Source organism: Lolium perenne, chromosome 5 (assembly GCF_019359855.2).
Source record: "Lolium perenne isolate Kyuss_39 chromosome 5, Kyuss_2.0, whole genome shotgun sequence".
In the NCBI taxonomy this organism is placed as follows: Eukaryota; Viridiplantae; Streptophyta; class Magnoliopsida; order Poales; family Poaceae; genus Lolium; species Lolium perenne.
The window spans coordinates 49,653,317-49,724,436 of NC_067248.2; the positions used below are offsets into that span (position 1 = coordinate 49,653,317).

General features: G+C 47.2%; 3 protein-coding genes across 4 annotated transcripts; 2 read left to right on the forward strand and 1 right to left on the reverse strand.

Moving 5' to 3' along the window:
* The first annotated feature begins 18,434 nt into the window (after positions 1–18,434).
* LOC127299128 (probable inactive purple acid phosphatase 1) lies at positions 18,435–21,944 on the forward strand. The gene is made up of 11 exons (XM_051329039.2): positions 18,435–18,865; positions 19,128–19,194; positions 19,293–19,415; positions 19,511–19,603; positions 19,777–19,906; positions 20,062–20,143; positions 20,232–20,364; positions 20,461–20,666; positions 20,750–20,875; positions 20,984–21,293; positions 21,487–21,944. The coding sequence occupies exons 1-11, from the start codon at positions 18,591–18,593 to the stop codon at positions 21,790–21,792; spliced, it is 1,851 nt and encodes a 616-aa protein (XP_051184999.1). The 5' UTR covers positions 18,435–18,590; the 3' UTR covers positions 21,793–21,944.
* Positions 21,945–24,654: 2,710 nt separating this feature from the next.
* Positions 24,655–28,585, forward strand: LOC127299129 (uncharacterized). Of its 2 annotated transcripts, none has more exons than XM_051329042.1 (5): positions 24,655–24,908; positions 25,298–26,185; positions 27,212–27,418; positions 27,505–27,641; positions 27,729–28,585. In XM_051329042.1, the coding sequence occupies exons 2-5, from the start codon at positions 25,390–25,392 to the stop codon at positions 28,485–28,487; spliced, it is 1,899 nt and encodes a 632-aa protein (XP_051185002.1). In that variant the 5' UTR covers positions 24,655–24,908; positions 25,298–25,389; the 3' UTR covers positions 28,488–28,585. The 2 variants fall into 2 exon arrangements, with proteins under 2 accessions (XP_051185002.1, XP_051185001.1); XM_051329041.2 differs by having other exon boundaries at positions 24,656–25,024.
* A 15,706-nt stretch (positions 28,586–44,291) lies between these two features.
* LOC127299130 (uncharacterized) lies at positions 44,292–47,987 on the reverse strand. The gene is made up of 3 exons (XM_071820580.1): positions 47,042–47,987; positions 44,909–46,825; positions 44,292–44,759 (listed from the first exon to the last, which is right to left on the reverse strand). The coding sequence occupies exons 1-3, from the start codon at positions 47,976–47,978 to the stop codon at positions 44,401–44,403; spliced, it is 3,213 nt and encodes a 1,070-aa protein (XP_071676681.1). The 5' UTR covers positions 47,979–47,987; the 3' UTR covers positions 44,292–44,400.
* Positions 47,988–71,120: the final 23,133 nt, after the last annotated feature.

A 71,120-nucleotide genomic window follows, 5' to 3' on the forward strand; every position in this document is an offset into this window, starting at 1 on the left:
TTGGGGCTATTGGAATTGCCAATAAAAGGACGTGCTTTTACATGGAGTAACATGCAGGCTGTGCCACTTTTAGAGCAACTAGATTGGTTCTTCACCACCCCTAACTGGACATTATCTTTCCCTAACACTCAAGTTCATCCGCTGTCAAGGCCTATATCAGATCATATTCCATGTGTTGTCAAGATTGGTTCTAAAGTTCCAAAAGCAGCAATTTTCAGATTCGAAAATTATTGGGTACGCAGACCAGGTTTTTTTGAAGTGGTAGCTAATATTTGGTCGTTGGACTGTCATGGTAGCAGTGCTAAGGTGATATCTCATAAATTTAAATTGTTAAGGAAGGCTTTGAAGGTTTGGAAGGGCAACATTTCCAATATGGACGTCATTATAGCAAATTGTAACTCTGTTATCTTTATGATGGATGAATTGGAGGAGCAGAGGCCTCTTCATATTTCAGAATGGAACTTTAGAAATATAATAAAAAACAAGCTCAATCATGTCGTTATGTGCAAGCAAGATCTATGGAAGAATAGATGCACTATCAGATGGGCCAAACTAGGCGATGAGAACACATCTTTTTTTCATTCTATGGCCACTGTCAGATATCGTCAGAACAATATTGCTCGTTTTACTTTGCAAGATGGGTCTGAAGTAACAGACCATGCGGAGAAAGCTGCTATGTTATGGACCTCTTTCAAGGACAGATTGGGACAAACTTTGCAAACTAATATACCGCAAGAGCTTCTAAATTTGGTACAGCCTGTACCAAATCTTGAGAAACTTTCAGAACCTTTTACTGAACATGAGATCGACAGTGTTATCGCCAGTTTGCCCTCTGACAAAGCTCCTGGACCGGATGGGTTCAATGGGATGTTCATGAAAAGTTGTTGGCAAATAATTAAGTATGATTTTTATCGTCTTTGCAAAGAGTTTCAGGAGCAGAATATTTCCTTACAGTGTTTGAATGACTCTATCATTACACTGATTCCAAAGAAAACTTGTCCGGAAACTCCCAATGACTTTCGTCCAATCTCTTTGCTCAATTCTGCCCTCAAATTTCTCACGAAGCTAGAGGCAAATCGTTTGCAGGCCAAAATCCTTGATCTGGTTCACAAAAATCAGTACGGTTTTATTAAAACAAGGACCATTCAAGATTGCCTCGCTTGGTGTTTTGAATATCTTTACCATTGTAAACATTCAGCAAAGGGTACTGTAATAATGAAATTAGATTTTGAGAAGGCTTTCGACATGATAGAACATTCGTCTATCCTCCAAATTTTAAGAAGAAAGGGGTTTGATGATAAATGGTTGGCTTCGATTGAGAATATTCTCACAACAGCCACTTCGGCAGTTCTTCTTAATGGCGTGCCAGGCAAGAAATTCTTTTGTAAAAGAGGGGTACGTCAGGGGGATCCACTGTCACCTCTCTTGTTTGTTGCAGGGGCTGAATTACTCCAGGACATGGTAAATGATTTGAATGCTCAAGGCAAAATAGAAGCACCAGTTGTTTTTCAAGGTCAAGATTACCCCATTGTACAGTACGCCGATGACACACTCTTATTCATGGAATCTAGTTTTGAACACTTGGATGCTCTTAAGAAGATCTTGTTAGACTTTCAGAAAGCTACAGGTCTGAAAGTTAATTTTCAGAAGTCATGTCTTGTTCCTATTAATGTTGATCCCCATTTCGCTACCTGCCTGGCTGAATTCTTTGGGTGTTCTGTGGGCAAGATGCCCTTCACTTATTTAGGGTTGCCAATGGGGACAACCAGACCCACGGTTATGGATCTTGCTCCACTAGCTGATAGTGTTGAAAGGAGATTAAATGCATGCTCACGTTTTCTCAATTATGGTGGAAGGTTAACTTTTGTTAATTCTGTGCTCTCCTCGTTGCCAACCTTCTTCATGTGCATGCTCAAGTTAAATAAAACGGTAATCAAGGTGGTTGATAGAGCACGTCGACATTGTCTTTGGGAAAAGAAAGACAGAGACTCTCACAATTCTTTAGCGGCATGGGAGCTGGTGTGCAGGCCGAAAGAGAAAGGTGGCTTGGGTGTAGTAAATCTTGAGGTGCAGAATGATGCTTTACTGATGAAGCACCTCTTCAAATTCTTTAGTCATAGCAACACACCCTGGGTCAATATGGTATGGCAGGCGTATTATCAAAATTCAGCTCCACATGCCTTAAGCCCGGTCGGTTCATTCTGGTGGCGAGACGTCTGTAAGCTCTTCACTACTTTTCGTAGCATTACGTATCTCACTCCAGGCGTTGGGAACTCAATTTTGTTTTGGAAGGATTGTTGGCATGATGATCTTATGGCAGTATCATTTCCACGGATATTCTCTTTTGCATTGGACACGGATATTTCTCTGAAGTCGATGCTGTCATGTGGCACCTTGGGGGATCTAGCGCGTCACTTTGCTATCCCGGTGTCTGTCCAAGCTCTCGTGGAATTACAACAAATTGCCGCTTTGTTAGTTATACTAAAGCAAAATGAGCTTGATAGGGTGAAGCCTGATAATTGGACGTTCATGGCACAAAATGGTCAGTATTCATCTGCAGCTTATTATAAATTTATGTTTGCTGACTTGGAGGTTTCGCCGATTTTCAGAAAGTTATGGAAGAGTAAAAGTCTGCATAAGCAAAAGGTTTTCGTTTGGTTATTATTGGTGGATAGGCTTAACACAAGAGATCTGATTGACAGGAGGCATTGGCACCTTAACTCAGGAGTGAATTGTGCGTTGTGTGGACAGCGGGAACGCGAGACACGAGAGCATCTTTTCTTTAACTGCAGTTTCGCAATCAGAGTTTGGCACAAGCTGGGTATTATCTGGGCAACTGATCCGAGTATGGCGACAATGTTTGAGAGAGCTAAGCTGACTTTCCAAGGTCCAAAATTCATCGAAGTGGCTACTTGTGCACTGTGGGGGATTTGGAAAATCAGAAACAGTAAAGTTTTTGAAGGAAAGCAACCACTCGTTCAGACCTGGCGTATGGTCTTTAAACATGATATTGGCCTCATTGTTCACAGGGTTAAGCCGATTCACAAGGCTTCCCTCTCAGCTTGGATAGATAACTTTTAGTTCACGTGCACTTTCACTTCTTTTCCTTAGTTTGCTTGTGGTAGATTTCCCCTTCCTCTCCTTCCTTTGTAATTATACATGTAAACTTTTTTCCTTTAAGGAGACCCTGTCTTAGGGTCAGCCTTCAAAATTATAAAAAATCACACCGTAGGGGGCTCCCCAACGGTTTCACGGTCAAAAAAAAAAAGATATGCACCTTTCGGTTTTTAGCTCTTGTCTTAGGAGATTGAATCTCCTTTCCTTATCATTTAAATGATATTCTAATTCCTCAATGGACTCATCCTTTTCTTTGAGAGAGTCCATCAAGAAATCAAATTTGACAAGAGCTTCACCACGAAGGGTGCATCTAACATTGTAAAGCTCCTTAAGCACAGTTAATTCATCTTGATTTTCAGCTTCATTGTCAAGGACACTAGACAAAGAGGGTGGGGGTTCCATTACCTTGGTTTCTCTTGCCATAAGACAAGAGCCAATGGTTGTAGATGAGGAAGAGTCATCGGAGTCATCATCTTGAGTTATTCTTGCCATAAAGGAAGAACCAACATCATTCTCCGTGGAGTAATCCTTGGAGTAGTCATATGTGAAGAGTGACCCGGGCTTAGAGAAAGCCAAACCGGCCACTCCGGCCTCCTTCTCCTCATCTTCCTCTTCTTCATCGGACAAGTACTCGGCCCCAACAAAGGCTCTTCCCTTGTTCCTCTTGTATCGGTCATTGATTGGGTTTGGCTTCAATCTTGGCTTGACCCCTTTGATGAACTTTGGCTTGTCTACCCTTTTCTCATAAGGGCACTCATTTGCAAAGTGGCTATCTTCATCACAATTTTAGCAAGTTCTCTTCTTCTTCTTGTCGTTGAGGAGCATTGGCAACTTTCCCTTGTACTTCTTGGCAAAGAAGGCAAAGTCGGTAGCGATGTCACTAGTTAAGGTCATCTCCTCATCTTCCTCAATTTCATATTCTTCTACTCCTCCATGGTCAGCTCTAGCCTTGAGGGCAAGGTTGTGTGATGCTTCATGGTTGTGTGAGGCTTCATCAACACGGTTCATTGCCATGAGCATTTTTCCTGCCTTGGCCATGTTTTCATTGGCGGCCACATAGGAGACTAGATCATCGGAGTTCAGATCGGCACTCTTGGTTATGATTTGCAAGTTGAGTGCAAGGTTGGTATCTTCTTGTTTGACAGCAATCATTGCAATGACCTTGGACTTTATGAATCCTTCATTCATCTCAAAGCCGTCGTCATACTTCTCAGCACCAAGTCCCTTGATCCTTACTCTAAGAGCACCAAGCCTTGCATAGGCATCGGCTATGGATTCTCCTTCTCGAATCATGAACCGGTGAGCTTCTTGCTTTGCGGTCTCATAAAGAGATGATTGGATCAAATCGGTTCCCTCTTGGAGTACTACGATTCGATCCCACAACTCTTTAGCGGAGCCGATGTCATTGACTTGATCAAGGAGCTTGCGATTGATGCCACTTCTAATCTTGTCACGTGCGGAGGCATTGAGTTGACGGTTGTAGAACTCGGTGGAGGTCAATCGAACGGGATCTTGTGGCTCCCGGTATCCATGAAGAATGATCTCCCATAGCTCCACACTGCAGCTGCGAATATGAGATTCCATAGAAGATTTCCAATGTGGAAAGTGAGTTCCATCAAAATGGGGAACGGTCCCACTATGGTTTATATGAGGCATGGGTGAAGTGTTTCTAGGATAGTCATGGTTAACTTCATGGAAGGATTCCTTAGAGGCCGAAACCCCACTAGGAGCTCCTCCAGTAGTTAGGTTCTTAAGCATGACAGACATTTCTGCCATTTGGCTTTGTAGTTCATCCTCCTTTTTCTTCTTCTCGGCCTCATATGCCAAGAATCTAGATTTCATTTCTTTAACCGAAAGGTTAGAGTCATCATCTAGACCCTCGAATAGTTTATCCATCTCACTCTTAAGGCGGTGAAGCCCTTAAAAAGAGTCCAGGCTCTGATACCAATTGAAAGTATAGAGATGGTAAACCTAGAGGGGGGGGGGGGTGAATAGGTTTCTACAGATTTTAATTCTTTCTTTGCAATATTAGGCTTTGCGGAATATAAAGGTGAGCCTAATGCAAACTAGGTGAAGCAACCTATATGAGGATACGACTAACTCGAGCACGAAGGCTCTCACAGGCAGTTAAATCACAAGTAAGGAGTTCGGTTAGAGATAACCGATAGCACGCGGAGACGAGGATGTATTCCCGTGTTCCCTTGCTTTGCAACAAGGTACGTCACGTTTGGAGGAGTGGAGGTCCCACGAAGGATTCCCCGCGCCACGAAGGCTCACCCTATTCTCCGGAGCCTATCCCACGAAGGAATAGCTCTCTCACTTGTGGTAGACTTTGAGGTAGCTTCCAAACCTTCACAATCTTGCCCGGAGCAGATCCACATCCCGTATGCTTCCAGACTCCTCTTGCCCACCTAGGGTTTCCAAAGAACCCTAGGAAGCAAGCTTCTTGATGAATACAAGGGGGAATAAGATTTGGCTTGGTAGAACGGTAGATCGGGTCCTCCTCTATCGTTTCCCCGAAGGGATTTGAGTTTGGGTGGAGGAGGAGGGAGATCTGAGGCTTTTGGTGTTTCTAACAATGGAGTATGAGAGAAGGAGCTCAAGAACAGCTTGTAGTGTAGTGCCTAACTGTCTAGAGGTAGGAGAAGGGCTATTTATAGTGTTCTTCGAAATATGGCCGTTGCCACTTGCCACCTCAGCATTTTTCCTCGACAAACCCGGTTGACCGGGCCACAGACCGGACAGCTCGGTCCAGAGGCCGGTCAGACCGGATCAGTGACCGGGGCTCCTTTGCGTCGTCCTGGTGCTTCTCCGGTTGGTGGCCGGTTGCTGCCCGGTTGCCGCCCGGTCGACCGGACGGAGCGCCGGACCCGCCGGTCAGGGGCCCGGTTGACCGGTCGCAAACCGGATCTGCTGGCTCCTCCATTGGAACCCGGTTGCCGCCCGGTTGACCGGCCAGCACGCCGGACTGGCCGGTTCTTTGGCGGTTGGACCGGGCTGGTGACCGGATTTCACCTGTAACCCCCTTTTGATTGTTGTTGAAATGGGGGGGTCTCCTTTAGCCTTCTTGTTCCTTTGATTCACCATTTACGCCTCATTGCCTAATACCTGAGATTATCCTTTAAAAACACATTAGGCCAAATACTTTAGCACGGTGTCATCGTTACCAAAATAATGGATAAGGGTGAAATGCCCTTACACTGGCACTTACCCATCTCCATCTCATAAGAAAAAAAAAACAAAGATTTCATACTCAGAGTTAGAGATGACAACACACAACCGAGACTGGCCTCAAAGGGTTGATGAGGAAGATCAATCGTTGAATTCCATTTCAGCAACCGAAGCTTCGAATTTTTTATTGAGCGGATGCTCATCAATGGTCTCCTCCAAATCGATGCATAAGAGCATCTCCAGTCGCGTCCCCCAAAGCGTCCCCCAAACCGCGCCAGATTGAGCGTTTAGGGGACGTGTTTTGTTCGTGCCGCGTTTGGGGGACGTTGCTCCCCAGCCGCGTCCCCCAAACGCCGCCCCCAAACATTTAAAATACTTTTTTTTCCATTTTTATTTCAATTTCCACAAACTAATACATAATTGGGAACGTGGTTTACACAAAGACATAGTTATGAACATGATTTCCACAAACTAATACATAGTTGGAATCGTGGTGGACACAAATATATAATATTGCAAAAAAAACTAGGCCGTACATCGGAGGTTTCCTGTGTTCGCTGCTAAGAAAAAACACTCGAGGGCACACCCAGTCACCGAAACTGGAAAATCCAGCGGGAGGATGGTGCCCTTGTTGGTTCTACCGATGAGGCGAACAGGCAGAAACCTCCGTGCACGTATTCGCTGCGAACAAACAACACTCAGTCGTCCTCCTCGTCGGTGCTGTCGCCGTGGTAGTCCCTGTCGACGTGGTAGTCCCGGCGGCAGCGCCTCTCGTCGAAGACCTTGATGCTCATGTCCCTGTTGCCCAAGTAGGAGAATAGGAGGATGAAGCCGGCTTCGAGGCTGTGGTGGCGCGCGAACTTCTCCCAGCCGATGTTGAGGTACATCTTGCCGCGCGCGTCGTAGATCACGTCGATGATCCACCGGTAGTAGCCGCACGAAGCCTCCCGCAGATGCATCTTGCGCGGGCGTACGCCGCCGACGTACTCGGCGAAGGAGTCCGGCAGCCTCTGGATGCCGCGCGGGTCGCCCTTGAGGACGAGGACGAACTCGAACAGCGCATCCGGCTCCACGTCCATCTCCGACGATGAAGACGACAGCGCGGGAGGCGACGGCGATCGTTCAGCTATGCCGTCTGCGGGAACTGCACCGTCGCTGCGCGCCAATAACTTTCGTCGCGAGGTAGGCGACGGTTAGGTTTAAATTAATTGTGCCGCTGACGGGTCGGCCCCACCACTCCCCGCCTCGCTTTTCGTTGTGTCCGGCGTCCCCGGAGCGTCCCCTGTGGGACGGGGACGGGCTCGGGACGCCGGACACTGTATAGGGGCGCGCCGGACAAAAATGGGCTTTGGGGGACGTGGCTGGAGCACATTTTTTGTCCGGCGCGCCCCAAATCCCTTTGAGAGACGCTTTGGGGGACGCGACTGAAGATGCTCTAACAGGCTCATCCTAGGGTGCCACATCCTTTTCCCTTCCATTGCCACGAGTAAACAGCCACCGCGAGCGGTGTAGTTGGCCGCCCAGCTGCCCAGACCAGTGCCGCCACATCTCGGCGCCGCTGCCCGCTCCCCGTCCGGGCCACTCGATGGAAGGCCGACCTTAGCAGCGCCACCCCACTAGCAAGGTCTAGCTACAGTGGGAAAGAGCGCAAGAGGCTATCGAAGGAGAGCAGAGCTCAGGACCAGAGCCGCACCACAGACGAGGACACACCATCGCCGGCTTGGACTCCATGCGTAACATTAAGAAGTAGAAAGGAAAACCTAGATCTACCTTATTTGGATTCCTAAAACTATAGAGAAGGAAAACAATAAAGACCGAGGCCTCCTCCCCTCGCCGCCGACCACCGTGGCCGCCAACGACGAGGAGGAGAGTGTCCGGAGCGGAGGGGATGGGGGTTATCGCCACAGAGGCGGGCAATCTCCACAGGGGTAAGCAGTCTTTTCAATACAAGTTAGGCCAATGTTTACTTCATTACTTGTTTCAAAAAAAAAAATGCTTACTTCATTACTAAATGGACCTACGTTGTTGCGCGTGTTATTTCTACCATCGCCACAAATATGTATTTTTCCTTTACATTTCCACATTGTTGTTTGTGTATTTTCATTCTTGGCTGCACCAACGAGTACCTTCCTTATTTTTTTCAATTGTAATGAAGAAGAAATGCGGATTATGATGTATAAACAAAAGTCCACTATATAACCAACACAAAATATCCAGCCCCAGTTAAAAAGGCAAAATGTCCTAACACAGAATCTGCCTAGCCCTAGCGTTATAATTGCACCTCTATCTCCGGGATCCTACAAAAAATATAAATTCAAGTCTCATAAAGGTCAAATTATGTGCAGATTTCCACAACAAGTGTAAGCAAAAACTGAACTATAAGGAGCACATTAGTATATCTTAATGAATATTACACACCCAAAAGCGTAGGTTCTCATTACTTTTTTTTAGAAACACAGTACAAACTCTGACGCTCACATACACGCGCATTCAATGTTGCCAGAATCGTGATTTTGAATCGGATCGGAACCTCTACGGTAGGATCGTAAATCGTAGGATCTTAACTTTTAGAATCGTAAAATCTTAGATTCTACCTAGCAGAATCGTTGAATCGTTCCACTCAATTTAGATCGTAAAGTCGTAGAATCATGATTGTGACAACTATGCGCGCATACACTCACCCCTATGAACGCACAGATGCACACCCTACCCTTATGAGCACCTCCGGAAGAATGAGCCGACAGATTGGATCTTGAAATTTGCAAAGTCACCACAGGCGTCTTGCTATCGACGGGAACATCACCTCCCACTGAATGAATATTCCACATGAGACACACATATGTCAAACCTGGTGTTTAAACTCTGGTGGGATGGGGATACAACGTCCCTCCTAACCACCCAACCTCAAGTTGGTTCTCGCTTTGCAGCTTGTTCCTCTCTTCGCAGGCCAACAAGAACCTAGCCATCACTTATTTTTGTAGAGCAGAGACTAAAGCTTCGACTTACTCATTCGACAACTGCTAAAGAGATTGGTGAATTTATAGTAGAACTAAAGACACAACATACTATATAATGCACCATTAAGTTCAGACAACCAATTACAAAAAGACTCATCTAATTAAACCAAAAATAAATAAAGAATGCCTCTAAGTTCGGCCAGCCTACGTCTACCCCTCGCCCTCGCCGTCACCGAGGCTGCCGTTGCCGGCGGGTTCTTCCACGTCGATTTGAACGCCCTTATATAAGGGGACCTTCTTCCCTAGCCCGGCCTAAGATCTGTTCACTTCTCTGTCTTCTATTGTTGCTGAGCTCAAACCTTGTAGATCTCCCTCCCTAGCCAATTAATCAAGCCCAAACTTTGAGGGCGAAGGAGGAGGGCCTGATCTACTCATCTACCAATAAAAATCGTGATACCCTTAGTCCTCTTGTGGATGCAGAAACCCTAGGATTCCTTTTGTGGGATCCCTTGAAGAAGAGCTCGTGTGGAGGCTAGTTTAGTGTTGTGCTAGCTCTACATGATGTTGAGAGCTTCCGATGTTGCGGAGACTTGCCGCAACACGTTGTGAAGGTTCACCGCCTTGAACAGCTTGGAAAGTGGAGAAGTGGGTGCTCCTTTGTGAGGTGCTCACCGAGGAATAAGGTGATGCCTTTGTGGCGGTTGACAACTTATTGTAGTGCTACACCTTCTCAACGTAGACGTATTTTCATTGGGAAGGAACTACGGAAAACAAACCTCGCGTCTCATCTTTGCCATCGGCCATCTTGTTTCGCTTCCTTTACTTTGTTTCTTGTTCATACCTTTGAAATTGGGTTTGCCTATTACTTGTTGCATGTGTATAGGATCACATGCATCTCAAAAGGTATCACCTTTACATTCCCGCATCGCCTGATACTCAAAAGACTAAAAATTTGCTAGCTCCTATTAACACCCCGCCTTATAGTCGCTCATAGTGCCCTTTCACCTGCGCTGCGTCATCTGCACTTGCCATAGGTCCTCTCCGCAGCTTCACATCGGAGGCGTGCCGGGTCCAGCGTCATGCGTTGGGCTGTCCACCTCCTCCTCTCCGCCCAGGAGTCCCCAAGACATAGACACGACCACTGCCTCTGCCAAGCGGTCCTCCTCTGAAGTATCGTCGGCGGCGCGTTTGGCCTTCTCACACTCCACCGTCTTCGTCGCCTCCTTGCGCACCGCGGTGGCGTGGAGAAGTGTGAGGGTATATTGCTCCTATGTGTGGTTTTGGTAATTAATGACAACCCCTATGGACTAATATTTTCATTGAGTTTATATAAAGGAATATTCCATAGGTAATACTTGTAGTCCATGTGTTGGATTCAAGTATGGATGCCATAAAGATAAAAGATATACCTTGAGTATTGGCATATAGATCATCGATTTGAAGACATATATGTGATATGATCAAGAAGAAGAAATGAAGATGGAGTTCTTATTTGGAACTCAATATTATACATGCTATAGCTTATGTGATAAGCAATGAATGATCAAGATCTTGACTGCTTGATTCCAAGTGAAGAATTCAAGTTATGGCTCTAAGTCGGTGTCATGATAGTCTCATGAGTTGAGCTATGGTTGAGTAAGATTTAGAGCATGCAAAAAATGAAGAATTCTTTATACACCTCAAGATAGTATGATAGAGCATGAGAAGATACAAGGTTGACCAATACAAAGAGTAAATAATAGATTCAAGTTTGGTCAACACATGAAGCATGAAGAATGTGCCACGTGAGGTCATGTGGTATGGTAAGCCTTGTCAATTATGCTTTAAGAACTAACCCATCATATATGTGCCCTTATGGTTATCTATGTGGGTTAGGTATCTTTCCATGGGCATGCATCAAAAGTGAGACCTCATATAGCCCATGAGAGGATGACATCAAGTGGTGATCGTCATCAAGGTTGAGTTGGGCAAGTTCAAGTTGAGCATCTCAAGAGGATCATATGCTTGAACCTTGCCGTACATTTGGTGATAATGGACATGTGAAGATGTGCATCAATGGGGCTTTCCCATCATGGTGTATGGGGGAGCATTTGTGAGTCTTCACGAAGCAACAATGATCAAGTGAGACATTCCGGCTTGAGTGGAGCTTGAAGAGTTATCATCAAGATCAAGCGGGATGCGCAAGGCAAAGGTATGGCCTTGCTAGGTTTCTTTTTTATCGCTCTCAAGGTGGTTGTTGGGAGACCGGATTATAGGATATAGCCGCACTATCAAGAGGGGATTTCAGTTGGATAACTTGATCACATCGTCTTAGAGAGCTCAATCTTTTGCATAGTTTGCATATCTCTATTGCTTCTTGGTATTTCTCTGTTTGAGGTTCTTGAGCTTGTTGCTAGCTTTTCAACAAACCCAAGTTCATCGAAAACGGAATCCGCATGCATCTTCTATTGTGTTTTCGAGTTTGGACGTCTTTATCGTTTCTTAACGTTTGGGAGATTACCTCTCTAGAATCATCTAAATATATCCTCTGATGAGTCTCAATATTTCCATTGAATCATCTAACGTTGGGGTTCTATTTGTCATTATCTTTCCAAAAAAATTGGTTTCATGTCAATCGGAGTTTGGGAGCATTTTATATTTTAAAAGATAAGGAAAAAGGTTTTGGGCGGAAGCAATTTCCGGCCCACCGTCCGGCGAGGCCGAGCCTGCCACCGGCCCATCCGGTGCGCACCGGCTCTGGCGCTCGTGCACACTAGGCCCGCTCCAGGGGTTCCCGGGCCCATGACCGGCTCCTGGCCTGGTGGCTGCTGGACCAGCCGGCCCAGCGCCCGGTCGGGCCCTTTTGGCTGCTGCGCAGCCCACCCGCACCCCGTACGGCCTGTCAGCCAGCGCTGCCGGCCTGACCGCGTCTCGGCCCGGTGGACCGGCTGGCTGGCTGGGCCTTTTTTCTGCCCGTTGTTCTCCCCAACGGTTATATTTTTCCTTAGGCTATAAAAAGGCCTTCTTCCACCTTGAGCTGGGTAAGTTCTTTCACTCTCTCTCCTCCATTGTTGACTTTGAAGAACTTGCCCTATCTTTTGATTCCCCCCATGATTCTTGCCTAAGAGAGGAGATCTTGATCTAAAATCCCCACCAATCTATTTCTCCTCTAAGTGAGGGGAACCCTTTGGATCTAGATCTCGACATCATTTGTTGATTTCTTTATTTGTTCTTCCTCTCTAATCTCATCCTAGCATATGTTGCTTTGGTGGGATTTGAGTGTGAAGGATTTGAACACCTTTTATGTTCTTGCTTTGCATCATTGCATAGTGTTGAGCTCTCCACCACGATTAGTTCGAGTGAGAGACAATGAGCTTGTTACTCTTGGAGGGTCACTACTAGGAAATAGCTTATTAGTGGCGCACCACTTTTGGCTATCAGTGGCGCACCACTAGTGCGCCACTATTATCACGCCACTGCTAACTGCTAGCAGTGGAGCACCACTAGTGCGCCATTGGTAAGGCAGATAACAATGGCGCACCACGCAGTGCGCCACAACTAGCAGATTTTGATGCGCCACTAAGTGTCCTATACGGTATGCCATTGGTACAGGTTGTAGGTGGGCCACTAAGAAACCTATACGGTGTTCCACATTTAGCAAGTTACGAAAGAAACAAAAAAGTTGCAGCGTATACCTATTCTGCATTTAATGTTATTGTTTCCTGAATGGGATTGACCCAGAACGGTGCTCGTATTACTCAACCGGTGGTGCAATATTACATCAATATCTGTAAGGTTATATTGCCCCTATGTGTGGTTTTGGTAATTAATGACAACCCCTATGGACTAATGTTTTCATTGAGTTTATATGAAGGAATATTTCATAGGTACTACTTGTATTCCATGTGTTGGATTCAAGTATGGATGCCATGAAGATAAAGATATACCTTGTGTTTTGGCATCAAGATCATCGATTTGAAGATATATATGTGATATGATCAAGAAGAAGAAATGAAGATGGAGTTCTTATGTGGAACTCACTATTAGCCATGCTCTATCTTATATGATAAGCAATGAATGATCAAGATCTTGAGAGCTTGATTCCAAGTGAAGAATTCTTTATACACCTCAAGATAATATGATAGAGTATGAGAAGATACAAGGTTGAGTTGGGCAAGTTCAATATGAGCATCTCAAGTGGATCATATGTTTGAAGCTTGCCGTCCATTTGGTGATAATGGGCATGTGAAGATATGCATCAATGGAACTTTCCCATCATGGTGTATGGGGAAGCATTTGTGAGTCTTCACGAAGCAACGATGATCAAGTGAGGCCTTCCGGCTTGAGTGGAGCTTGAAGAGCTATCATCAAGATCAAGCGGGATGCGCAAGGCAAAGGTATGGCCTTGCTAGGTTTTCCTTTTACCGGTCTCAAGGTGTTTGTTGGGAGACCGGATTATAGGATAGATAGCCGCACTATCAAGAGGGGCTTTCGGTTGGGTAACTTGATCGCATCGTCTTAGGGAGCTCAATCCTTTGCATACTTTGCATATCCCTATTGCTTCTTGGTGTTCCTCTATGTGAGGTTCTTGAGCTTGTTGCTAGCTTTACAACAAGCCCAAGTTCATCGAAAACGGAGTTCGTATGGCTCTTCTATGGTATTTTAAAGGTTGGGTGATTTTACCGATTATTCATGATATAAGGTTCTACCTTTTATATTCATGATAAAATCCCCTCCTACAGATTCTTGTGTTTTCACTTTCTATAGGATATCATTTGTTGTTATCTTTCAAACAAAATTGGTTTCATTCGATTCGGGGTTCGGGAGCATTTGTTATTAAAGAAAAAGAGAAAAGACTTTAAAGAAAAAAAGGGGGGCCTGAGAATTCCGGCCTGCTGCCCGGCCGACCGGGCCTGCCACCGGTCTGCTCGGTTAGCGCTGGCTGGTGGACTTGGTGCAACCGGGCCAGGTACTGTGAGGCTCCCGGCCTGGTCCGGCCCAACTCCCGGCGCCCGCCGGCCTGCTTGGCGTGAGGCCCGGACCGACCAGCCTCTCTGCCGGGCTGGGCCGTCCGCCCCAGCGCGGCCGCGCGGCCCACCAACCCCATCCGGCCTAGGCCGCTCGCTCCACCGCGCTACCAGCTCGCCATCCGGCCTGGGCCTCGGCACGCCGGGCTGCACGCCGGCCTGTCCGGCTGCTGCTCCGGTCGGCCGGCCTGTGCGCCGGCTGGGCCGTTTTTCCTGCGCGTTTTTGATGTCTTTTTCCCCAATGGTTATTTTTCCCCTTTAGCTACAAATAGCCTTCTTCCACCTTGACCTGAGTCAGTTCTTCCCCTTTCTTCACCTCCATTGTTGCTATTCGAAGAACTAGCTTCCTCTCTTGATTCCTCCCATGATTCTTGCCCATTCTTGAGGATTTGAGAGAGGAGATCTAGATCTACAATTCCCACCAATCAATTTCTTCTCTAAGTGAGGGGAACCCTTTGGATCTAGATCTTGGAGTCTTTTGTTGACTTTCCCTATTGTTCTTCCTCTCCAATCTCATCCTAGCATTTGTTGCTTGGGTGGGATTTGAGTGTGAAGGACTTGAACACCTCTAGTGTTATTGCTTTGCATCATTGCATAGTATTGAGCTCTCCACCATGATTAGTTCGAGTGAGAGACCGTGAGCTTGTTACTCTTGGAGGGAGACCTCCTAGTTGACTTGGTGGTTGGTGCTCCGGTGATCTCTTTAAGGAAGATTGTGAAGAGGCCTGGGCTTCTCCTTCGTGGAGCTTGTGAAGTGGTTGTGGATCTTGCCATCTCCGGAGCGGAGGAAAAGCTAACCATAAGGAAAGGGCCATTATCCTTCGTGGGTGTGGCTCGGAGAATAGGGCGAGCCTTCGTGGCGCGGGGAATCCTTCGTGAGACCTCCACTCCTCCAAACGTGACGTACCTTCTTGCAAAGGAAGGGAACACGGGAATACATCCCTGTCTCCGCGTGCCTCGGTTATTTCTATACCCGAGCTCTCTTTCCTTGTGATAGCCATCGTGCTTGAAGTACATATATCTTGCTATCACTTGTGCTACATATATCTTGTGTCTATCTTGCTTAGCTCTAGTTGTTATTGTCACACTTAGTTGAGCTTAGCATATTTAGGGTTTGTGCTTGTAAACTAAACGTTAGTTTAATTCCGCATTCTTACAAGACAAATCCGCAAGAGTTTTTTAAACGCCTATTCACCCCCTCTAGGCGATATCTCGTCCTTTCAATATCTCTATAGAAAAAGAAAAAGGTAACACAAGGCTGTAAATTACAAGTAGGACCCCAAACCTCTGGAAGAAAAAGCAATCCAGTCCCCTGGTCCTCTCCGCCGCATCTGGGAGACCTCCAAGTCCGGGTGCCTCCCGCCGCCTCTCGCACGATATCGCCGGAGCACGCCGGCTTCCTGCAGGCCACCGAGCTGCTCATTTCCGACGTCGCCTTCCGTCGGCCGTGCGTGGGCGCTGCTCCGAGGGGCACACCTCGCCGCCTCCTTCCGCGTTGAATCCGGCTCGGTGGAGCTCGTCGGCGGGGATCCGGGGCTCATGCCGGCGGGGAACTTGCGGGCGGCCTTGGCGTACTTGGAGAGCGTGAGGAAGAGGGACGCGGCGAGGAGCACACGACGGTCGCCGGGGGAGGACTCAGATCGTAGGTTTGGGGACGAGGGAGCGGCATGCTGCTGCTCCTGGGGTGTTGGTGCATGGGCGATGAGCTGTGGGGGAGCGGCGAGGAGGCGACGAAGGGGCGTTGGTGCCTGCTGCAACTTGGCCCCCGCGAGTGTGGCCGCCAGGTCTACGAGCGTGGAGGCGGGGGACACGAGCACCAACGCCTGGTCCTCGAGCGCTTCGTTGGCCTGGGCGTGTGCCTTGAGGGCCACGTCGTCGGCCACGCTCCCTGACCGACCACCCCCGCCGTCGCGGTCAAAGCAACAGAAGGACGACAGCCACACCACAACGCCATCAGTTGGCTACTTTGGATAAGAAAGAGGTGGGTGCGGCCGAATCGTAGAGTGAGAGAGGTGGGTGCGGTGGGTGGGGGAAGATAGGGATGGTGGGTGGGCGCGTGGTGGGGCATGTGCCTGGTGGTGGTGGGGCACGTGGGACGGTTTGTGGGACGCACGTGGGAGGCGTTGGATTGATGGGCAGTGACGCACCAAATATTAGTGCGCTATTGATATCTCATGTACAGCCGATTTTAGACTTACCAGTGGAGCACCGTATCTTAGGTGCGCCATTGCTAACTCAGATAGCATTGGCGCACTAGTAAGAGCTGCGCCACTGCTAAGTTTGGGGGATGGATTGGATTTGACAGACCTTTAGTGGTGGCGCACTAGAAAATCAGTGCGCCACTACTACATTTGTATCAGTGGAGCACCACTTTTTGGTGCGCCACTGGTAACTAGCAGTGGCGCACCAAAATAGGTGTGCGCCAGTGGCACCATTCTTACGGCTAGGCCTTTTTCTAGTAGTGGGTGACTTCCTAGTTGGCTTGGTTGGTGTCCCGGTGACCTCTTCGTGGAAGATTGTAAAGGGACTCGGGCTTCTCCTTCGTGGAGCTTGTGAAGTGTTTGTGGAGCTTGCCATCTCCGGAGTGGAGGAAAAGCTAACCATAAGGAAAGGGGCTATTCCTTCGTGGGATAGACTCGGAGAAGAAGGTGAGCCTTCGTGGCATTGGGAAATCCTTTGTGGGATCCCACCTCTCCAAACATGACGTACCTTCTTGCAAAGGAAGGGAACATGAGAATACATTTTCGTCTCCGCATGCCTCGGTTATTTCTTTACCCGAGTTTACTTTCCTTGTGATAGCCATCGAGCTTGAAGTATCTATTATATCTTGCTATCACTTGTTGTACATATATATATCTTGTGCTATCTTGCCTAGCTCTAGTTGTTGTTGTTGCACTTAGTTGAGCCTAGCATATTTGAGTTTTGTGCTTGTAAAATAAACGTTAGTTTAATTCCGCATTCTTACAACCCAAATCCGTAAGAATTTTTAAAACGTCTATTCACTCCCCCTCTAGGTGACATCTCGTCCTTTCACGAAGCTCGCGTAGGAAAATGGTGGTGTCCTCGCATGCCACCGACTCCATTGTCACCATGGCTTCCTCATGTCGGATCTCGCGCAGAGCCGCTGCGGTGACCTCCTTCGCCATCGGCTCCACCATCTCCTTGGTCGCGATAGTGTGAATCTCGCGCACTACGACTTCGGCGGCCTCTTGCGGCGCTGCCTCGACCACCTCCCCAAGCGCCTACTAAGCAACCTTTCCTTCACGCTCGAAGCCGGCCTCATACTTGACGTAGCGCCGGGCCAGCTCCATGGCATGCACGTTGACATCCTCATAGGAGGCTTGCGGGAAGCGGGAGAGGCAGATCTGCGTGATGGCGGTCTAGGTGGTGATCTACCGGCGAGGCATAGATGGTTGGCGGTTGGTGACGCATGTGTGGTGATCCTCGCCATGCCGGAGGGCATTTTTTATAGAGCGTGGACTAAGCGGAAAACGGCTGGCCGGGTGCATGATGTTTTCCCGCCGTGGGCAGTAATCCACCATAGCACGCACACCGGAAAGAGGAGCCAGCAAGGGCAGGAACCAACCGGACGCACGGGAAGCCCACAAGGGATTTGGCAACATCTCATCCTTATTAGAGGCAGAGCGTCAAACCTTGACAACGGGTAGGGAACGTCAACATGCGTGTGGCCGCTAGGTGCACTCATTATTTATCCGTGGGCCGACCCATTTGAATTAAAATAGACGGTTTAGGTCGCCATTTTAGATCCGACTAAAAAAACATCTTTCACGCAAATTTTGGTCACGCCTAGTTAAAATGGCGATTTCGGACGGTCAAACGCCTACTGCTGCCTGTGTGCTATCTTCCAGCCTGCGCTCCCAATGCCACATTTTTTTTTTAACAGAAGGCTCGACGAGCCCAGCTTTGAATTAACAAAGCCATCAACCGGCCAAGGGTACAAGGTACTGTAGCACGTAACAAAGAAAAAAGAAGAAAAAGAAAAAACTGGGGACACCAGCTAGAGATACAAGCCCAGGTGGTAAAAAGCTAAAGCCTACAACAAAGGAACAGGCAGACTAGGGCCGGGCCCTAAACTACAGGTGCCACATTTCACTCACGAATTTGGTTTCTCACGAATATTCTCCTATTTGTACTATGTACCCCCGGTCTCGACTCGATGATTGGAAATATAACTCCGCGTCCCTCTCTCGGATCACTCGATCGACAACACACTTCCACTCCGAGGAGACCTCAAGCTGCCGCCTTTTCCCGGATCTTTTCTTCAGTTCTTGTTCTCTCGGGTTGGATTTTCAGTTTAGGCAAGGAGTGAAGAGAGAGCATGAGGCTGTGGGTGTGGGTGGTGGCGGCGGCGGCCACATGGATCATGGCTTCTTGCACCGCCGCGGCGGCGCACCCTGGCGGCGGCGAGCAGCCGCTGTCGAGGATAGCCGTCGAGAGGGCGACCCTCGCCGTCGACGGCGCGGCGCATGTCGAGGCGTCCCCTACCGTTCTCGGACTGAACGGCCAGGACAGTGAATGGGTCGAGGTGGAGTTCTTCCATCCCAACCCCTCCGCCGACGACTGGATTGGAGTCTTCTCTCCAGCCAATTTCAGGTAACAGCAGCAGTATACCACGTTTAGGCAAGGAAGTATCACCCACGTTTATGCGTAGATCGGTTGTAGGCTACAACTTGTAGTATTGAACTTAACAAATTCAGACATTCTCTTGAGTTCCTCTACCAATGCATCCAGACAATTATGTTCTTGTCTTTTCTCGAGAGAGGGAACTCACATATTTTCAGTTCAGTTCTACTACCTGGAATGGCAAAACATAGGGTTTGATGCCGTCTTGCGTTTCCTGTCTGTGGTTTTTCAGTGCAGCAATCTGCGAGCCCGAGAATAAGAGGGAATACCCTCCGGCGCTATGCACAGCACCCATCAAGGTTTGGCAGATTCTATTCCTGTTCCATTGATTCAATTGGGATTCAGTCTGTCAGACGTTCGTTCTGAACCTTGAATTTTCCATGTTCTTTCATCGCAGTACCAATTTGCAAAATTCAAGAATGATGGATACAGTAAGTCCGGAAAGGGCTACCTGAAGCTCCAGCTCATCAACCAGAGGGAAGACTTCTCATTTGCACTTTTTTCTGGGGGTCTCTTGAAGGTAAAAAAATACTGTAGTTTCTGAACCTCTCTGCATTGCGACAACTCCATTGTTATTCTGAAGAAACATTTCTTCTTTTACCAATTTGGTCACAGCCGAAGCTGATTGCCGTCTCGAACAAGGTGGCATTCGTGAATCCAAAGGCACCCGTCTACCCACGTTTGGCGCAGGGGAAGTCTTGGAACGAAGTAAGCTTGTCTACCAACCTGCAACTGGGACTGAGTTAGCATGTGCTATTTCCAAACTAAATGTGGAACATCTTTTTGATAAAGAACCCACATTGCAAAAAGAAAAGTTACACTCATGCCAGATTAATATTTTGTAGAAATTCAATAATGTGACTGAATTAGTACCATTATAGATGACAGTCACTTGGACCAGCGGATACGACATCAAAGAAGCAGTTCCTTTTGTTGAATGGGGTGAAAAGGGAGGACGCAGGTTTCTTGCTCCAGCTGGGACACTGACATTCGACAGAAACAGCATGTGTGGTGCGCCGCTATTTCCCTGTTTTTCTTTAAGATGAACATAAGCTAGTTAAACTTGAGATTCTTACAATGTCAATAGAGATGTGGATCTTCTTATGCAATGCAGCATTTAGTTTCCTCTGGAATTCCTCAACCAAGCATCCAATATGCAAGTGCAGGTGCACCGGCGCGAACAGTTGGTTGGCGCCATCCTGGTTACATTCATACTAGTTACTTGAAGGATCTGTGGCCAGACTCAATGTATGTGATCTTCCTTTCCTGTTTGAATCCTTCTGAAATTAGGATCCCATCCAGTTACTAAGCAAACGTGGTTTCTGCGACATTGCAGGTACACCTACAGGCTTGGCCATAGGTTACCGAATGGTACCCGTATCTGGAGCAAGTCATATAACTTTAAAGCGTCACCTTATCCTGGGCAAGATTCTTTGCAACGGGTTGTTATATTTGGGGACATGGGGAAGGTTATATGTTCTCCCATCTCTATGCTATTTTGATTCATATAGAAATTTGGGCATTATGGAACTGCAATGGTTCTTCTTTCTGACAACTTTCTTCAGGCAGAGGCAGATGGTTCCAATGAGTACAACGACTTCCAGCCAGGATCACTAAACACTACAAACCAGATCATCAGAGACCTGGACAATGTCGACATGGTGGTCCACATCGGGGACATTTGCTATGCGAATGGCTATTTGTCACAGTGGGATCAGTTCACTGCTCAGATTGAACCGATTGCTTCAACTGTTCCATACATGATTGGCAGGTATGTTCAGTATGAAGTTTTGGAACATTGAAATATGTTGCCATGCACTGTTTAAATCTCTAAAAATATGGATGTTTTCGCAGCGGTAATCATGAGAGAGACTGGCCTGGAACTGGTTCTTTCTATGGAAATCTGGACTCTGGTGGAGAATGCGGTGTTCCTGCGCAAACTGTGTTCTACACTCCTGCTGAGAACCGTGCGAAGTTTTGGTAATTGTGATAGCTAAATAAGGGCATACCAATTCCTTCATATGTCATTCTGAGAATTAACTACTCTTCATAAAAACATGTACTGATACAAAACCTATCCTTCTTTAGGTACGCTACCGATTATGGCATGTTCAGGTTTTGCATTGCCCACACTGAAGAAGATTGGAGGCCAGGGACAGAGCAGTATGAGTTCATCCAGCACTGCCTGTCGTCTGTTGACAGGCAGAAGCAGCCATGGCTCATCTTCCTTGCGCACCGTGTTCTCGGGTACTCATCCAACTCTTACTACGCATTTGAAGGCACGTTTGAGGAACCAATGGGGCGAGAAGCGCTGCAAGAACTCTGGCAGAAGTACAAGGTCGATCTTGCCTTCTACGGTCACGTCCACAATTATGAAAGGACTTGTCCAGTATACCAGGTGTGTCTCTAAATTGCATGTGCACCGGATCAATTCAATTTTGTAGAATGGGAAAGTAAAGTTCCTTTATATAACTGTATGGCTAGATCTGGTAAGTCTATTGCCAGTAATGCTACAGTACAGAATTGCAGTTTGCTGGCTTAGGCTTACATTTCCATATACAAGGATGATTACAATCTGTGATTTGTTGCAGAGTCAGTGTGTTGTTAACGCATCGAACCACTATAGCGGCCCATTCCAGGCAACGACACATGTAGTTGTCGGTGGCGCTGGTGCCAGCCTTTCGGACTTCACCAGTTCAAAGATCCAATGGAGTCACTTCAGGGACTTTGACCACGGTTTCGCCAAGCTCACGGCCTTCAATCACTCATCCTTGTTGTTTGAGTACAAGAAGAGCCGTGACGGCAATGTGTATGACCACTTCACGATCTCGCGTGACTACCGAGACGTCCTGGCTTGCTCTGTCGACAACTGCCCAAGGACTTCGCTGGCTTCCTGAATGCCTGATACTTCAGAGTGGGGAATCCATCGATAGGGGGCTCTCAGAGAAAGTATAGTAGTTACTGTAAATACTCTTTTAGCTGCATCAATAAATTGTTTTTGCTACATCGACAGTTGCGCAAGGAATACACTAAATTTTGTTGTTGTCTACTTACAGTTGTGTGGTGCAGACAGTACATTTTGTGTGGACCAAAAGAAAAGGCAAACCATATCTTGTTGTGTGAGGACAAGGAAAATTCCAGCTAGAAAAAGGTCCAAAAGAGTTAAAACCTAGGATAAAAAGGACATACCAGTTGTCATTTTCGGAGGATTCTTTCCTAAGCAAAATGCCATGGGCAATGGGTTCATCACCAATCAACATCCTATGTACCTCTCTTTCCATAAGAGACTTTCTCCACCATTCACTCTTTTTTTTTTTTTTTGATTCTCTGCATATCTGGGTTATCTCTTGCTTTTGGGAAATTCTATTGCCTTGAGTTCTTGAAAACTTATCGTGTTGGACACAAGCAATAGCAGAACTTTTGAAACTTCGATTACCGATCGATATATTCAAAAACTGCGAGGTCGGCAGCATGGTCCTAAACTCCTAATAGCCAAAGATGTTCACTGAGGTATTGAAAATCCAGCATAATGCTGTCCACACATCCTATCAAACTGCTACCACAGGTGTTCACTGGAGCATTGGAAAATTACTAGGTATGTGTGGACAGGTGTCAGGTGGTCCTCATAAGTAGTAAAAATATGGTCCATGCATAATAAATCTGGGTACTTCCATATCATGATATGGTGATAATAATTATTGTAATAGGCATCAAGGTGCAAGTGCAGATGACCAAACCCTAATGTGGGCCTGCTTCTGTGATAGGATCCAGGAGTTAAAATCACAGACTAAGACAGTTATAGGCTGAGGTTCAGGAAGACTTGGAGACTATTTTCTACTCTAGGTATGGTGTAAAGGCCAAGCATCCTTTTGCCTGCATTCCAGATAACAATTCTAATTCTTGGACACTGTACACAAGGGAACAATTTTTTAAGGTGTCCGTGTTTATGATAAGTAAAAACAAACACAAACCCATTATTAAAAGGAAAGTGTACCGAGTAATCAGCAATGGACAAAAAGGACCAGCTAAGTAGTAAACAAAATAAGTTAACCTCTTTTATACTCCTTCGTTTCAGACTTACAAGATAAGCACATATTTTGGGATCTACTTTGATCACCAATTTACGTAAATAAAATATTTATTATATGCCACAAAAAAACATATCATCAATTTCGTATTTGAAAGTTAATTTCCGATGGTATAATTTTTGTGACATGTAGCTCATACACTGTTAGTATCAAAATGCATGGAGGGCTTGTAAACCCCAAAGGAGAGACTACATCTTTATGGTGTAAAACAATTAGAGGGTGAAACGGAACGTGATCTTTTCATGCACTCGTACCAAAAAATTCTGGTGATAATTAATGGAACTATGGAAGTGGATACTACTTACTCCTGTTGAACAAGTTATTTGAAGGCCATTCAACATCTAGAGTAGTTTTTAAAGGGCAGAATAACATTTCATAGGACTACATTTTTACACATGTAATATTTTGCAAGGCCATACCTTGTAGTATGCAATATTTTTGTAAAGTACATTGCAACCCACAAAAGGTATAAATATATGATTGTAGTTTCATCAAATTTTTGTTCAACTAATTTCCTGTCTAGAGCATTCGCCAACTTACAGTTTCGCCTCTCGACGGGTGAATCGGTTATCACTGAATGGACATTTTGTCTTAATGAGACACACAAGACTTTTAACCCTTGTTTTGACCCAGGGTGTACTAGTGTAGTACGGTAGTACCGCTCAAGCTATGCTAGATTTTGAAAACTATAATATTTTGATAGTCTTATAACATGAAAGTTTACTTTTGAAACGTTTACTCCAATTTTCTCGAGGAACATATATTTTGAGACTATAGTTCGCACCAGACCGACATAAAACAAGAAATGGAGGGATCACCGAGAGTAATATAGCAGTGTGAAATGTGACGGTATGATATATTCCCATATGACATGGGCGTGGAGGTGGAGCAAATTCCTACATGCATCACTAATGCCCAGGGAAGAAAATTAGCAAGCATTTAATGACGACCAATTCAGAATATTTTGAGCTTTCAATGTTGAGATAGTAAACAATGAATAAGATTTTTACCGTTTCAAAAATCATTTTAAAGTTGCACAATGAACAATTGACTTACTATTACTTCCATAATCCCTAAGATCACGTCCTACTTACTATACTCCGTTTGGAAAGAAGTGTATTTGCATAGATTCGCTTGTATCTAGATGTGTTTTACTATGCAAATACGATACGGATTACATAAATCCGCTACACTTATTTCCGAACAAATGAAGTATATAAGTTAATATATTTTTGTCAGAATAAAAGAAAACATCTTATCACGCACCAATTTCTACAAAAATATAGCTTAATGTTTTACAAGAGTCATATTTCTTAAAATTTTAGTTGAAATAAAAGAATTTGCCACTCCCATCCGTCTACCAAGGATTCCCCGCTCGATCATCGTCACCGACATGTCGGTCCCAACGTTGGTCGCACACTACTTTGACATGGATTAACTAACAAATTCCAGAATCAATATAAAAAAGTGGCAAATCCTAAACTTAAAACGCCGTATTTATTAGTAATACTATTTTGTCTGTGAAATATTTTATTGATGAAAGCAAATTAATAAATTTTCGTATGCATGATGACAATTCTTGATGTGAGCTGTGGCGAGCTGTGCCGTGAGCTGTAAAAGTAAAACCAGTGCAATTGGAGCAAATAAATAAACAAATTTCCATTTCAGAGTAGTTTTCCTCCCCCTGTCTCGTCTCTCGTGTGGTTTGGCTTCTTGGGATGTTCTTCTTGCCTCTTTCGGACCAACCCAAACCCAAACCCCAAATCCCCCATCCCAAATCCCAAATGCCTCCTGTCCAATGATGCACTCTCTCTCCTCCCCCTAGCTCGCGCTTCGGCAGCCGCCTCGCTTCCCTGCCGCCGCATTGCTGCTCCCCTGGGGCGCCGGCAGCCGCTGCCGCCTGGCCTTATCATCCCCCTTTCTTGGTGAGAAAAGCTTCCGGCCTCGGCCGTCTCTCCTGGAGATCTTTCGTCCCGCTGTTTCTGAGTTTTTCCTGGGGAGGGAAGGTCCGGTCCGGGGGTCTGCCGCCAGGCGAATCCAGGTATTACTGTGGTGTGTTCAGGGGTTAGGGAAATTTGAGCCAAGATTTGATCTTGTTGCGCGCACGACCTTGCTGCTGTGTGACTCTGGGTGGACGATTTGGGATTTGCTTCGGTGGGTGGGTGGGCCTTTTTTCGCTCCTGGGATTCTTTGGGCTATCCATGGAGGGTTCTGCCTTGTTTAAGATTGCACGAAAGAATTGGGGATTGCATCAGTTGTTTGTTTGTAGCTTTGCGCTCATGTTCTTGTGCTAATCTGGGTGTACATCTTGTAGGATTGCTCAGGTTGGGGTTCCTGTTGAGCTCTGAGGATGAGGAGGTGCCTCTGCTTTCGCTGAAGAACTAGTGCCAGGTTGCAGGATCTCCAATGGACAAGCAAAAGAAACACAAGAATGCAGAAACGGGGAACAACGTGTTTCACAGAATAGTTCTCAACCAGATTGCTGGGAACATCGGTTTTGAGGAGGAGGAGAACGTGCCTTGCAACACTCCGAGGCACTCCAATCGTTCGCGGTTTTGCGGTTCATCTGGCAAATTTGCTGCGTCCACCAGTGGAAGTAACGGTGCCGAGTCGGTCAGCCCAGGCGAGTATGTCAGAGATCCTGGATCCATATTGAGTTTGCAGCCTTGGATTTTTAAGAGAAGCAGCGCCCAGAACAATGATGAAATGGTGGTTCCAAGTGGTGGTAGGGCAGTTGGTAGAGGCAAGAATCTGATGGATGGCTTTCGAGATGGCTCAACTGTTGATGTCTCTGCAAGAAGCCATGGTCTTGGTCCTGGGTCTGGAAGAGGTCGAGGTGCTCTTAGGAGCAGACGGCCCCAGAGGCATTTTATGAAGCCACTTGTCGCAGCGGAGAACTCCTACATTCCCCAACTTTACGACGAGAACTTCGAGTTTGAAGAGTACACATTTGCTCCAGTTCCATCCCCAGCTTCTGCTAGGCCATTCATTGTGACAGATGGGAGAAGAATCATTAGTAAATCGCGCTATGAACCAGTGCCTGTGCCCTTTGAAATTGGGGTTGACAAGAAGGACTGTCAAAATGGCTCAAAAGAGCCAGAAAATATCGTCGGGATCGCTCCTCTACCTCAGCTGAACAAATCCAGAAGGGATATAAGGGTATCTCAAGATGCACGTTTGAGTTTGCTTGGCTCCCAAGGAGGTACTGAACCATGATAATCAGCTGCTAATTTCAGCATCATACTACAACTGCAATATAATTTAAGCATGTTCCACATGTTTTCTCTGCTACCTTGATGCAATCGACTGAAATAAAGCAAGTCAACAGTCGTGTATTTTGGACATGCCTACTGAATTCGTCAGTTCCAATGTTGAAGTAAAACTATATATATTTTTTCAAATGAAATGTGTGATCACTTTTGCTTTCACCAATTAGAAATCTCAAACCTTACTATTAAACCATGATTTTCTTTATAATTTTGGCATGGCTAGTTACATAGTCAAATATTCAGTGGTTATCTGAGCATCCAGTTCATGACCTGTTTTTCCTTATTCTGCCACATGCAAGCAAAACTTACATTTATCATCTGTACCAGTAAATACTACAGTACAGAGCTCACTGTATCATGTCTGGAACTCTACAACTTGTCTTGCTGACACTAGTTGAACTGTCACATGCTTTATTATGCCATATTCTTCTCAAGTCAGTTTCAGTCTTCTGAAAAACAATCTGCCATAATTTCTAAGAAATTGCTCACTCTGTGATCATAACTGAATATTTGCTTGGATCATTAGAGCTGTTAAATGATGACGAATTTTGTAAGATCTATCCGTACTAACTGGACAGGGCCTACTGATAATCATTTGTGTGGTTTTGTTGTATGGTGGCTCTCTTCACAGCTGATAAATTGTTGGTTTCTCGATTCATTTGCTCTGTGTTCTAGATGCATATGTTTTCTACACATACATTGTCACTGTAGTTCTTTGGCCTCATTTCAGGACAAAATGTGCTAGAACAAGAAATAGTCCTTTTAGTCTAACATGCAGTATGCGCGTCTATTTCCCTGTTCTCCTGTTAATGGATGTAAATGTTGTAGCACATGTTAAGTAAGCTTTATTGGATGCTGACGTTTTGCTACATATGTTATGCTTTATATTGAGCTGTTGTTTGGGGCTTTTCTCTCCATTTGAAGCATTGAAATCCGGAATACATACATTTTATCTGCAGGTTTAGTTGAACGATTGCTCATGTTCTCGAGTGGGGTTCAGATTGGTATTATATCATCTTCTCTATCTAGCAAAAAGGATGTTGATTCCTTGAAGGGCACACTGAAACGAATGGAGAACTTGGTTCAAGATTTGCAAGATGAGCTGGACATGAAAGAGGGGTTAACCGTGAAGGAATTGCCTAACGAAATGTCTGGTGAACAAAATGGTAAATCAACAACTGTCAAAACAAAACATCTTTTACATATACTCATAATAAAAGTGTGTGCTCTTTTTTTCCTGTGCTGATAATAGATGACATTATCAAAGCTCACACTGTTGATTCGGAGCCGATGAGCAAAATTGAAGCTGAACTTGAAGCTGAGCTTGTGAGGCTTGAATTTAATATCACTTCAAACCATTTGGAAGAACAACCGTTTGACTTGAGTGAGGTAACAATCTCGTATCAACATCTTATGTGTGACATCTTAATTAGGCTACAACCTGCAAGCCCACTAAATAGAATTCCACATTTCTAGATCGATCAGGAGTTCATTGGAGATATTGTTCAGGGGGAACTGAAGATCGACATGATTCGCCGTGACATCGCTGATTACAGTAGTGAGAGTGACCATGGCAGGGACAGTAGACATAGTTCCCCAGATTACACACGTGATGCAAAATATCCTGTCTCACCTAGGGATCTCAGTATCCGCCTCCACAAGGTGATCCAGTGTAGGCTCGAAGACCGAATCAAGGAGCTTGAGATTGCACTTGCTCAAAGCCAGAAGCAGACGAAACTTCAGATAATGGCAAGAGAGCGGGTCTTCTCTGAACGAAGCTGCTCAAACAGTGATTCCGGTTCTTCTTTGAACCAGGATAGTCCATTGTTTATGCAAGAAACTAGCTCGTCGGCAGAACCGTTCTGTCTGAATCTAGCTGGAGACGCACTAGAAGCATATGATGAAGCCTACGAAGAATTCATGAGAATTGCTGACTCCCCTTGTACCTCAAGTACTAATGGGAAGCCTCAGGTAAATGAAGATTACTCAGTGGAGATATGGGGCTTGGAAGAGGACAGCTCTACGGACCTGAAAAATGTTCCTACTTGGGAGCGGGATGCAAAGAGCGGGGAGCCTAACAATGCTCAAGAGAGTGATGGGGATGGAGAAGACGAGTCCGGCGACGACGATGACCACGATAGTAAGATGCTCATCCAGCAGATTGTAGAGAGAACTAAGCAAGGGTCACCTGTACTCATAAATGCACAAAGAATGTTGTTTTCTGTGGATGATTAGGTTGCTGGACTATGCTGTATACCATTGAAATTTTGTTGTAGCATGTAGTGTCGATTGATTGCTCAGAAAAAGGAAATCAAAGTATTAACTTTTTAACATCTTCAGGTGATGCCTCTTTTGACATGTGATCAGTTACATAGTGTGTCTTGTTTATACCTGGTGTGGTTGTCAGCATAAGGGGACTTCTGGCAACATTGCTATTACAACTAAAAAAGAGTAAACTGAAAGGTATAGGGTTCATTAGAAACTATTGTGGACACTCTTCATTAGAAACTATTGTAAACTAAATGCATTACTATGAAGTTGAACTTGAATGCATGGTCATGTCTTACAAATACAAAGTGGTATGTCGACTGTGATTGAGCATCCCCGTTGATGGGCATTTTGGATCAGCTCGATCGAACAGGGCCCCCAATTTCCCGACGCTCCCAAATACTTGCAGCCCAGTAAACCAAGTAAGCCTTTTGCTCGTACAGTCGTACACGATCGGGAGATGGATCGATCAATCGACAGTTTCCGCCCAGAATTCACCCGCGGCCTCCGGTTGTGTACTGCCCTACCCGCGTCGCACCGGCCGGCGTGGCCTCTGATTTCCTTTCCTAGTCTATTTCCTTCCTGGATCTTTGCCGACCGATCAATCTACAAGCCTGAGACTTGGAGCAGCTGCAGCAGATTATTGGTCAAGACATCATGTTCAGTCGTTCACGCGTCAAGGTCCCTGGCTCCTTGCCGTTCGCTTGATCGGTGATCAACGTGATCATTGATCAAGTTCAGGCTTCAAGGTTAGAAGCAGCAACTCCTCAATTAGCCATCTTGAATAAATGTGAATTATTTTGTTAATTTACTGATTTGTCGAACAGGAGAAAACATGAGAAGAACGAGGTGTCAATCGGGTGCTGAAAAGAAGAAGAAAAAAGAGAGATTAGAAGCAGCAGCTCGGTCTTAAAAGGGTGCTCTAGACAGATTTATTGTGAAAGAGTCTCAAATAAAATCCGAAAACTAAACTCCAGTTGCTAATGTTGATGATGGTTATGGTGATGATACGGTAAAGGTTGAGGCTCACCCTGCAGAATTTGATGAAGGTGATGATACTAATACTGGCGACAAATGTGACCATGCTAATACTGACGATGAGCGCAATGATGCTAATACTGATGATGAAGGTAATGATGCTAATACTGATGATGAAGCTAATATTGGGTCCATGTTAGAGAACATTAATGATAAATATATGATTGAATATTTTATATCAAGAAATACTACGGATGATGTTGGGGGGATGACCCCCGGTATGCCAAAGATATGCCATACCGGATGGTCTCACCCTTCAAGATACCGGTTTAATGTTCATGCCGGAATAAGAAAATAGAGTTTGGCTGAGTAAAGCTAAGCCGGTATCCCCAAGAGGGGTATACCGGAACCAGGAAGGAAAGATGCCGGAGCACCGGAAGGAAGAACATGCCGACTGACTGGTCAAAGATTCCGTCAGGAGCTAAAGGACAAGGATGAGCTAAGCAAAGTAGCTTTAAACGAAGACTAGAAGACAAAGAGGAGGATGACGGTCAAAGAAGCCGGAGGACGTCAGCCTCCATGTTTAAAGAAGACCCCGGCGTCATCTATGATTAAAGTAACTTTATAAAGTATCTTTGTAAAGTAGTTTGTCTAGTCAAAGATCCCATTAGGGTTTCTTGTTCTGTAAGCCACCCTCTCCCCTATATAAGGAGAGGGGGCAGCCTCTTTCATACGCGCGATCAACAGAAGGGAGAACAACCTGTAACCTGTTTTGAGATCAATGAACATGGTGATCTAGAGCGAGTTCATCCTTGTGTCTTTCTTCTTCTACCTCTGGCCCTGGCCAAGTTCTTGAGGAAAGCATCCGGAAGTTCGTCCATCTAGTCACAAACCCTCCCCCGAATCCTCTAGCGTCCATTCGGCCCCAAGATAAGCCATCCCATGGCATCTGCTCGTTCACCACGACGACAGTTGGCGCCCACCGTGGGGCATGAAGTGGCGCTTGCTGGAGTTCATATTCGGGCGGGCATCCTCGACATCAACGGCGAGCGCACGGTGTCCGCGCTCGTGGAACGCATCTACAACATGGACTTCATCAACGATAACGCTGGCTGCTTCGCCAACGGCGGCAAGTTCCCGCAGAACGGCCGCACCATCGAGTTCGGCAGCATCCGCGTCTACCTCGGCACCGTCCCTGTGCGCCAGCATCTCTCGCCGGTGCTGGTGGCGCCGGATCCGCCAAGATGGCTGTGTGCTGGCCGCGCCGCCGGCAGCGTGGATGTCATGATGGCTGGTGCGGTCAACACCGGCAAGGGAGCTGTGGAGGAAGGAGCTGAACGTGCGGCATCGACCCGCGTGGCAAAACCGCCGCTGGAGCGTGACGCTGGCGTCGCGGGAGCATCATCAGCACCACCGGCAACACCTCTTCAAGCGGCGATGAACACGCTGGCCACGCCCATCGCGCAGAACATCGACCCGGCAAAGACTCAGGAGGAGCTGGAGGCCACGCGCAAGGCCCTGCTTACCGGCGGCGCCGACATCATCCGGGTGCAGCGCGAGCTGAACCTGACCCTACGTGAGTACAACGCTGCCCATGGCTTTGCTTCAGTTAGTGCTCATGCTGCTAGGATGCCGGAAAACCGGCTTAAGGCTCGCAATCTAGATCAGGATTTGCGCAGAGAAGTTCTTACCGGCAAGAGTGCATCTGTATCTGTGAGCATCATAGAAAAGCCTAAGTACAGTAGTCCGGATAAAACTATAAAAGCCGCTAAAGCTGCAGTAGCATTATGTGAATCTCTTTCCGGTGACGAGTTGCCAAAGCAGCAAGAACGTGTACAAGAGCTGTTGAAAGTTATTGAGCAGCAAAATGCTGAGCAGCTGGCTAAGCTGAACGAGGCAGTGGCCTCAAAATCCGCGCGTTCAACAAAGAATGCCGGAAGCAAGTCCCAAGGGCAGGCATCGTCTCCTCATCCGGACAAAAGAAAGGAAAAGAACGCACGGCAGATGACTGTGTATGATCCAGTTCTTGCCGGAAAACAAAAAGCCGGGCAACATGATGCCGGTAGAAAAAGCCAAGGGGCAGATCGAGGCTACGCCAAGGGAGGCTATGCCGGAAACAATCATGCCGGTAGATATGAGACCGGGCAAAATTATCGAGCCGCAAGGGTGGCATACGTGGATGAAGACATGCCGCCACCAGGATACCGGCAGGCAAGAGCCGCGGAACTGGAAGAGTATGATGAATCGGATTCCGAGGTGGAACGAACAAGAGTCCAGCGAAACCCTTTGGGGGAACGCCTGGGGGAAAGATGTCTGACAGACCGGGATGCGAGGCACAGGCTGGACAGGGTACATCTTTCCGCGATAGTTGAATGTGAGGGACCTCCTGGCCCAAGGTGTTTTGGTCCACGGATCATGAGAGAAGAACCACCGGTGCGCAACTTCCAGTTGCCCCGGGACACAAGAACGTATGACGGGACGACCAAGCCGGAAGACTGGCTGGCTGATTACGTCACAGCTGTTTATGTGGCTGGTGGTGGAGTGAACCGGCGTTGGGCGGTAAGAATCATACCGTCCTACCTCGTGGGTCCTGCGAGGATCTGGCTTAACAACTTGCCGGCAGGAAGCATTAACGGGTGGTTGGACTTTGAAGAAGCATTTGTGAACAACTTCAGCAGCACCTACAAGAGGCCAAACCGGCCCCAACAACTTGCGTTGTGCCAACAGCGTGCAGGAGAAACAGACCGGGATTATCTCACCCGGTGGAACTCAATGAGAAATACATGTGAAGGAGTGATTGAGGCACAAGCCATTGCTTGGTTCAGTCAAGGATGCCGGAGAGGATCGCCTTTGTGGCAAAGGCTGCAGAGAAGCATGCCCACAACCTTGGCAGAGATGATACGTGTGGCAGATAGCTATGCATTGGGAGACCCAATGCAGCCGGCAGTGCAAGCTGAGCCGGAGCAGTCGAATCCGCATCAGCAGCAATACCGGGATAACCGGAACAACAAAAGAAGGGAAGATTTCCCGGATCGAAGATATGCATCGCAGCAAGTTGCTGCCGTGCAAGAAAATTTTGACGCCAGCGGCAGTCAGAGACAGAAAACCGGATCGCAGCCATGGGCGGGTCCTAAGAAGCAGTGGGTAGAAAAGAAACCCTGGGGCCAGAAAAAGAACTGGCAGGAACCCGTGAAGTACACCATGGAAGCCGCCATGGACCAACCTTGCCGGTGGCACACGCCGAATCCGGATCACCCGTTGAACCACTTGACAAAGGATTGTTCTTGGACCAAATTCTTGATGCAAAGGGGAGCGGTAAAAGATGCGCAGGCGCCAGGGGGCCCCATGCAGCAACAACAGCAGTTACCACCTCCACCACCGCTTACTGGAGCAAATGCTCTACCGGTTCAGCCTCAGCCAAACAGGCAGCAGTACCAGCAGGTTAACCGGGTGGAGCAAAACAATGACCAACCACCTCCACCGGCACCTTTAGGCCGGAATGTTTATGAAGACCCACACTTGTGCATGGTTGTCTTTGTCACTGAGCCGATGGACAGGCAAAGTGTGCATCGCCGTTCCATGGAAGTAAACGCCGTGATGCCGGCAGTTCCAAAATACATGCTGTGGTCAGATCAGGAAATCATCTGGTCGTTCAAGGATCACCCCAAGGTCATGCCGAATCCGGGTGGTTACGCTCTCGTTGTGGACCCAATCATGAAGGGGCCGGAAACTCGAGTAAAATTCAGCAAGGTGCTGATAGACAATGGTAGCAGCATAAACATCATGTACAAGCACACCATGCGTACGCTGGGCATAACAGAAAACATGCTGCAGCCTACTCACACAACTTTCCATGGGATTGTTCCCGGTCTGTCTTGCGCCCCGATAGGAAAAATTCGGGTGGATGTGTCGTTTGGAGGACGCGACAATTGTCGTGTTGAGAACCTTGAGTTCGAGGTGGTGGACTTAGATAGTCCCTACCATGCCTTGTTGGGGAGACCGGCATTGGCAGCTTTCATGGCATCAACCCATACAGCTTACCTCAAGATGAAGATGCCGGCACCTCGTGGACCATTAACTGTGGTGGGGAACTACAAAGTCTCAATGGAAACAGCGTCTGCCGGATCAAACCTAGCGGAATCGCTGGTGATCGCGGAGGAGAAAAAGAGAATGCAAACTGCTGTTGCGCTGGCACAGTCTTCAAAGTTGAGCCTAGCGGCAATGAGTGGAAGCTTGGACTCACCGGCATTCAAGCCGACAAGTGAGACAAAGAACATTGTGCTGGATCCGGCCTACCCAGAGCGCACCGTCCGTATCGGTGCCGGCCTCAGCCAAGCATAGGAAAGCGCGCTCGTCAGCTTCCTCCGTGAGAATCGGAACATCTTTGCCTGGTCTGCTGATGATTTGGTAGGGGTTCCGAGGGAGCTGGCTGAGCACTCTCTAAACGTCCGGAAGGATGCTAAACCGGTGCGGCAGCCTTTGCGCCGGTTCGCTGAAGACAGGAGAAAAATCATTGGAGAAGAAGTAACAAAGCTGTTGGTTGCCGGTTTCATCGTGGAGGTCACGCACACAGAGTGGCTGGCCAATCCAGTGTTGGTCGAGAAGAAAAAAGATGAGAACTTGGAGGCAAAACTTGCCAAGGTGTGGCGCATGTGCATCGACTACACCAACCTCAACAAAGCTTGCCCAAGAGATCCTTTCCCTTTGCCCCGAATCGATCAAGTGATTGATTCTACTGCTGGGTGTGAGTTGTTGTCGTTCCTAGACGCCTATTCCGGCTTCCATCAAATCCCTCTGAAAAAAGAAGATCAAATAAAAACTGCGTTCATTACCCCGCACGGGGCTTACTGCTATGTTACTATGCCTTTTGGTTTGCGCAACGCTGGTGCAACGTACCAGCGCTGTATGCAAAAATGCTTGTTTGATCAAATCGGAAAGAATGTGCAAGTTTATGTGGATGATATCGTGATAAAAACTAAAGTAAAAGATACCTTAATCGATGACATCCGGCAAACATTTGATAACCTAAGGCGGTTCCGGATGAAACTCAATCCGGCAAAGTGCACCTTTGGTGTTCCTGCCGGCAAGCTGCTTGGTTTCCTTGTGTCAAGCCGGGGCATTGAGGTTAATCCGGTAAAGATCCGGGCGATAGAAAGAATGACTATCCCGCGAGAACTGAAAGACGTGCAAAAGTTTACCGGAAGCTTGGCATCGCTAAGCCGGTTCATAAGCAGGCTGGGAGAAAAAGCCTTGCCACTCTATGCTTTGATGAAAAAATCGGATACTTTCGTCTGGACCACACAGGCAGACGCAGCGTTTAAAGAATTGAAAAACATGCTCGTAACGGCCCCAATTTTGGCCTCGCCCTTGGAAAGAGAACCTATGTTGCTTTATATAGCGGCAACGAACCGGGTGGTTAGTGTTGTGGTTGTGGTGGAAAGAGAAGAGGAAGGAAAAACCGTCCAGAGGCCGGTATACTACCTGAGCGAGGTGCTCTCCTCGTCAAAACAAAACTACCCACACTTCCAAAAAATGACTTATGGCGTGTTCATGGCCGCCACAAAGCTCAAGCATTACTTTGAGGAACACCCCATGAAGGTGGTGAGTGAGGCACCCATCTCCGATATCATGGGCAACAAGGATGCCAGCAGCCGGATTGCAAAATGGGCAATTCAGCTATCACCGTATGTACCGGTATATGAAAGAAGAGATGCCATAAAATCGCAAGCTTTAGCTGATTTCTTGGTCGATTGGGCGGAGATACAATACAAGCCGCCAGAACAAAAAATAGAGTACTGGAAGATGCATTTTGATGGATCCAAGCTCAAGGAGGGCCTAGGTGCTGGTGTAGTACTCACCTCACCAAAGGGAGATCACCTCCGGTATGTTTTACAAGTGCACTTCAGGGCGTCAAACAACGTCGCTGAGTACGAGGCTCTGATACATGGGCTCAAGGTCGCAAAAGAAATCGGGGCACTCAGGATCATTTGCTATGGTGATTCAGATCTTGTGGTGCAACAATGTTCCGGAGATTGGGACGCAAAAGATGCCAACATGGCCTCATACCGGTTCCATGTGCAAAAGATTGCCGGATTCTTCGAAGGGTGTGAGTTTCACCATGTGCCGCGCGCAGAAAATGAGGCCGCGGATACTTTATCCAAGCTAGGCTCATCCAGGCAAGAAATTCCTCCCGGGATAGCTCTGGCACACTTGAGAGTTCCATCAATCAAGCCAAGTCCGGAGTCGGAATCAATTTTTGTACCGGAATCACATGTGGTGCCAATGGAGATTGACGAAGGAAACCCGGGGACTGCTCCGGCAAACTCGGGGACTGTACCGGTAAACTCGGGGACTGCGACGCCCATGCCGGAAGAGGCAATGCTTGTGGATAGCATGGACATAGACATGCCGGTGTTTGTGGTTAAAGAGGCACCATCTTGGGTCGAACCTATTAAGGAATTCCTGATCAACGGCACCTTGCCGGTTGACGAAAATGAATCAAGAAGGATACAAAGAAGGTCCAAAGCTTACACCATCATCAATGGCGAAGTGTACAAGAGAAGTGTTACCGGTGTCCTCCAAAGATGTGTGGAGCCGGAAGAAGGAAGAGAAATGCTCGAGGAAATTCATCGAGGAGAATGCGGGCACCACGCTTCTTCAAGGGCGTTGGTAGCAAAAGTGTTCCGGCATGGGTTCTACTGGCCCACAGCCTTGGACAATGCTGAGGATTTGGTAAGGAAATGCAATGGCTGCCAGAGGTATGCTAAGCAAAACCATACCCCAGCATCCGGCTTAAAAACCATACCGCTAACTTGGCCTTTCGCTGTTTGGTGCCTGGACATGGTTGGACCGTTCAAAACCGCAAGGGGAAACATGACCCACATCTTGGTAATGGTGGATAAGTTCACCAAGTGGCTGGAAGTGAAGCCTATCGCAAAATGTGATGGCCACACAGCAGTAAAATTCCTGAAAGATGTAATCCTGCGATATGGATACCCACACAGTATCATAACTGACAATGGCACAAACTTTGCCCAAGGAGAATTCAAGCGATTTTGTGAAAGCAAAAACATCCGGCTGGATTTGTGCTCAGTGGCGCACCCGCAAGGCAACGGTCAAGTTGAGAGAACGAATGCTTTGGTACTTTCCGGTATCAAACCAAGACTCATTGATGCAATGGAAAAATCGCCGGGATGTTGGATCGATGAGCTACCATCAGTGCTGTGGAGTCTAAGAACAACTCCGAACCGGTCTACCGGATACACGCCATTCTTCATGGTTTATGGAGCAGAAGCGGTCATACCAACCGACATTCTCCATGATTCCCCAAGGGTGCAGCTCTATACCGAAGAAGAGGTAAAGGAGGCCCGAGAAAATGATGTGGACTTGCTAGAAGAAGCAAGAGAGCTAGCTTTGGCAAGAACAACCATTTATCAGCAAAACCTCAGACGCTATCATAGCCGGAAGGTCAATCCAAGAGTGTTCCGAGAAGGGGACCTGGTGCTACGCCTGGTGCAGCGCACTGAAGGCCGGCACAAACTTTCCCCTCCGTGGGAAGGACCTTTCATTGTGAGCAAGGCTCTCCACAATGATGCATATTACCTAATCGATGCGCAGGAATGGAAGAAGGGAAGAGCGGACAAGTCCGGAGACGAGACCAAACGTCCATGGAACGTAGCCTTGTTGCGTCCTTTCTACTCTTGAAGTTGTGGTGTAAGAAGTTCCTTTTTGTACCTTATATATGCTATGAATAAAAAGATGTCGGAACCTCGAATGAATCTCGGGGACTTGTCTTGTTAGAATTGCATGAAACATGTCTATTTTTTCCGTTGCCGGTTGCTTATTGAACGTTTTTTCTTTCCGGTTTAGTAGTGTGCTAAACCCTACCGGAGTCTTCGACTCTGCTGTCGTCCATAACTTGGCTTCATGGCAAGCAAGATAAACCGGTAGGGGATAAGCACATGAACTGTGGAGAGGGAAACCGGGAAAGAACAATCCGGAAAAATTTAACTAACCCCGGTTATACCGGTTTTTTGCAAAATTTCGAATTGTTTCTAAGTTCAAGAAAATGCTTATTTGGTGAAAGAACCTTGTGCTCATACGCCAAAGAACGCCCAAAGAAGGCAGGCAGAGCCAAGGCAAAAGAACCAAGTGTGCATCGAATTGGATGCAGAGGCAATCTGGAAATCTTTGCAGTACAGGATAAAAGCAGAACCAAAACGCAAAAATGCTAAGGCAAACTTAAGATAATTGGCTACCGGTATAACTTACCGGCACAAAATGTTGTACGTCAACCATGAGCAGATTTAAAGTTTTACATCATAAGCCCCGGCATACCGGGGCAGAATTTAACAGAATATTGTCTTAAGCCACGCAGGGCCAAACATCATAGCAGGTTATGTCTCAAAGTAGATAATCAGGCAGCAGGAGCTTCCGGAGGAGCGTCGCCAGCACCGGCATCATTGAGAGGCTCCTCATCGGCTTCATCTTCCTCCTCATCAAGATAATCTTGAACGCCGTGAGGGGGAGGAATGAAGGTGCGCATTTCGGCGTACTCCGCGATACGGTACGCGCGATCCTGCCGCTTGGCGGCAAGGATCGGGTCCAGATCGGTTTCCGCGCCTTCGCGCACTCCGGTGAGGGCATCCAGGTCGAGCTCCGGGTACCAGGAACAGGCGACGCGGAGGACAGAGTCCGCTCCAGCGCGTGCAGCGGAGCACTGCCACTCCCGGATCCTTCTGCAAGCACCCTTTAACCGGTCGCTGATCAGGGAGAAGGTATCCGGCACCACTTCACCAGGCCAAAGAGTCTTGAAAAGTTGGGAGGCTACTTCAGGGATGTCGGAAAGATTCCGATCCACTGAGCGCATGTGGGAGATCCGCGCGCTTAGGGCAACCAAGTGATCGTAGGGATCCCAAGGTGCACCCAAGTTGGCGCCGGCCTGCTTTGCCCGGTGCTCCGCAACCTTCTTCATCGCATGGGCCTGGGAGTCCGGAAAGAGCCCTGCGAGACACACAAAAGCTAAGTATATGATACCGGAACAGGCAAGCTTCTAAGCAGAAACCGGAAAAGAGAGAAAAAGAAACTTACGGAGGGCAAGCGCGTCAGTCCGCGTGACCAGAAGGTCGTACTCCTTCTGTTCCGCTTTCAGCCGCGCAACCTCGTTCTCGGCTGCTTTCTGGGCCTTCCTGGCCTCCTCCGCGGCAGCTTTGTGCGCTTTGGCGGCTTTGCCCTCGGCTGCTTTTATCGCCTTGGCGCCCTCCTCCAGCTCTGCCTGCAACACCGCATTGGCATTGCCGGCATCCTCCAGCGCCTCGTTTAGCCTGGCCTCCGCGGCAGCTTCGGCGGCCTTCAGCTCCTTAGCGTACCGGGCTCCGGCCTGCATAGCCTGGTCCTTGAGCTTTCTGGAGATATCCTGTTGGGCGCTCAAGGCCTCCTGGTGATCCCGGATGAGCTGCTCCTTTTCAGCTAAGAGCCGGAACAGAAGATATTAGCAAAACACAAAGGCAAGTGAGAAGCGAGTCAACCGGATAGAAGTTGTACCTTGGAGCTTGGCAACCTGCTCCTTGAGGGCCTCAATGGAGGCTTCCGGAACAGCTGTTGTGCACAAAACTTGTAAGTCACAAAGAAAAGAAAAACATTCCGGTGAAAAGATGTCGGAGGTGCGAGAAATTACCTAGGCACTTGCTGTGCGCCTCAGCAAGGCTCCGGTGCTCCCATAGAAGCTCCTCAAAGAGGGCTTTCCGGGCGTCGGCCGTGCTCTGTTTAAGGAAGTGATGTTAGTGAAGAACAAAGGATCTTAACCCGAAACCCGGGGACTGGTGATGCCGGTTTCGTGCATTTCTAGTAAGTTTTGCGCTAAGAGCGGGCTCTCAACCCAAAACTCGGGGACTGGGAGTTTGCGGCATCTTTAAAGAAAGAGTTTTGCACTAAGAGATAGATGCCGGTTGGGAAGTTCTTTAAAAAGGAAGTTTCGCGCTCAGAGTTGCACTCTAAACCCAAAACTCGGGGACTGGGAGGATAGACAAGATCCGGGAAAGAGGAAAACCGGCATCAAGAAAATTTACATGAGAGATTGATAAAACTTACCACTACGTTGGCGGTGGCGTCGTACCACGCGCTGTCAAACTCCTTCACGGCGCGCTTGAGGCGCGTGAAGTGTTCTTCAGTTGAGCGAGGGCCGGCAGGATCTGGCGCCGGGAGGCGGTCCTTCCCTATGCCGCGGGTAGCTGCGGAGATGTCAGCAGCGTTCCAGCGCTGGGCGTAAGGAAGGAGAGGCCCCAAGTCCTGGCCTCCGCGTTTAAGCTCAACGATCCGGCCCAAAAGGCCGGAAGGTTTGTCTTGGACCGTCATGGCGGCAGGACCGGTGTGCAGCACCAATGGCTGCGCGCCGCCTGAGGAGCTGCCGTCCGCACCCTTTCCGCGTGACGCCCCCGGCTTAAGGGACGCCGGCGGCGGCTTAGGCGCTGCCGCGGGAGCTTCCTGGGTCGGTGGAGGCGTTGGCGTGGGCCCGGTTGCTTGGGGACCAGAGGTTTCCGGTGGCGGTGGCGGTGCAGAGGTTTCCGGCGCGGAAGCTTCCGGCGCTGGCTTGGAGGAAGTTTTCTTCCTTTTCTTCTTCTCGAGGGCGGGAGGAACAGAGGGTTCCGCCTGCCCAACAGGGTCTTTTCCGGCGCCCATGTTGCTGGCGCCGGTATCTTGAGTTTCTGGAGGGGAGGCAAGGCCCTCCTCCGCGCGGGGATTTGGCGGTGTAGGGGCCGCGCGCCCCGAACTTGTTGTGCCCCCCAGAGGGGAGGCAGAGATGTTGCCGGCACTAGATGGTACCGGACTGGAGTGAGGAGGAGGAGTCGAGGCCCTGGCCGAGCCGGCAGAGCCCTCAGGCCTGGGGCCAAGCTTGAGCGCGGGGCTGAAAGAAAGAAAAGAAAGAAAGATTGAGAAAAAGCAACCGAAAAAGAACTTGGTGGAAATAGAACAAGCAAAAGAAGAAGCCTTACCCGGTGGCCGTCGGCATCTGCTTGCGGCGCCTCATGGCAACGACCTTGCCCGCGACGGGCTCGGTCCTGAAGCGTTTGGCGGGAGGAGCTTGGCTTGAGCCGGCATCAGAGGCCGGCGTCTTGTTCTTCTGGCCTTGGGCCATGAGTTTGTCAACAAACTCTTTGCCGGCCTCGGCCTGCAGCGGCGTCGCATGCTCATGGATCTGTGGGTTAAGGTTGGCTGAGGGTGCATCTACAGAAGGACAATAGCAAAAAATATGAGAGGAATGAAAGAAAAGCTACCTCAAGAATGGTCAACTCATCAGACGAACCGGAAGGTTCCGGCGGGGCTTTGCCGAGGCGCGCGGCAGGAGTCCGGCCCATCTTTAAATCCTTCCAAAAAATGACGGGGTCGGGGTCAAACTTGTCGAGACCGCGCTTCCGGCAGCGGCCTCGCTTGTCGGATTCGATCCGGGGGAAGCGGTCCTTGGCCTGAGAAAACAAAAGAGAAAAAAGAGGTCAGTCGCAATGCAAAAGTTACCGGCAAAACCGACCCGAGTTGTGTAATTTCTTACTTCTTGGGTCGGGGGGTTAGTAGAGCTAAGAGGCCGGAGGCCCCATTCCCAGTCTTCCGGCATGGAGGTCTGGCAGATTTGCCTGGCCTTGAGGACGACGTCCCTCTTGCTGAGAGGCAGGCCGGTGATCTTGGTAGGATCGCCGGGACCATACATCTCGCTCATCTTGTGGGCGCGGCGCTTAAGAGGAAGCACCCGGCGCGAAATGAAAGTGCGGATGATATCGTCGGAGCAGAGGTCGGTGTCCTTCATGCGCTGTTTCATGAAGCGTATGATCCGGTTTGTCTCGTTGTGAGACTCCTTCGGATTATAGCTCCAGTTAGTTTTGGCGGGCGGCGCCGGATCAAAAGGAGGCAGATCTATGAGATCCGCGGCGCCGGTGTTCTTAACATAGAAAAAGGTCCCTTGCCATAACTGGCATGACTCGAGACCGGAAAATTTGAAGAAAGGGCTCGCTTGACGAGAGCCAATGATGCAAGACCCGCATTGCACGGGAGGTTTGGGAGGAGGAATATCTACGCCCTGAACGGAATTAATCCGAAGGGCGAAGAATCGAGCAAACGTCTCACGAGTGGGACGAATGCCGATATATGCCTCCATGAAGGTGACATAGCAAGAAAGATAGAAGATGGCATTGCCAGGAAGATGGTGAGGTTGGAGTTTATAGAAGTCAAGGAAATCCCGGAAAAAGGAGGAAACGGGAAGGCCGAAGCCGCGCTCAAAATGAGCAAGAAAGACAACACGTTCGCCGGGTTCGAGCACCGGCTCAATCTCGTCGCCGGGAATCCGGGAGGAAACTCCTTCCGGAATCCTCCGGGACCGGTATAACCAGTCGATTTCGTACTGGCTGACGCTGGAGCCCATCCAGGCTCCGCGGGTGACCTCGGAAAGATTGGTGCCGGAAGCTTGGCTGGAGCTTCCGGCATCTTGTTCTTGGGAGCTCTCGGTTTCCGTCCGCGCAAGTTCAGCGCTGACCCCGTCAGATGCGGGATCTTCCGGGTTACCGGAGGAAGAGGAGGAAGCGTATTGTTCGGAAGACATTCGGGTTCAAGAGGTTTTTGGTATCTACTCGGAAAAAACAGATTCCCTAAAAACTACCCCCGCGAGAAGATCTACGAAGGACAGAAAAACCAAAGAAAAGGAAAAAATAAATATGTTTTCAACTCAAGATCTGAACTGCGAGTAAAGGAAGAGCAAATGGGAAAAAGGACTAACCTGGGGCGGCAGAGTCGCACAGGGAAGTAACCGCCGGCGTCGGGGCAGGCTCAAAGTGAACAGAGAAGTCCGGCGACGGCGAGGTGGGGAGGAACTTGAAGAAGCTCCAATGTCGCGGCGGAGAAGGAAGCGCCGCGGAAGTTTGTCCCGCGGAGAAGTCCGGCGGCGTCTGGCGGTGCGCTCGTGAAGGGTTTGCTGGGCGGCGAAACTAGAACGAGCAGAGGAGCGGTGGAGGTGTGCGAGCGAAGAACGGCAGTGCGCGAGGAAGTGGAGAATGCGAAGAAGAAGAAGGAGAAGGGGCGGTTTTGCCCTTATAAAGAAAAAGAGGTAGGGCCAAGAACCGCCGAACCGTAGCGGTTCAGTCATGGGCCGCGACGGTTCGCCTCGCGTATGGCCACGTGGCGCGAACATACACGCGCGGAAGAAAAGGGCCACAGGGGGGCGCACAGGATCCGGAGAAGTGGTTGGGATCCGGTGCGGCTCAATTAATGCGCGCGCGGAAGCCGAACGGAAGTGACTACTGACACTGGCGCGACAGTCACAGTGCGCATGTCTCTGTCAGGCGCGAGACCCGATATATTCTCGACTTCGCCGAGGAAGTATTTAATGACCAAGATACCGGAAAGTAAGATGCCGGAGAATGCCTTGCGAGCAGGGAAAATGTGAGTCCGAGCAAAGATGCCGGATTTGAACCAAAGACTGAGAAAGTTAAACCGGTATCACAAGATACGGAAACCTGGCATGGTCTGTTGGATAGAATCCGCCAGACTATACCAGCTTCGGGGACTAATGTTGGGGGGATGACCCCCGGTATGCCAAAGATATGCCATACCGGATGGTCTCACCCTTCAAGATACCGGTTTAATGTTCATGCCGGAATAAGAAAATAGAGTTTGGCTGAGTAAAGCTAAGCCGGTATCCCCAAGAGGGGTATACCGAAACCAGGAAGGAAAGATGCCGGAGCACCGGAAGGAAGAACATGCCGACTGACTGGTCAAAGATTCCGTCAGGAGCTAAAGGACAAGGATGAGCTAAGCAAAGTAGCTTTAAACGAAGACTAGAAGACAAAGAGGAGGATGACGGTCAAAGAAGCCGGAGGACGTCAGCCTCCATGTTTAAAGAAGACCCCGGCGTCATCTATGATTAAAGTAACTTTATAAAGTATCTTTGTAAAGTAGTTTGTCTAGTCAAAGATCCCATTAGGGTTTCTTGTTCTGTAAGCCACCCTCTCCCCTATATAAGGAGAGGGGGCAGCCTCTTTCATACGCGCGATCAACAGAAGGGAGAACAACCTGTAACCTGTTTTGAGATCAATGAACATGGTGATCTAGAGCGAGTTCATCCTTGTGTCTTTCTTCTTCTACCTCTGGCCCTGGCCAAGTTCTTGAGGAAAGCATCCGGAAGTTCGTCCATCTAGTCACAAACCCTCCCCCGAATCCTCTAGCGTCCATTCGGCCCCAAGATAAGCCATCCCATGGCATCTGCTCGTTCACCACGACGACAGATGATGCTTTTCGGTACAACATGAGGTTCGTTTATTACTTTAGTGCTATATTTACTTTTTTTGGATTGAATACTCGATATATTTCTGAGCATTGTACGGATTAGCACATTCTAAAGTTATATGATTAAGTAAGCAAATGATTTTCTTTTACTAGTTATTGAGTTTGAAAAAAATGGCCCCATTTTGTCGCACCGGGGCCCCAAAATCCTGGAGACGGGGCTGCTGATGAGGCTGTGGATTATTTTTTCTTTTATGCCCCAGTTTATACTCACTAGAATGTGGAGACGAGAGGCATGTTTTCCCCGTAACTTTCATTTTCCCAAATCCTGTCGCACATAAGGAAACTACATTCAAAATTTGAATAGCAAAAACAGTTGTGTGGAAATGATAGAAGCAAGAGAAACATTTTGCCGCTGAAAATACAATCAACTTTCGTTATATGTACATAGCAACTTTACTAGCGTCTAGCGGTATACATTCATTGATGATACTACGAGTTCATTGGTTCCATAACACATCACTTCACCTTTCTTACTAAGTAAAATGAAAGTAGAAATTATCAAGCAAAAGTACCATAATCGCTTTAGAAGAAACAACATAAGACGACTACAAATTTATCATCTATATGTCCGTAGGCATTACTGGGCAGGAATAGTGAAGACAACATGCAGATAATCAACATGTTGATCTTCACATGTCTTAGTCCCAGCAGATAACTGATCACTTGCACGTCTTGCCGTTGGTCTGCGTAATGGGTTAGGCTCCAGGCACTGAAATGCAACGCTGAGCACGCCGTGCATTTCCCTAGCAGTTTCAGCGTCCGGGAGCACGAGCCTGGAGTCCAGCAGATCTTTCAGACACACGCCATTTTTGTTGGTCATCAAGTAGATTGACGAGAGCAAATCGCCTGGATATAAACCCATAAATAGCTCGAGAACCAACACTCCGAAGCTGTATACATCGCACATCTCCGTCACATTCTCTGTGTATGCTAGCTCTGCAATTAATGTTAAATAAGTGTAACTATGCAGTTCAAAAGTCATCATAATGATCAGAATACACGACAATTTAGAATGCATGAAGGTACTTATGTAGTGCCAAACCCGAAAAACTACTAGTACTTGATAAGGTTTGATATCTGTTTACCTGGGGCAAGATAGCCTTTTGTCCCAGCAAGCTTTGTGAGATTGAGGCCATTAACATTGAGAATTTTAGCCGTACCAAAATCAGAGACACAAGCTCTAAACTCCTGATCAAGCAAAATATTTCTGCTTGTTATATCTCGGTGGACTATAGGTGACGAACAATCATGATGCATGTATGCCAAAGCATGAACCACGTCCAACACAATATATATCCGCCTTTTCCAGTTCAACTCGATTGCCGTTTCATTGGCCTTCAGTATTTCTGCCAAGTTTCCTCTCTCCATGTATTCGTAGATAAGAAATCTGCCTTGGTTGGAGGAACAATACCCAAACAGTTTTACGATGTTTCGATGCCGAATCTGCACCAGTGCCTCGACTTCCCGGTTGAACACTAACTCGTTCACGCAACACTCATCTTCTACCATGTGTATCTTCTTCACAGCATATATTTCACATGTTCCAAGTCTAGCTTTGTAGACAGATCCATATCCTCCTGTTCCTATGCAGTGTAGCTCACTAAAATTGTCGGTTGCTTCAGTGATTTGCTTGAACATGTTTTCCCCATCAAAACTCCAAATAGAGAAGACCTTTTCTTGTGTTACTTTATCGGTGTTAATTGGCTTGGATTTTTTCCTTTCATGTTGGAACATAAATATGGCTGCTACAAGAACAAGCAATACCAGAGCAAGAACCATGACTAGTACAAGTGTTCTGTATCCATTATTTTTCCCTTCACTCTTTGTTGCACTACTACAAGGGGGCAATCCTTTCACTACACCACATAGCATCTTATTATGCATGAACCACTTGATTGGAGCTCCATGGAAAATCTTACTCTCTGGGACTGGTCCTTCCAACTCATTGTAAGATACATCAATGGATATCAAGCTTTCCATACTCTGGAATGATTGCGGGATGGAGCCATTAAGCTCATTGTGCGAAAGGTTCAAAGTATCTAGCATGATCAGACCACTAAGTTGGCTTGGTATTGCCCCAGAAAATGAATTATCACTTAAATCCAACATGTATTGTAAGTTGTGCAACACCCCTAGCATGGCAGGGATGTTTCCTTTGAAGTTATTTCTGCTCAGATTTAGCGAGCGAAGCTTTAAACAATTCCCAATTGATTCATGTACCAAATCACTTAGGTTGTTTGATGACAAATCCAACAACTCCAGACTGGACAGTGCTCCAATTTCTTGTGGTATGCTTCCATGGAGAAAATTCTCTGCGAGGCTCAAATTGAACAATTTTTTTAGATTGCCCAGTTCACTTGGAATCTTTCCTTCGAGCTTGTTTGATGAAAGATCAAGTAGCCCTAGCTGAGGTAGTTTCCCCATACTTATGGGTATTGTCCCCCTGATGTTGTTGTTTGAGAGGCGTAGCATGGTAAGATTACGGCTTTCCATCCACCGAGATGATAATTGCCCAAATAGTTTATTCAAGCTCATATCCATATAAAGAAGATTTGGATGAACTCCCAACTCAGAAATATCTCCTTCAATTTGATTCTTTTCTAGACGTACTCTAACTAGGCTTGTGCAGTGTACTAAACTTGATGGCAGAGGTCCATTGAGGTAGTTATCAAATGCAATTAAATACTTGAGATGGCCTCCAACACACAACTCTGGTGGCAAGGGACCCGAGAGATTGTTACTGTCCAACTCCAAATCCTCAAGATCCATTAAGGTGCCAATTTCTTGTGGAACATGTCCGGAAAAATGATTGTCATCAAGGTGTAAGATAGCGAGCTTAGACAAGTTTCCAAATATATTGGGGATGGAACCCATGAACTGATTATAACTAAGGTACAGGCCAGTGAGTTTAGTCAAATTTCCAAAGGTATTGGGGATGGAACCCATGAGTTTGTTGCTGGTAAGATCTAACTCTTTTAGATTCACCAGGTAACCTAGTTCTCGTGGAATACGTCCAGAAAGTTGGTTATTCCACATGTACAAGCCAGTGAGGTTAATCAATCTCCCAAAGATATCAAGGATGGAGCCCATGAAAAAGTTGGAGCTGAGATTTAACTTTATTAGATTCACCAGGTAACCTACTTCTCGGGGAAGATACCCTGAGAATTTATTACCATGAAGGTAGAGCGAAGTGAGCTTTGTCAAATTTTCAAAGGTATTGGGGATGGAACCAGTGAGTTTGTTGCTGTTAAGATACAGCAATTTTAGATTAACCAGGTAACCTAGTTCTTGAGGAATACATCCAGACAGTTGGTTATCCCATAGGGCCAAGCCAGTGAGTTTAATCAAACTCCCAAAGGAATTGGGGATGGAACCCATCAGCTCGTTATCGCTAAGATCCAACTCTTCTAAATTCACAAGGTAACCTAGTTCCCGAGGAAGATATCCAGATAATTGATTACTATAAAGGTACAAGATAGTGAGTTTTGTAATATTCCCTAAATTTCTTGGAATGGGGCCTGTGAGGTTGTTGATGGAAAAATCTAACCTAAGAAGCTTCTTTAGGTAGCCTAGTTCACTAGGGATGGGACCGGAAAAGTGATTGGCAGACAAGTTGAGCGTCACAAGACCCTCAAGTTGTACTATTTGCCTTGGTATTTCACCGGAGAGTTGATTCTGCTGGAGCATCAAGCAGCGCAGTTGTGTCAAGGATGCTAAAGCAGGTGATAAAGAGCCCCTTATCTGATTGCGTTGAAGAAGCAGGAAGCGGAGCTCTCTGAGCGACACAATGCTTGGAGGGATCCTCCCGGTGAGCCTGTTGTGAGAGAGCTGGATGCTCGTCAGGGTTGCCAACGCCGTGAAGTTGAGGGCGTCGAGCTCCCCTTTGAGCCGAAGCCCTCGTAGAGAGATCTTGGTGATCACCACCTCTTGGTGCCATGCTTGATGCTTGCTGCACTTGATGCCGTACCAGCTGCAGGGCCATGTAGTGGTAGTGTTTCCCGTTTTCCAGGATTGCAGCTGGGCTGGTTGGCTTTGGAGTGTGGCCTTCCAGGCAAGGAGCGCTCCAGCTTGTTCTTGTAGGGATGGCACTGCCTTGGCCGGGGGAAACCAGCAGGCCAGTAGGAGAGTGAGCATCACGAGTGGGGAAGTCTCCATGATAGCATGAGTCAATCGCTAGCTGTGGTAGGAGACTTCACCTTGTTAATATATGCTAACTTCATGGTACCAACGACTAGCATCCATTCAGTCATACATCCGACGCGCTTTGTTCGGTCGCCTCGTCTTGGTCGGGCACTCGCCGAAAGATGTAAAATAAATGTAAGATTCTTATTCTTGATCGCAGGCTGTCATCAGGGCGGACGGTTCTTGCAATTTAAAACTGGTCTAAGCTTTGAAGTCCTGTTAAAGTGGCACATCTGGATTGATCGGAGGCTGGACATGGACAACAGTTTTTTTCGATAATGGGCACTTTATTACTTTGAGCAATAGATTCGGTCTCTGCATAGCTAAGATACACACAGCTGCACAAATATCTGTTACAAAAACACCACTGAAATCCGAAGGCAAGTATTCAAGTTCTCGAAAAATAAAAACAACGAGCTATGCAGGCGTAGATCACGCTGCCGCCCATGTTGGGAAAAAAATATCCCTTATCGTATCCTCCAACCATGAAGACACTTCCGTAAAGAGGTCTCGATGCTCCACACGCTGAAGTGGCACCATGAACGGAGCGTACCTGTGCACCGGTATATGACCTGCATAAAAGAGGAAGAAACATTATTAAAAATCTTATCATTTCTACATAGCCACAATGACCAAAGAACGGCAATCGCTCCCATCATAATAAGACGCTTAAACCTAGCATCCACACCATTGAGCCAATTGCCAAATATATTGGCAACACTACGTGGTGGGTATAAGGTAGACCCTATTTGAACAGCTGACAATATAGACCTAGCAAACTTAAACTGAAAGAATAAGTGCTTAATAGTCTCATCGTGATGAAAAAGACGCACTTTTTACTTCCATGCCAGTTGTGTTTGGCAAGATTATCTTTAGTAAGAATGATATCACGACGAAGATACCATTCAAACACTTACGTTTTAAGCGGTATCTTCATCTTCTAAATTTTTAAATTATTATCGACTGGAATGTCAGGCTGAATTAAAGCATTGTACATGGAAGCCACTGAGAATAAACCATTCCCGGTGAGGTTCCATCGAAACACATCATACCCCTACATCAACTGAACTAACTCAAGACGATGTAACAATTCATGCCAAGAGGTTTGCCTAGGTCCGATGAGACTTCTTCTGAATGCCACATTCGGTGGGAAAGTTTCCAACACCTTAGAGATAGTATCGCTTTTGTGGCGCACTATATTGTACAGTGCCGGATATTGTTCTCGAAGCGTGGCATTACCTAGCCATTTGTCCTCCCATAAACGAATTTCTGACACATCCTTAATAGAGAAAGATCCATATGAAAAGAAATACTTCTTTGTATCCATAAGACCTGCCCAAAAATATGAATCTCCTGGTTTCCAAAGAACCTGAGATAGAGCCTTTGATCCAATATACTTAATCTTGAGGAGTGTTTGCCATACTCCCTCCTCGGTAAGTAACTTAGATCTTGGATGCCAAGTCCTCCATGGTCCTTGGGGCAGCAAAGCACACTCCACTTAGCCAATCGATATTTACGCTTCTCGCTATCCCCTTGCCAGAAGAATCTTGATCGGAAATAATCCAATCTTTTTAAGACTCCTCCAGGAAGTTGGAAGAAAGATATCATATATAGTGCCATGTTGCTTAGTACCGCATTTATGAGAACTAATCTTCCTCCCAAGAACAGTAATTTGTATTTGCAACTGCTTAATCTAATATGTAGTCTTTCCTCAACTATTTTCCATTCGGCATTGGTTAGTCTCCGATAATGAATCGGAATACCCAAGTACCTAATCGTAAATTGGCCTTTCCCGCAGCCGAAAAGCTCAGCATACTCCGCAACATGGTCTTGGGCCTCACCAAAACAAAATAGTTCACTTTTATGGAAATTTATTTTCAGACCCGATAGTTGCTCAAATACTGAAAGAATTAGCTGTAGATTTCGAGCCTTTTTGATGTCATGATCCATAAAAAGAATTGTATCGTCGGCATATTGAAGAATGGACAATCCTCCATCAACAAGATGATGAATGACCCCTTTAATCTGGCCCTCTGACTTTGTGCGTTCAATCATGACAACAAGCATATCTGTCACTATATTAAATAGCACTTGCGATAATGGATCTCCCTGTCTTAGTCCCTTCTTGGTTTGAAAGTATTTGCCCATGTCATCATTGATTTTAATGACAGCACTCCCCCGAGACGAAACTATTGATCAACGCACCCCACTCATAATAAAACCTTTCATTTTGAGAGTTTGTTGCAAGAAACACCACTTAACCTTATCATAGGTTTTTTCAAAGTTAATCTTTAAAATCATTCCATTCAATTTCTTCCTATGCAATTCATGAATAGTTTCATTGAGGACTACAATCCCTTCCAGGATGTTTCATCATTGCATAAAAGCAGTTTGTGAAGGCCTAATCACATTGTCAGCCACCGTGTTGAGTCTGATCGTGGCAACCTTAGTGAATATTTTAAAGCTAACGTTAAGAAGACAAATAGGACGGTATTGTTGGATCCTTTATGCTTCATTAACCTTTGGTAATAAGGTAATTTCATCAAAGTTAAGATGAAAAAGCTCCAGCTGTTCAGAATGTAGAACAGCGAAAAGATCTAGAAGGTCAGACTTGATGACATCGCAGAAAGACTGATAAAATTCAGCTGGAAAGCCATCGGGACCAGGGCCTTATTATGCTCCATTTGGAAAACAACTTTTCTTACTTCCTCCTCGGTATAAGGCGAAGTGAGAAAATTATTCTCCGTATGAGAGAGTTGGGGTATATCATTCGTTCTAGTTGTAAGGGTATATTGCCCCTATGTGTGGTTTTGGTAATTAATGACAACCCCTATGGACTAATGTTTTCTTTGAGTTTATATGAAGGAATATTCCATAGGTACTACTTGTATTCCATGTGTTGGATTCAAGTATGGATGCCATGAAGATAAATATATACCTTGTGTATTGGCATCAAGATCATCGATTTGAACATATATATGTGATATGATCAAGAAGAAGAAATGAAGATGGAGTTCTTATGTGGAACTCAATATTAGCCATGCTCTATCTTATGTGATAAGCAATGAATGATCAAGATCTTGAGAGCTTGATTCCAAGTGAAGAATTCTTTATACACCTCAAGATATTATGATAGAGTATGAGAAGATACAAGTTTGAGTTGGGCAAGTTCAAGATGAGCATCTCAAGTGGATCACATGCTTGAAGCTTGCCGTCCATTTGGTGATAATGGATATGTGAAGATGTGCATCAATGGAGCTTTCTCACCATGGTGTATGGGGGAGCATTTGTGAGTCTTCACTTAGCAATGATGATCAAGTGAGGCATTCCGGCTTGAGTGGAGCTTGAAGAGTTATCATCAAGATCAAGCGGGATGCGCAAGGCAAAGGTATGGCCTTGATAGGTTTTCCTTTTACCGGTCTCAAGGTGGTTGATGGGAGACCAGATTATAGGATAGATAGCCGCACTATTAAGAGGGGCTTTCGGTTGGGTAACTTGATCGCATCGTCTTAGGGAGCTCAATCATTTGCATACTTTGCATATCCCTATTGCTTCTTGGTGTTTCTCTGTGTGAGGTTCCTGAGCTTGTTGCTAGCTTTACAACAAGCCCAAGTTCATCGAAAATGGAGTTCGTATGACTCTTCTATGGCATTTTCAAGGTTGGGTGATTTTACCGGTTATTTATGATATAATGTTCTACCTTTTATATTCATGATAAAATCCCCTCCTACAGATTCGTGTGTTTTTCACTTTCTATAGGATAGCATTTGTTGTTATCTTTCAAACAAAATTGGTTTCATTCAAATCGGAGTTCGGGAGCATTTGTTATTTAAGAAAAGGAAAAAGCGATATAAAAAGAAAAAGAAAGAGAAGGGCCAGCCAACCGACCGGCCTGACCGGCCCAGCCGCCGGCCATGGTGCTCGTGCCAACCGGGCCGAGTACTGGGGGGGCTCCCGGGCTTGTCCAGCCCAGCTCCCGGCGCCCGACCGGCCCGCTCGGCGTGCGGCTCGCCTGACCGGCCTCCCGATCGGGATGGGCCGTCTCCCACCAGCGCGGCCCTCTCGCCTCTCCGCGCGGCCTGCTCCCTCCCGCCGGTCTGTGCCCCGGTCGGGCCGGACTGCCGACCGGCCACCTCGGCACCTGGTCCGGTCGGCCGGCCTGTGAACTGGCTGGGCCGATTTTTCCTGTGCGTCTTTTGTGTCTTTTTTCCCCAACAGTTATTTTTTCTCCCTTGCTATAAATAGCCTTCTTCCACCTTGAGGTGAGGAAGTCCTTCCCCTTTTTCACCTCCATTGTTGCTATTTGAAGAACTACCTTCCCCTCTTGATTCCTCCCATGATTCTTGTCCATTCCTGAGGATTTGAGAGAGGAGATCTAGATCTACAATCCCCACCAATCAATTTCTCCTCTAAGTGAGGAGAACCCTGTGGATCTAGATCTTGGAGTCTTTTGTTGACTTTCCCCATTGTTCTTCCTCTCTAATCTCATCCTAGCATTTGTTGCTTGGGTGGGATTTGAGTGTGAAGGACTTGAACACCTCTAGTGTTCTTGCTTTGCATCATTGCATAGTGTTGAGCTCTCCACCACTATTAGTTCGAGTGAGAGACCGTGAGCTTGTTACTCTTGGAGGGAGACCTCCTAGTTAGCTTGGCGGTTGGTGCCCTGGTGATCTCTTCAAGAAAGATTGTGAAGAGGCCCGGGCTTCTCCTTCGTGGAGCTTGTGAAGTGGTTGTGGAGCTTGCCATCTCCGGAGCGGAGGAAAAGCTAACCATAAGGAAATGGCCATTATCCTTCGTGGGTGTGGCTCAGAGAATAGGGTGAGCCTTCGTGGCAGGGGGAATCCTTCGTGGGACCTCCACTCCTCCAAACGTGACGTACCTGACATAGGCATCCCCAATGGGCCTGCCGAAGATGGTACCTAGGGTTTACTGAAGGCCCACCCACAAGTCGAAGAATACAAAGATCGGAAGCCCAATTGGTGTTAAGGAAAGTTAGAGATGTATTAGGAAATATAGAGACTTTTAATTTCACGGGACGGGTTAGAAACCCTCCCGGACTCTGTAGCTTGTGTATTACGAATCCTCGGCTCCACCTCCTATATAAAGGGGAGTCGAGGGACAAAGAAAGGATCGAATCTACTGTCAACACAACCCTAGTTTTACAATCATCGACTACTTTTCGGCTGAAACTTTCAAGATCTACTTGCCCTCTACTTCTAACAAAACCCTAGTCTACAATACGTAGGCATTGACAAGTTAATCCCTTGTCAATTGGCGCCGTCTGTGGGAATTAGAGGCGACAAGGAGCTGATATCGATGGCACGTTCAAGATCGTCGACTTCGTCGGTAGCAAGCAACGCGATCGTCGATTTCTCTATGATGGATCGAGGTAAACAGGTCGAAACTGATCTAGTCAATTTTATTCCTCACCCGCCCTCCCGTTTGGATGCATGTGCGTATCTGGAGGAGCCCATCGTGATGACGTTCGGAGAATTACGATTTGGCGTCGACAAGAAAGGATCTTATCGTCTCGAAGTTCCGATCTCGTCGGAATTATCAGCGATCGATTCCGACTTTTCGTCAAGCGATGAAGAGTTTTCGTCGCCACGCTTCATCAACACCAAGGCAAGCGAAAATCTCACCAAAATCTTCGGCGACATATCCTTCGAGTCATCTGCAGACTCTGTTATAAGCAGCGACTTCGACAGCGTCGACAGCTTCAACTTCATCGACAAATCTGCTGTTATTGGAAAGGTCTTCACCGATCTCTATGATGGTGTCACCAATCCTGACAAAAATCAACATTCAAAATATCATCAGGTCTATGCAATAGAGGAAACAAACCGAACAGAACCGGAGACGTCAGAGGCTTTCGACGATTTGGGAAACCCATATGTTGATCCCGCTGATCTCAGAAGAGGTCTAGGCACTAAATATGTCGGGACCACTCCACGTCTAAGAGTTCAGCTCCCGCAGGAAGCGTGGGATAGAGCCGCGAAAGCCATGGATGGTTCAGAACCAATGACCACGACTGCTACAGCAGAAGATTGCAAGCTTATCAATACAGACTCGCTCGCGTAAGCAGAGAGTTGGAAAAACGGACAGCTGAGCTGGCCAGAAGAAAGGAGGCAGCCTCTGCGTCAAGCAGGCGCCGAGCAGATCTAAGTCGACAATCAGGAAGTTCGGGAGATAGTCATAGAGAAGCTCGAAGGCGAGCGAGATCTCGGCTGCAAAATATACCTGAGTCAGAGAGGGAAAATCTAGTTCAAAACCTCGACATGTCTTTTATGACAATTGACACAAGGGGAAACATTATCCCAAAAACACCAGAAGCTAGGTACATGGCAACACAGGCTTTCATCCTTGCGTCTAGGCCACCTCCTGGGGATCCAAGAGAAGCATTGTATAACATGGCAATGGCAGGAGTCGGAGTCATGGGAACAGCGTTCGCAGCTACACCTCCCGAAGGAACTGCAAGGCAAAATAGTCCACGACCCACCGCAGCAGTGCAAGATCCACCAAGAGCAAGTGGAGCAAGGGATACAGCGGCTCAAGCAAAGGTGGATAGAGCGCGACAAGAAAGAAGGGAACATCGGCAGTCACCAGAAGTTGCCGAGGAAGATATGTGTGGGCTCCCGTGCTTTACGAGACGAGTTCGAAAAACTCGAGTCCCGTCAGGGTTTAAGCTACCCGAAAATTTCAAGAAATTCGACGGCCTGCAGGATCCCGAAGATTGGCTCATTTATTATCTCGAGATGGTGAAGTTGATAGGCGGAACCAGGGCAACAGCCATGCAGAGCATCCAAGTACACTTGAGCGGAGCCGCGCGATCTTGGATAAAGAAACTTCCCCTAGGTTCCATCGATAGCTGGGATAGTTTTGACGATATCTTCGTGAAGAATTTCCGGTCCACCTGCAAAAAACCCGCGTCATTGGAGGAGTTGAGGGCGTGTAGACAGAAGCATGATGAGTCAATGAGGAAATATATACAGAGGTGGAACATTATCAAAAACTCGGCAGAGGACATATCTGACGAGAGGGCAATAGACGCGTTCGTGGCAGGAATTCGACGAGGAGATTTCGTCGAAGACTTAGGGAGAACCAACCCAAAAACAATATCAGCATTGATGGAAATAGCAAACAGATGGGCCGATGGAGAAGATGCTATACACAATAACCGACACAGATTGCCAGAAGAGGACCGCAGTCGAAATTTCCAAAATAGACGACGATTCTCTCGACAGTTCTATAGTAATGATGCTCCTGGCCACATATCAGCTGGTTTCCGAGGAAACTCTGGAGGAAACAGTCGAGATGATTATCAAAGAAGTAACGAGCAACAAGGCGACAACATAGGTGATTTCCGTAGTTACAGGCAAAATAGTGGGCCAAGGTTTCAGAGACCATATGTGTCTCCCGAGGATATGATAAATGGGCCATGTCAGATGCATTTTTATCTCAACAATAATGGGAAGAGGCAGTCAGGACACCTCCAGAAAGATTGTCGCAATTTTCAAGCAATGTTGCGGGCCGCAGGGATAGCCAATGCTCAAGCAATGAATAGAAACCCCCAAGGACCTAGGAGTGAGATCCACCTGCCACCTCCTCCCGCAATTACGGATGAAAATCGACACCAGCTCAGAATAGCGGCAGCACCACACCCACCCCCATATGTCGATCCCAACTCCAACGGCGCGGTCTCGATGATTCAGAAAGCTAGGCCGTCTAACAGAGCTCAGAAAGTAATCTCGCGACAAGTATTCATGGCAGAGAAGATGCCTCCACCAACGGTCGAGTACTTAAATTGGTCGGGACAGGACATTGGCTTCACAATTGCGGATCATCCGCAGCAAGTTCCTCGACCAGGGCAGTCTGCAATTATATTACCTGCAGTCATCGCCGGGTTTGATGTGTCGAGAGTCTTTATAGATGGTGACAGAAGTTTAAACCTTATGTATGCAGATACACTGAGGAAGATGGACATATCCCTAGCAAATTTAAAACCAACTGACACACGTTTCCATGGAATCACGCCAGAGAAGCCGAGTTATCCGCTGGGGAAGATCAATCTCGACGTTCAGTTTGGAACCCGAGAAAACTACAGCATAGAAAAGCTGGAATTTGAAGTTGTGGATTTCCCGTCGCAATATCACGCCTTGCTAGGACGACCAGCATATGCCAGGTTTATGGCGGTACCACATTACACGTACCTGTTGTGGAGGTTGCCTGGACCTAAGGGACCAATTACAGTCAAGAGAAGTTTCGCGCTAGCTGATAAATGCGACAAGGATTTTCATCGACTATCGGAAACTTTCGGGATGCAAGCAGTGTATATGGCGTCAAGGCTCACAACTGATTATGATGTGTTGCCAGATACAGGAAGGCCACTCAGGGAACCAACCTTAAACGCTGCTAAGGATTCAAAAGAGGTACAGATCCACCCGACAGACCCAAAGAAAACGACGTCCATTGCAACAAATATGGACCTCGCATAGGAAAGTGCGCTCGTCGAGTTCCTCCGTGAGCACTGGAAAATCTTCGCATGGTGTCCAGCTGACATGCCAGGAGTACCCAGGGAACTTGCCGAGCACCACCTAAACTTGGATCCAATAGCGAGACCAATCAAACAACCTTTGCGGCGTTTTTCGGAACCAAACCGCAAAGCTATGCTGTCAGAAATTGATCGACTCAGAGAAGCTGGTTTTATTAAAGAAATATCTACAGAAGCCACGTGGGTAGCTAACCCAGTGATGGTGCCAAAGAAAAACACAAAAGTCCTTCGCATGTGTGTCGACTTTACGTGTCTCAATAAACACTATCCAAAGGATCACTTTCCCCTCCCAAGGATCGATCAAATCATCGACTCCACGGCAGGATGTGAACGTCTTTCCTTCCTAGACGCCTATTCTGGTTATAACCAGATCAGATTAAAAGAATATGATGAGGCCAAGATAGCGTTCATAACACCTTATGGCGTGTTCTGCTATAGAACAATGCCTTTTGTCCTAAAAAACGCGGGAGCAACATATCAGCGGATGATGCAGAAGTGCCTTGCAACACAGATTGGAAAAAATGTTCAAGTTTACATTGACGATGTCGTCATAACATCAAAAAAGGGGACAACACTGATCGAGGATCTGAAAGAAACCTTCGACAACCTTGACAAGTTCTGCCTTAAGTTAAACCCGACAAAGTGCTCCTTTGGTGTTCCTGCGGGAGAACTTCTCGGGTTCCTAGTATCAGCAAGAGGGATCGAGGCCAATCCAGAGAAAATCCAAGCCATCGTAACGATGAGGAAGCCGACAAAGTTGAAAGAAATACAACAGTTGACGGGGCGAGTCGCAGCTTTAAGCAGATTCGTCGCCAGGCTAGGGGAAAAGGCACTGCCGTTCTACGCATTGATCAAACAAGGAGAGAAGTTTCAGTGGAACGAGGAAGTGGATAGAGCTTTCGAGAATCTCAAGCGCACAATTTCGACACCACCAATCTTGGTGGCGCCCAAGGAGAAGGAACCCCTCCTGCTATACATTGCAGCCACCCCTCAGGTGGTCAGCACGGTTCTTGTAGTCGAAAGGGAAGAAGAAGGAAAACTGCATGGAGTACAGAGGCCAGTATATTTCATCAGTGAAGTATTATCGCCTTCAAAACAGCGGTACCCGCAGTACCAGAAGCTGGCATATGGAGTGTTTACAACAGCAAGAAAGTTGCGACACTATTTTTCGGCACATCCGATAATAGTAGTCAATGAGGCACCTTTATCAAATATATTAAACAATCCAGAAGCCACGGGTCGTGTCTCCCTTTGGGGAATAGAGCTTTCCCCTCGGGACATCACGTACGAAAAAAGAAAAGCAATAAAGTCGCAGATTCTACCAGATTTCATCGCAGAGCGGATGGAGCTACAAAACACAGGACCCCCAGATTTGTCGAGAACCTGGACTATGAACTTTGACGGATCCAAAAGGTTGGAGGGGGCTGGAGCAGCGTGATACTAATATCACCTGAAGGCGACAAATTAAAATATGTCTTACGGATGACGTTCCCAAACGCGTCTAACAATGAGGCAGAATATGAAGCTCTCATACACGGGATGAAGATGGCGAAGGCTTGTGGTGCAACCCGACTGAAATTTTTTGGTGATTCACAATTGGTGGCCCAGCAGGTCATGCATGAATCAATGTGATGCAATCAATGAGAGTATGATGGCATACAAGGAGATGTATAACGAGCTAGAAAAGCTGTTTGATGGATGCAAGGTAAATCACATCAGCAGGTTGAGCAACGATGAAGCCAATGTTCTTGCAAACATCGGGTCGCAGTGTCTCGCGATTCCACCAGGCGTGTTTTGGGAAGAAATAGCCGAGAGATCCACAAAGCCGATGAAACCAAAGAAGAAGGAGAAGGACGAGAAACCCTCAGGGGATACGAAAGAAACACTGGAAGAGGAAGAGGAGCTAGTCATGATGGTGCAAATTCCATGGATGCAGGCGTACATATCGTACATCCTAAGGAAAACAATACCCGACGATCCAATAGAAGCAAGGCGAGTAATCAGACGTTCCAAAGCTTTTACTATGGTCAAAGGGGAGTTGTACAAGCGAAATATTTCGGGTGTGTTACAAAGGTGCGTCACACCCGAGGAAGGATAATCCTGAAAGAAGTACACGAAGGAATATGTGGTCATCACACAAGCAGTCGAGCTATCGCGACCAAGGTTTTCAGAGCAGGATTTTATTGGTTGACAGCAATCGAGGACGCGAAGGAAACAGTGCGAACTTGCGACGCGTGCCAAAGATTTGCCGCAAAGCCTCATTCTCCGGCAGCAGAGCTAATGCCAATACCGCTATCTTGGCCCTTTGATCAATGGGGTCTTGATATGGTAGGAAAATTACACAAGGCCTCGCCAGGTGGATACGAGTATATGCTCGTCGCTGTCGACAAATTTACCAAGTGGATAGAAGCAAAGCCGATAAATTCACCAGATGGAGCGTCAGCAATCAAGTTTGTGAAAAGCATTGTCTTTCGGTTTGGAGTACCTCATAGCATCGTCACGGACAATGGCAGTAATTTCACATCCAAGGAATTCAAGGCATACTGTGCAGAGGTGGGCATCAAATTGCACTTTGCATCAGTTGCGCACCCGCAGACTAACGGTCAAGTCGAGAAAGCCAATGGTATCATCTGCAATGGTATCAAGAAACGCTTGTTAGGACCATTGGAAAAAGCTCGACATACTTGGCCAGAAGAGTTGCCAAGCGTGTTATGGAGTATCCGAACAACACCAAATACAGCGACACAGGAGACGCCGTTCTTTCTGGTCCATGGAGCTGAAGCAGTACTGCCGATAGAAATAGAGCATGATTCTCCAAGAGTCACAGAGTACGATGAAGAAACTTCCAGAAGAGCTTTGGAGGATGATGTCGACGCACTCGATGAAGCTCGAGACGAAGTGTTATCACGGGTCGCGAAGTACCAGCAAGATCTAAAAAATTACCACAGTCGACGGTTGCGACCACGATCTTTTCAGGTTGGAGACTTGGTTTTACGACTCAATCAAAAAAGCCATGAAAAACTCGAGTCGCCATGGCTTGGCCCTTACATCGTCACAGAAGTAATTGAAGGAGTAGCATACAGGATAAAGGACAAGAAGTCAGGAGTTGCCGAGCCAAATCCTTGGAACGTGGCACAACTCAGGCGTTTTTACGCCTAGAGTCGAAAATATAGTCCTCCTTGTAAAAGCTACAATGTACTGAACTGCCCGCGAGTTTTCAGACGCACTCTTTTCCTTTTTCAGGGCACCGAGCGGGGCTGGAAAAGGTTTTTAATGAGGCAAACTCGCGGTGCTACAATATAATAAAGATAGTAGAGATATACATCTTTTTCTTTGACAAGATTGGGGGCTCGCGCCCAGAAGATACAATATATATATACACAATGTCGACGAATACAACTTGCAAAATATTTCGCCTTGGTGCAAAGCACCTCGCAAAATAAAACAGTGATACAAAATAGTGATCAACAAAAAGCTCGGGGGCTAACACCCGCAAAAATAGTACACTCAATATAATTTATTCTGCGTTGGGTCAACCTCGCATTATAGAAAAAAAATCGCCACCAAAACGCCCGAGGGCTTGACAAGGAAAAATAACAAATCTAGTGACTTTACAATATAGATCATGTTTACAACATACAAGATACAACTCTTGGGAAATAAATGTTCAATTGCTGCGCAGTATATTATCTATAGTCAACCGTTCATCATTTGCAGCACGGGTACTATGTTCAGCATAGCTGCCCTTCACGAAGAACTCAGCATCCATCCGAAGAAGTTCATCCATCATATCTTCTGCTACAGGGGTTACAATGTCATCAATTTTGCCAACATTCCTCTTCCTTTTCGCCATCTTGGCCAGGCACTTGGAGACAATTTTGCTCATGTCCAACTTTGGATAGCAAATTTGTATCATCATCATAGCAAATCTGACGCCAGCAGATAACTGGGCACGCACGAAACCATGGATCCGAGGTGCATCCCGAAATTTCTCCATCAAATCAGGAAGGGTTTCTGGCATCTTATTGCACGGGAACATGGTGCAGTAAACTAAAGATAACGTCCTCGTACAGAAGTCGAGAAATTCGCGGACCTGACCCGCGCGATCTTGAAATCTGACAATTTGGCGGGTACGTTCAGCTGTACCCCAAAAGTTAGAACCATGCTGCAGTGCAAGTCTGAGGACCGCATTGGATCGAGCCTCAACACGTTGATCCTCGGCAGCAGTGTCCAAAAAAGAACCTGTTTTGGTCAGAATCAGCAAGGATAGAGAAGACAGCAAGAGAAACATCAAGCACGACCAAGTTAAATAAAGCATACCTGTCATATCCAAGCTAGCGTCAGTCATCAGCTGAAGCATGTAATTTTCTCGGGCAGAAGCTTCGGCAGCCTCAGAAATTGCAGTTTCCTTTCCAGCTATGTTATCTTGAGCCTGTTGAAGCTCAATTTTTTCTCTCTCGGAAGATTTTCGAGACTGCTCCATTATCATAAGTGACTGTTTCTTCATAGATTGGAGTTGTTGGCGAAGTTCTTCCAAATCTTGTGCCGAACCTTTACTCGATGAATCTTCAATAAGTTCGACAGCAACAGGTGTCTTCTTCAAACAGGACGAAGCAGGAAAAACTTCGGAAGGACGAGGAGTTGCAGTATAGTTGTCAAAAATCAACTGAAAATAGAAGATTCAACATCAATCATCAAGCAAAGATAGATTTCCATTGATTCTGAAAGTATGTACATGGCTATTACAAAAGAAGGGTCCCTAATGAACTACCGAAGCAGTTGTCGCTACAATTACTAGGGCGACACCGCCAAAAGAGAAGTTAAAACTAAAAAAGAAGACAAGGTGGTCTACTTGACCTCCGGCTTCGACGAGCTAGGAGCAGGAGTTGGACTGTATCCGAGGTAGGCGAGGATCTTCTTCGAATTGGGCTTGGCGGCTTTAATCAGCGACTGCCACCTCTTCGTCTCCATCTCCTCCGTATTGCCAACCCTTGCCCAGTCGACTTCTTGTTGGCTGTCAGCAACCAAGGCAATGGTAGCTTCGACACCAACTTTCAACCCTTCTTGGAGAAGTTGAAGTCCAAGGTCCTCTTGAGAGTTGAAGCACTTGGCGAGAGCGACAAAAGTCGCAGGTACCTCCTTCTTCTTGAAGAAGTACGGGAAAAGCCGCGACAGGCCTGTCCTAGCTTCAGCAAGGCCTTCGCGGGCCTCATCTCCGTGGATCTCAAGAAGAGACATCGCGTCAAGAAGAGGATCACCTTCAGGACTTTCTAGTTCATAATCTTGTTGCGTTTTCCCTGAATGAGTAAAAGAAGTTTGTCAGGAAAAAGCAAGCAAAGGACACACAAAAGGATCTGAAGAAACAAATGGAGACTTCATCACTTACTGACAAAACATCGACTTTGCGACTCCAGGCGAGTAAGAATTTATTTCTCGCGCGCTGTTTGACACGAGAAAAATGTCTGTGAAAGACAGATGCGCTACGTTGAGGGGGAGGATGGTAGCGTGTTTCTCTCATGCGCCGGGGTAAAATAAAGAAGTGCGGGCGTGCCAGTGTACCGTAGTACACAAGAAAAAGATAGGGAAGCATGCATTTCATTAATCTCTCTTGGAGAAACAAAGTACAAGTTCCCCAATACAAAGCGCTTTGTGGCCTGCTCGCGCGGCCAGCCTGACTATGGCGATTGCGATCTCCTGGTTCCCGGGGCCTCGGAAGGCACCCGGTTAATTACTCCCGCGGGTTACGCCGCGAGACACCTCCGATTAAGCCGTGTGGTCGTCTTCGTCGTCTTCGCTTCGCGTTCTCCATGCATGATGTGGTGGTGTGTGTGCGCGGCGGCAGAGCCCGTGTCCTCGTCGGTACACGCGCCGCATGAGGCGTGGCCTTTGCTCCAGCCACGCCCACCCTCGTCGTCGTGCCTCGTCGGTCTTGACGATGTTGGTGTAGGTTGGGTTGGAGTAGCATGGGTCCGCTCAGCTGGGACTTCTCGACGCCAGCAGCCTCGTCGGGGTGCGCAAGGGGTATATGTCTCGTGGGAGTAAGTTGTAGTTGGAGATTGGCGTCGGTGTGAAAACCGACGCACACGCCAGTCGGTGTAGCCAATGTGGTCGGCGCCTCGTCTTGGACCAACGCCAAGTTAATGGCTGTCGGTATAGACAAGGATGTCGTCTCACGGACTAGTGGGGGAGGGGCGTCAAAGGTGTCGTCTCGCCTCGCCTCGCAAGTGTGGTATATTGATGGCGCCGCGCTACACGCCGGCAGCCTCGTCAAGGTCGACGTCGTCCTCGCCATGGCGGATGGCGCCGGGCTGTACGCCGGCAGCCCCGACGTCGTCGTCGGTGGCATGGTGTGGAGTTGAAGATGGCGTCGCGCTGCACGCCGACAAACCCGGGCATTGTCGTCACGCCCCATAAGTGTGGTGGTGATGGCGTCGCGCTACACGCCGGCAGCCTCGGCATGGACATTGTCGCCGTGCTTCACGGATGTGGTGTTGATGGCGCCATGTTACACGCCGGCATCCTCGTCGCGGACGTCGTTGTCGCGCCTCGCGGGTGTGGTGTTGATGGCGCGATGCTACGCGTCGGCAGCCTCGTCGCGGACGTCGTCGTCGCGTGATGTCTACGGGTGCTTCTATTCTTGTAGACAGTGTTGGGCCTCCAAGAGCAGAGGTTTGTAGAACAGCAGCAAGTTTCCCTTAAGTGGATTACCCAAGGTTTATCGAACTCAGGGAGGAAGAGGTCAAAGATATCCCTCTCAAGCAACCCTGCAACCACAAAGCAAGAAGTCTCTTGTGTCCCCAACACACCTAATAGGTGCACTAGTTCGGCGAAGAGATAGTGAAATACAGGTGGTATGAATGAATATGAGCAGTAGTATGGCGCCAGAAAAGTGCTTGCTGGCGTGCAGTTGATGGTAGTAATATTGCGGGAAGTAAACATGCAGTAGAACAGTAAACAAGCAGCGACTTCAGTATTTAGGAACAAGGCCTAGGGATCATACTTTCACTAGTGGACACTCTCAACATTGATCGCATAATAAATAACTCTTTCTCATATGTGCTACATACACTCTTGTTTGATAATGAACATCATTCGTTGCGTAGGATTACACGAACCCTCAATGCCGGAGTTAACAAGCTCCACAACATTCGATATTCATGTTTAAGTAACCTTAGAGCATAATAGATCATTGCAAAATAAACCAAGAACTAACATAGCGCACGCACTGTCCACATTACACTATGAAGGAGGAATAGATCACATCAATACTATCATAATGATAATTAACTCCACGATCTACAAGAGATCATGATCATAGCCTACGACAAGAACCACACGGTGCACACACTAGCACCTTTACACCATGCAGGAGGAATAGACTACTTTAATAACATCACATGAGTAGCATATAACTAGTAGCGATACAAAGCTCATCATATGGATCTCAATCATGTAAAGCAGCTCATGAGATCATTGTATTGAAGTACATAGGAGAGAGATTAACCACATAGCTACCGGTACAGCCCCGAGCCTCGATGGAGAACTACTCCCTCCTCATGGGAGCAGCAGCGGTGATGAAGATGGCGGTGGAGATGGCAGCGGTGTCGATGGAGAAGCCTTCCGGGGGCACTTCCCCGCTCCGGCAGGGTGCCGGAACAGAGACTCCTGTCCCCCAGATCTTGGCTTCGCGATGGCGGCGGCTCTGGAACTTTTCTCGTATCGTGGCTTCCTCCGTAAGGGTTTTCGATGCAGGGGCTTTAAATAGGCGAAGAGGCGGCGCAGGAGGGTCAAAGGGGCGACCACACCATAGGGTGGCGCGGGCCCAGCCCTGGCCGCGCCACCATGTCATCTGGGGCCCATAGGGCCCCCCTCTGGCGGCTCTCGGGTGTTCTGGATGCTTCCGGGCAAAATAGGAACCTGGGCGTTGATTTCGTCCAATTCCGAGAATATTTCGTTACTAGGATTTCTGAAACCAAAAACAGCAGAAAACAGGAACTGGCACTTCGGCATCTTGTTAATAGGTTAGTTCCAGAAAATGCATAAATACGACATAAAGTGTGCATAAAACATGTAGGTATCATCAATAAAGTAGCATGGAACATAAGAAATTATCGATACGTTGGAGACGTATCAGCATCCCCAAGCTTAGTTCTGCTCGTCCCGAGCAGGTAAAACGATAACAAAGATAATTTCTTAAGTGACATGCCATCATAACCTTGATCATATTGTAAACATATGTAATGAATGCAGCGATCAAAACAATGGTAATGACATGAGTAAACAAATGAATCATAAAGCAAAGACTTTTCATGAATAGTACTTCAAGACAAGCATAAATAAGTCTTGCATAAGAGTTAACTCATAAAGCAATAATTTAAAGTATAGACATTGAAGCAACACAATGGAAGATTAAGTTTCAGCGGTTGCTTTCAACTTGTAACATGTATATCTCATGGATATTGTCAACATAAAGTAATATAACAAGTGCAATATGCAAGTTTGTAGGAATTAATGCACAGTTCACACAAGTGTTTGCTTCTTGAGGTGGAAGGAGATAGGTAAACTGACTCAACAATAAAAGTAAAAGAATGGTCCTTCAAATAGGAAAGCATCGATTGCTATATTTGTGCTAGAGCTTTGATTTTGAAAACATAAAGAGAGCATAAAAGTAAAATTTTGAGAGGTGTTTGTTGTTGTCAACGAATGGTAGTGGGCACTCTAACTACCTCATCAACCAGACTTTCAAGAGCGGCTCCCATGAAGGACGTTATCTCTACCACCAAGGTAGATCATCCCTCTTCTCTTTTGTTTACACATGTATTTTAGTTTAGTTTTTCTTTATTTATGGATGACACTCCTCCCCACCTTTGCTTTCACAAGCCATGGCTAACCGAATCCTCGGGTGCCTTCCAACATTCACATACCATGGAGGAGTGTCTATTTGCAAATTTAAGTTGCTTACTGATAGATCAGAGCAAAGCATGTGAAGAGAATTATTAATGCAAGTTAATTAATTGAGGCTGGGAACCTCATTGCCAGCTCTTTTTGCAAAATTATTGGATAAGCGGATGAAGCCACTAGTCCATTGGTGAAAGTTGCCCAACAAGATTGAAAGATAAACACCACATACTTCCTCATGAGCTATAAAACATTGACACAAATAAGAGGTACTAACTTTTGAATTGTTTAAAGGTAGCACTCAAGCAATTTACTTTGGAATGGCGGAGAAATACCATGTAGTAGGTAGGTATGGTGGACACAAATGGCATGAATATTGGCTCAAGTATTTGGATGCATGAGAAGTATTCCCTCTCGATACAAGGTTTAGGCTAGCAAGGTTTATTTGAAACAAACACAAGGATGAACCGGTGCAGCAAAACTCACATAAAAGACATATTGTAAGCATTATAAGACTCTACACCGTCTTCCTTGTTGTTCAAACTCAATACTAGAAATTATCTAGACCTTAGAGAGACCAATTATGCAAACCAAATTTTAGCATGCTCTATGTATTTCTTCACTAATGAGTGCAAAGTATATGATACAAGAGCTTAAACATGAGCACAACAATTGCCAAGTATCACATTATCCAAGACATTTTACCAATTACTACATGTAGCATTTTTCAATTCCAACCATATAACAATTTAACGAAGAGGAAACTTCGCCATGAATATTATGAGCTAAGAACACATGTGTTCATACGAACCAGCGGAGCGTGTCTCTCTCCCACACAAGGATGAACTTATTCAGAGAACTAAGATAACAAAACAAAAGAAAAAATAAAAGCACACAGACGCTCCAAGTAAAGAACATAAGATGTGACCGAATAAAAATATAGTTTCACTAGAAGAAACCTGATAAGTTGTCGATGAAGAAGGGGATGCCTTGGGCATCCCCAAGCTTAGATGCTTGAGTCTTCTTGAAATATGCAGGGATGAACCACCGGGGCATCCCCAAGCTTAGACCTTTCACTCTTCTCGATCACATTATATCACCCTCTTCTATTGACCCTTGAAAACTTCCTTCACACCAAACTTCAAGCAAACTCATTAGAGGGTTAGTGCATAATCAAAAATTCACATGTTCAGAGGTGACACAATCATTCTTAACACTTCTGGACATTGCATAATGCTACTGGACATTAATGGATCAAAGAAATGAATCCAACATAGCAAAAGAGGCAATGCGAAATAAAAGGCAGAATCTGTCAAAAACAGAACAGTCCGTAAAGACGAATTTTAAGATGGCACCAGACTTACTCAAATGGAAAAACTCAAAACTAATGAAAGTTGCGTACATATCTGAGGATCACGCTCGTAAATTGGCAGATTTTTTCGAATTTTCTACAGAGAACTGTGCCCAGATTCGTGACAGACAGCAATGCTGTTTCTGCGCAGCGATCCCAAATATAACATCAACTTTGACATAGAAACTTTACTTGGCACAAAAACATGATAAGGAGAGGTTGCTACAGTAGTAAACAACTTCCAAGACTCAACAAAACAAAAATTGCTGTAGTAAAATAAACACATGGGTTATCTTCCAAGAAGTTCTTTCTTTATAGCCATAAAGATGGGCTCAGCAGTTTTAATGATGCACTCGCAAGAAATAGTAGTTGAAGCAAAAGAGAGCATCAAGAGGCAAATTCAAAACACATTTAAGTCTAACATGCTTCCTATGCATAGGAATCTTGTGAATAAACAAGTTCATGAAGAGCAAAGTAACAAGCATAGGAAGATAAAACAAGTGTAGCTTCAAAAATTTCAGCACATAGAGAGGTGTTTTAGTAACATGAAAATTTTTACAACCATATTTTCCTCTCTCATAATAACTTTCAGTAGCAACATGAGCAAACTCAACAATATAACTATCACATAAAGCATTCTTATCATGAGTCTCATGCATAAAATAATTACTACTCCCAACATAAGCATAGTCATTCTTATTCATTGTAGTGGGAGCAAATTCAACAAAGTAGCTATCAAATATAGGAGGTATATTGTAATCATAATCAAATTTATCCTCCATAACAGGTGGTAACAAAAGACTACTATCATTATAATCATCATAAATGGGAGGCAAAGTATCATCAAAGTAAATTTTCTTCTCAATGCTTGGGGGACTAAAAATATCATGCTCATCAAAGCCAGCTTCCCCAAGCTTAGAATTTTCCATAGCATTAGCAACAATAGTGTTCAAAGCATTCATATTAATATGTTCCATGGGTTTTTTAATTTTCGCATCAAACCATCCATGTCTTAAATCAGGAAATAGAATAAGAAGCTCATTGTTGTCCATTATGCCTAACTAGTGTAAACAAGAAACCAAATGTCGCAATTGCAGAGTCTAAAGGAAATAGCTTCGAGCACACACACAATGGCGCCAGAAAAGTACTGTTACCTGGAACCGAAGTGTGAGTACCTTTTACCTTTCCTCCCCGGCAACGGCGCCAGAAAAGTGCTTGGCGCGTAGTTGACGAGGGAGGAAAAGTGCTTAGTTGCCGGGCTTGCCAATGTGTGAGTGCCGTTTACCTTCCCTCCCCGGCAACGGCGCCAGAAAAGTGCTTGATGTCTACGGGTGCTTCTATTCTTGTAGACAGTGTTGGGCCTCCAAGAGCAGAGGTTTGTAGAACAGCAGCAAGTTTCCCTTAAGTGGATTACCCAAGGTTTATCGAACTCAGGGAGGAAGAGGTCAAAGATATCCCTCTCAAGCAACCCTGCAACCACAAAGCAAGAAGTCTCTTGTGTCCCCAACACACCTAATAGGTGCACTAGTTCGGCGAAGAGATAGTGAAATACAGGTGGTATGAATGAATATGAGCAGTAGTATGGCGCCAGAAAAGTGCTTGCTGGCGTGCAGTTGATGGTAGTAATATTGCGGGAAGTAAACATGCAGTAGAACAGTAAACAAGCAGCGACTTCAGTATTTAGGAACAAGGCCTAGGGATCATACTTTCACTAGTGGACACTCTCAACATTGATCGCATAATAAATAACTCTTTCTCATATGTGCTACATACACTCTTGTTTGATAATGAACATCATTCGTTGCGTAGGATTACACGAACCCTCAATGCCGGAGTTAACAAGCTCCACAACATTCGATATTCATGTTTAAGTAACCTTAGAGCATAATAGATCATTGCAAAATAAACCAAGAACTAACATAGCGCACGCACTGTCCACATTACACTATGAAGGAGGAATAGATCACATCAATACTATCATAATGATAATTAACTCCACGATCTACAAGAGATCATGATCATAGCCTACGACAAGAACCACACGGTGCACACACTAGCACCTTTACACCATGCAGGAGGAATAGACTACTTTAATAACATCACATGAGTAGCACATAACTAGTAGCGATACAAAGCTCATCATATGGATCTCAATCATGTAAAGCAGCTCATGAGATCATTGTATTGAAGTACATAGGAGAGAGATTAACCACATAGCTACCGGTACAGCCCCGAGCCTCGATGGAGAACTACTCCCTCCTCATGGGAGCAGCAGCGGTGATGAAGATGGCGGTGGAGATGGCAGCGGTGTCGATGGAGAAGCCTTCCGGGGGCACTTCCCCGCTCCGGCAGGGTGCCGGAACAGAGACTCCTGTCCCCCAGATCTTGGCTTCGCGATGGCGGCGGCTCTGGAACTTTTCTCTCCTCCGTAAGGGTTTTCGATGCAGGGGCTTTAAATAGGCGAAGAGGCGGCGCAGGAGGGTCAAAGGGGCGACCACACCATAGGGTGGCGCGGGCCCAGCCCTGGCCGCGCCACCATGTCATCTGGGGCCCACAGGGCCCCCCTCTGGCGGCTCTCGGGTGTTCTGGATGCTTCCGGGCAAAATAGGAACCTGGGCGTTGATTTCGTCCAATTCCGAGAATATTTCGTTACTAGGATTTCTGAAACCAAAAACAGCAGAAAACAGGAACTGGCACTTCGGCATCTTGTTAATAGGTTAGTTCCAGAAAATGCATAAATACGACATAAAGTGTGCATAAAACATGTAGGTATCATCAATAAAGTAGCATGGAACATAAGAAATTATCGATACGTTGGAGACGTATCATCGCGCCTCGCGGGTGTGGTGTCGATGGCGCCATGCTACGCGCCGGCAGCCTCGTCGCGGACGTCGTCGTCACACCTCGCGTGTGCCATGGAGTTGATGGAGCCGTGCTACCCGCCGGCAGCCTCGTCGCGGACGTCGTCGTCGCACCTCGCGGGTGTGGTGTTGATGGCGCCATGTTACACCCCGGCAGCCTCATCGCGGACGTAGTTGTCGCGCCTCGCGGGTGTGGTGTTGATGGCGCGATGCTACGCGCTGGCAGCCTCGTCGCGGACGTCGTCGTCGCGCCTCGCGGTTGTGGTGCTGATGGCACCATGCTACGCGCCGGCAGCCCCGTCGCGGATGTCGTCGTCACGCCTCGCGTGTGCCATGGAGTTGATGGCGCCGCATTACCCGCCGGCAGCCTCGTCGCGGACGTCGTCGTGCCTCACGGGAGGTGTAGATGGCGCCGCGCTGGCATGCCTGGCACGGACATCGTCGTTGCGTCTCGTGGGCGCCGTGGAGACGGCATCGCGCTGCATGACGGCAACCTCTTCACGGGCGTCGTCTCGCGCCTCACGGGTGGTGGAGATGGCGCCGTGCTGCACGCCGGCAGCCCCGGCACGGATGTCGTCGCTGCGTTTCGCCGTTATGGTGGAGGTGGCGCCGCGCTGGACGCCGGCAGCCCTGGTACGGACGTCGTCGCCGCGTCCCATTGGTGGTGGAGATGGTGCCATGCTGCATGCCGGCAGCCCCGTCAAGGACGTCGTCGTCGCGCCTCGCAGGTGCCGTGGTGATGGCGCCGCGCTGCACGCCGGCAGCCTCGCCTCACGGGTACCATAGAGATGGCGTCGCGACGCACGCCGGTGGCCTTGTCAAGGTCGGCGTCGTGGGTATGGTGGAGAAGATGCCGCTCTGCATGCATAGACGGCCGGCTTCGTCGATGTGCGTGGTGGAGATGATGACAGGCTGCACGCCGACATGCTGGGCATTGACTCGTCATCACACCTCGCAGTATGATGGAGATGGCGCCTTGCTCCACGCCGGCAGCCGTGGCACGGACTCGTTGTCATCACGCCTTATGGGTGCTGAATACGGCGCCACGCTGCGCGTCGGCATTGCCCATTGTCATCGCGCCTCGGAAGCGTCGTGGAGGGGGCGTCACGCTGCACGCCGGCAGCCTCCTCACGGGCGTCGTCATCACTCCTCACGGGTGGTGGAGATGGCGTCGCGCCGCGCGCCGGCAGCCTTGACGTCGTCGTCGTGGCTCGCGGGAGTTGAGAGGGCGCCGCGTTGCACGCCGGCAACCCATGACACGAGCTCCATCGTTACGCCTTGTGGAGAAAAGGATGTCGCCGGGCTACCCGCCGGCAGCCCCGCCACCATGACGCTGTCTCCCTGGACGTCGCTCGTGGAGATGAGGATGTCGCCGGGCTACGCGCCGGCAGCCCCGCCACCATGACGCCGTCGCCTTGGACTACTCGTGGAGATGAGGATGTCGCCGGGATCCA

Coding starts and splice junctions, on each gene's coding strand:
- LOC127299130 (XM_071820580.1), bottom strand. CDS start 47,978: ATGGAGACTTCCCCACTCGTGATGCTCACTCTCCTACTGGCCTGCTGG. Junction 46,826..47,041: donor ACTCACTGGTTCCATCCCCA/ATACCTTTGAAA, acceptor GACGTATTCCAC/GAGAACTAGGTTACCTGGTG. Junction 44,760..44,908: donor AAAAGGCTATCTTGCCCCAG/GTAAACAGATAT, acceptor CATTAATTGCAG/AGCTAGCATACACAGAGAAT.
- LOC127299129 (XM_051329042.1), top strand. CDS start 25,390: ATGGACAAGCAAAAGAAACACAAGAATGCAGAAACGGGGAACAACGTG. Junction 26,186..27,211: donor TTTGCTTGGCTCCCAAGGAG/GTACTGAACCAT, acceptor TTTTATCTGCAG/GTTTAGTTGAACGATTGCTC. Junction 27,642..27,728: donor AACCGTTTGACTTGAGTGAG/GTAACAATCTCG, acceptor CCACATTTCTAG/ATCGATCAGGAGTTCATTGG.
- LOC127299128 (XM_051329039.2), top strand. CDS start 18,591: ATGAGGCTGTGGGTGTGGGTGGTGGCGGCGGCGGCCACATGGATCATG. Junction 20,876..20,983: donor GAGAACCGTGCGAAGTTTTG/GTAATTGTGATA, acceptor ATCCTTCTTTAG/GTACGCTACCGATTATGGCA. Junction 21,294..21,486: donor GGACTTGTCCAGTATACCAG/GTGTGTCTCTAA, acceptor GATTTGTTGCAG/AGTCAGTGTGTTGTTAACGC.